The 72,089-nt window shown below is 46.0% G+C and overlaps 1 protein-coding gene across 1 annotated transcript; it reads left to right on the top strand.

Annotated features, from left to right (window-relative positions):
• Positions 1-17,897: 17,897 nt before the first annotated feature.
• On the top strand, positions 17,898-69,205 carry LOC141198718 (uncharacterized). The gene is made up of 7 exons (XM_073663136.1): positions 17,898-17,953; positions 20,660-20,794; positions 20,922-21,101; positions 21,185-21,308; positions 21,391-21,488; positions 27,061-27,151; positions 62,384-69,205. Exons 2-7 carry the CDS (start codon positions 20,693-20,695, stop codon positions 63,910-63,912), a joined length of 2,124 nt encoding a protein of 707 aa, XP_073519237.1. The 5' UTR covers positions 17,898-17,953; positions 20,660-20,692; the 3' UTR covers positions 63,913-69,205.
• The last annotated feature ends 2,884 nt before the right edge of the window (positions 69,206-72,089 follow it).

Genomic DNA, 72,089 nt, shown 5'->3' with positions numbered 1-72,089 from the left:
CGCCGCTCACAGCCCGACACCTGCCCCAGCCCCAGTACCGGCCGGGCACAGGTCCCGGTCCCGGCCCCACCTGCTCTGCCTCACCTCTGCTGCCGCTGACGCCGCTACCACCACCGCGATCCTGGAGGGCCCTGCAATCCCACTTCACCACCACCGTAGGTAACGTTCGGACCATAAGACGCACCCCCAATTTTCCTCCTAAATATTGGGGGAAAAAAGTGTGTCTTATGGTCCGAAAAATACTGTATATATTTTTGATAATTTAATATTTTAATATTACACTTGTAAGTGTTACTCATAAAAGCGATAACACGGCATTGTATGAAATATAGAGCTGCCTTCGTGTTAAGCTTTCCTTCTTTGTTTTTTAAAGTATAGTAAATTGGACAGAGCTGCTTTCAAGGACTGTTATTTCTAATTAAAATAGTTTCTTTCTTAGGTAATGTTAGCCACCCCTTTCTTCTGGGGGTGTAATAAAATACTTGTTGCTTGGGTTCTGAGGGCAGACAAGAATTGAACACTCAGACACTGGCTGTGTGTTATTTTATTCCTCCGATGCGTCATATTTATTTATTTAATTTGAACCAAAAATGGCAGATTTGGAGATAATTATCTCAATCCAAATTCTTGGAAGGGCTACCATGACAGTATCTAACCCCAGCTTATGATACAGAGAGCAGCATTAACAGAGTTGGCACTGCCGGCAGTCCTCAGTGACACTGTACTTGTCAGTATCACTGGCAGTCACCAACAAAATGGCTCCACACTGTGATCCTAAATTTCATCCTCTCTTATCCTGTTACAAACACCCAGAAAGGGAGGAGAGGAGCGACATCACACACATGTACAGTGTCCATTTTAGGACATGATCAGATAGCAGAACGATGTCAGTTTGAGGCTAAATACCCTCTCTGACAAGTGATTCTGACAAGTGATTTTAAGGGACTTTTACAACTGTAATAATAAAAATAGTCACTGTTCGCTGATGGGACTTGAACCCAAAATTCTATGTCCAGAAACCAGTGCGCTAACCACAGAGCTATTAACTCAATTGAAGAAACCTAAGAGTTATATTTAGATATATAAGTTTCAGTGCAAACCTGATTGAAACTCATTGGGACTTATGCGCAGACTGCAAGCAAGCCAAATTCAAATGATGTTTGATTTTGATGTGTGAGTCTGATGTGTGACTTTCTTCAAACATCAGAATCACAATGACTTTTAGTCACCCGGAGTATTTTCATGGTTGATCTCATAAGACAAAAAAGCTTCTGGTTACTATCACTTGACTGGATACCTCAATGGTAAGGCGTCAGCCTCTGAAACTACAGTGTCACAGTTCAAATCCCAATAGAAATATTATTATTATTTTTTTTTAAATTATGCCTGTTTAGCACACAAACTACAGGGGTGTTTTACTTTTAATATGGGACATTTTGATTGTCATCCTGACGTGTTAAGAGTTTCAGACACGCTGTCTATTTGCATGGTAAATTACATAGCCAAACTAAATTGGAAGGCACTAATTTACTACATATCGATTTCCAAGTGACTGTACATTTACATAATTTCTTAAAAGGGTCTAATGATAACATTTCTTTGTCAATTTTTCTTTCCATCCACCCAAGAACTGTCTGCAAACTCCCAATTTACTTTTGCAATGTAATTATTATTATATATCACTACCTAAATAATCAAATAATGAACCTATAGTTTAATGGTAAGGCATCTGTGTCACGTAGTTTTGGTTTGAAAGGATAATAATAATAGTAATAATAATAATAATTAATAATAAAAAGTTCAGTGTCCCTACAGGTTTTTCTTGGCTTATGAGATTAACCATGATAATACTCAGGGGGTCTAAAAGTAATTGTGATTCTCATTCTGATGTGTGAGAAAAGTCAGATATCAAAGCCAAGCATCAGTGAAGTTTGTGTGCTAGCCAGCATCATTTAAAAAAAAACAAAAGATTATTTTTTCTGCACCAGGAATGTAAACTCAGAACGCCCACTCTGTGACGCAAGAGAGTTACCATTCTGCAATAAGCTCAAATGATGCTGCTAGATGTTTTTTCTTGGTTTATGATATTTACTATGCAAATACTCATGGTGTCTGGAAGTCCTTCTGATTTTGATGTGTGATGAAAGTCAGGTATCAAACTCATTCATCAAACTCATACATCATTTGAATTTGGTTTGGACAATGTCTGTGTTTAAGTCCTGCTTGCACTGGAAATAACATAACCAAGTAAAATGCCCACTTTTTTTTAATAAGTGTATAGCTCACTGGTAAGTGTGCTGACTACAAAACATATGCTTTTGGTTTCAAGTCCCTGTAGGGACACTCAACTTTTTATTATGAATTATTATTACTAATAATGTATTATTGTTATTATTAGTGTTGAGCCACCCCCGTAGTGTTCGAGTTCGGTTCGGTTCGTCGAACACCCGTGTGTTCGCCGAACTGTTCGTCGAACTGTTCGTCGAACACCTTCGAACACCGTTAAAACCAATGGCAGGCAAACAAAAACACATAGAAACACATAGAAAACACCTTCAAAGGTGTCCAAAAGCTGACAAACTGCTCAGAAGACACAACTAACACATGGAAAAGTGACAAGTACATATAGTCATGCGAAAAGAAAAGAGGTGGAGGAGTAAAAGGAGGGGGAGACACAGATATAGGCATGTCATGCCCTTCTAAAATCCAAAAAGTGAGAAGCCGACACGTTCAGTCCGCTCCTGCCCGTGCCACCTCCGTGTCGCCGGGTTTGTGCCAGAGCCGCGGTGAACCCTGACGGCCAGCCCCCCTCTCCCAATACTGGTGCCTGTCCGCTGGTGGGTCGAGCGAGCCCCCCTGTGGTGGAGGCAGCTCTAAGCTTTTTAATTTAAATTGTCTCTCTAATTTGAATAAATACACTTTAAATCCATTTACAAGGATCTATTGGAGGGCAAGTCTCATGCCAGCAGCCGCGTAATTCCAGCTCCAGTAGCGTCCACTAAAGCTGCTGCAGTTAAAAAGCTTTTATAAGGATCGAGCTCGGCTGTCCACCGCAAGGCATCCTACTGCCAGTCCGAGCCCCTATGCCTTGGGGTGCCTCCTGATGCTCTTCACTCAGTATCCCGTGGTCCCGAAGCATTTCCTTTGAAAAAATGAAGTGTCCAAACTACAGGTGGTGTAGCTTGCTTAACAGCCGGGATAATCCGCTGACTAGCAGACACTGCTACTAGGCACAAAGTATTTCCTGGGCTAGATGCAGTTAAAAATTTGTAATTAGATACTCTCGTTGGATGCTGAGAAAGCATTCCATAGAGTCTCCTGGCACGCCATATATGATTCTCTTAAAAAGCTTGGGGTAGGGGTCCAGGGGACCCTTTTATAGCCAAAATCACGGCCCTGTATCGCAATACGTCACCTAGGCTGAAGATAAATGGAACTGTAGCACCCTGAGGGCTCGGTTGCTACAGAGGTATTGCACCTCACCCAGAGGTGTGATATCTCACTCTCAGGTAAGGATGTAGTGTGGATCAGGACCCGACACCTGCATGCATTACACCACATTGCCGTGGGGCAGGGCGACCAATATGCCCCTGAGATGGGCACGACAGTCCCTGTCCCTGGCTGGAGTGGGGGGAGTTAACACTGAGGAAGGGGAACCCTGTAGTGCAGGAGCAGGGAGGAAGCAGTTCCTGGGTGCATTGAGAAGGAAGTATAAAAGGTGGGCACCATCTTAGTTCAGTGCAGAGAAGTCTGAGCAGAAGTGGCAGGGAGCAGGGGCTCTGCATGAGCTCTGCTCCGGAGGCGGGCCTAGTAACAGAGGCCCAGGCCTGGAAGAGGGAGAAGGAAGGAAGAGGAGCGGAGAAGGCTCCAGGAACGAGGAACGAAGGGATCTCAGGGGTGCGGACGGGCGAGTCGCCACCGCACGCCCGAATCCACCTGCATGGAGGGGTCAGGCCAAAGGGGGAGACCGGTCCCCGAAACTAGTGGAGGCAAGAAACGACCCTCAGCTAGAAACAGGAGGCTGTGACATTTTATGTGGCGCAGCCCCTCGCTACACCCGCTAGGAAGGCACCACATAGGGTCAGGGAAACTGGCGCCAAGTTTACCAAGAGGAGGCCCGAGGCAGCCGGACAGAAGGGTTGGTAAGAAAGGCCAGACAAAGGACACACAAAGGGGGTCCTGTGAAGCACTCCAAAGTTATCTGGGAGTTGTCTGAGCCCCTCACCTGGTGAGCACAGTACGACGTGGGCAGCCGTTACCTGCAGACGTGGTCTGGATAATAAGAACTGTGAGTAAAGGCCCTGGACTGCATCACTGACTCCGTGTCATTACTGCTGCTGCCCTGCACCATCACCCCCATCCTCCGCATACACTGCCCTGAGGCTATACTCCTCCCGTGGGGAGTTATGCTACGCTCTGCTGCACCCACAACACCAGCCTCAGCGGTCTGCCCTGGAGCGGCGGTTCACTCTGACCGCAATCCACGGGTGGCGTAGTCGGACATTTAAACATCAAAACCACATAAATAGTTCCGCCACTGGTTTGACCGCCCTGAGCCACGGAACCGGGTTGCCGCCACGGAGACTACAACCACCAGCATCCACCAAAAAGGGTCCGGCTCTGGGTGTCCCAAGGCCCAGGGGGTGCATCAGAACATTTTCATCACCTTTCACAATCACCAATGGGACAAGGCAGGGATATTCTCTGTCCCCTCTCTTATACATCCTAGTGACGGAGCACCTGCTCTCATCAATTCGCTATAACCCCAATATTAGGTGGATTGAGGTGGGAGGCACCGAGTACAAGTGCTCTCTATTTGCTGATGATGTCCTAATATATATCACTCAATCACATATATCCATCCATGCTGTTATGGCTGAAATAGATCACTTTGTTACATGGTCAAATTTTAAAATCAATGCAGCGAAGTCTGAGGCCCTCGATGTCTCCCTCCCCAAATCCATACAGGATTCCATCCAGTCCAACTTTCCCTTTGCCTGGCCCTCACAGGGTATCAAATACTTAGGAATTCCTATTTATAGAGACCTCTCCCATCTATGTTATTTTAATTTTGGGCCCTTTATTGAACAACTCCATACAGACCACGGTTGGCAAGTTAGAACTGTAAGATTCACTACGTGAACCACTGGTGTTTTGTGGAAAAGCACATGTACACTGTGTTCCAAATTATTATGCAAAAAGTGTTTAGGAGTGATAAGGGAAGAATTTGTTTGTTTGTCAGTTAAACTCATTGATGGTGATGTGTGTCAGGGCTCTTTATATCACTGTAAGCAATTGCAGACACCTGTGCTAATTAGTTTGGCAGGTGTGTCCAATGAAAGGCAAGACTACTTAAGAAGGCTGTCTCACATTATTAAGCAGCCTACATTTTCTGCCAAAATGGGAAAGAAAAAGGATGTGTCGGCTGCTGAGAAGCAACAAATTGTGGAGTGTTTAGGTCAAGGCATGACTACAATCAACATTGTGCGATGATCAGGATGAAGTGTCTTGGCAATCAAGAAGTATGTAGCTGATTCACAGTACACACGTGTGCGTGCTGATAAGGGCAAATTGAGGACTCTTTCCTACAGGCAATTACGTCAGGTTGAAAGAGCAGCGGCAAAAAAGCCTTGTCATAGCAGCAGACAAGTTTTTGAAGCTGCTTGTGCCTCCAACGTCCCCCGAACAACAAGATGCAGGGTCCTTCAGAGGTTTGCAGCTGTGCATACGCCATCCTGTCGACCTCCTCTATCCACTTCACACAAGCAGAAACGGCTCCAGTGGGCCAAACATTACATGAAGACTGATTTCAAAACTGTTTTGTTCACGGATGAGTGCCGTGCAGCGCTCGATGGTCCAGATGGATGGAGTGGAGGATGGCTGGTTGATGGACACCCCACGCAAACACGGCTACAGCGCCAACAAGGAGGAGGTGGAGTAATGTTTTGGGCTGGAATCATGGGGAGAGAGATTGTCGGCCCCTTTAGGATCCCTGAAGGCGCTAAAGATGAACTCCATAATGTATGTGGATTTTCTCAAACAGCACTTCCTGCCATGGTTCAAGAAGAAGAACCGTGTATTTCACAGCAAGATCATTTTTCTGCATGATAATGCACCATCTCATGCTGCACATAAAACATCTGCATCTCTGGCTGATATGGGCATAAAAGGGGACAAACTTATGGTGTTACCCCCATGCTCCCCTGACCTCTACCCCATTCAGAACCTTTGGAGCATCATTAAAAGGAGTGTCTATGATGGCGGGAGGCAGTTCACATCTAAGCAACAGCTCTGGGAGGGTATTCTGTCCTCATGCAAAACAATTGAAGCAGAAACCATCCAAAACCTGACAAATTCAATGGACGAGAGAGTTCAGAAGCTCCTTTCGAACAAGGGGTCCTATGTGAAAATGTAACATCACCTAGAATAAAGTTTTGAGTTGAAAACTGTTTGATTTCAGTTTCTAACAACCTGCAAATGCTTATAATTTCAAAAATGACCATTTTTTTGGTCTTTATTAAAATTAAAAGGTTGATCGAAAAGTTTGGGGGATCTAAGAGTGTGGCAACCCAGTAGTCATGATTACTTCGAATTCTGACAATATGAGGGTCATGCTGCAGGTAGTGCAGCAAGAAGGCACTTATGTGTCTTGCGCATCTCGGAGCCCCAAAATTATTTTCCGGGCTAGATGCAGCTAAAAATTATTATTAATTTTAAATCTGGTGAAGCTTTAGTATAGATGGCCTAATAGGATCAGTGCTGCACACTGCTACAAAGCCCAAATTATTTTCCAGTCAAGATACAGATAAACATGATTAGTAATTTTAAATCTGGTGGAGCTTATTATAGATGGCCTAATAGAATCAGTGCTGCACACTGCTACAAAGCCCAAATTATTTTCCAGCCAAGATACAGATAAACATGATTAGTAATTTGAAAGCTTAAAACGGTTGGTAGGGTGATTTTAACCAATCATCAAGCTTTTACTCTCCCCAGGATGACACAGGGGTAGAAAAGTCGTTTCAGATCCATGATTTGTTCATCTTTATGAACGTGAGTCTGTCTACATTATCAGTGGAGAGCCGCGTGCGCTTATCTGTCAGCACACCACCAGCAGCGCTGAACACACGTTCAGACAGAACGCTGGCTGCGGGGCATGACAAGATCTCCAAGGCGTAAGTGGCTAGCTCCGGCCATTTATCCAGATTGGAAGCCCAAAAAGAGCAAGGGTCCAGTGACACAGTCGTGGCTTCAATGTTTACTTGGAGATACTCCTGTACCATCGTCTCTAGGCGTTGACTATGTGTCAGACTTCTTGTCTCCTGTGGCCTTGCAAAGGATGGGCTAAAAAAGTGGTGAAATGATTCCGCAAAATTGATGTTACCAGCAGATACTGTGGTTCTGTTACGGTTTGAGTGCTGAACACTTGACGGTCCCACGGTTGGCAAGTTGGAACTGTGAGATTCACTACGTGCACCACTGGTATTTTGTGGAAAAGCACATGTAAGATTCTGCAACAGTCTCTGCTGATACTCCTGCATGCGTGCATCCCTTTCTATGGCCGGAATAATTTCTGCAAATTTACTTTTGTACTGGGGATCTAACAGTGTGGCAACCCAGTAGTCAGGATTATTTTTAATTCTCACAATTCGAGGGTCATGTTGCAGGTAGTGCAGCAAGAAGGCACTCATGTGTGTTGCGTATCCATGAGCACCAAGTCCCTGTTGTGTTGGTGGCGAGGTAACAATCATGCTTCCTTCCTCTGTCCTCTCCCCCTAACCTCGCACAACAGAAATGTGATCAAGGTCTCCCTCATCTGATGAGTCTTCCATCAGTTCGTCCTCCACCTCTTCCTGGGCTCCTGCACCTTCCTCACTAGTTTGGCTGCTACCATGCGCCCTGGTAAAACCATCTCCCCCACCCTCACATGCCTGCCGCCTTGGTGCTGCCGACCGTCTGGACCTTGCAGATGTTAGCCCTTCCGCATACAACTCCTCCTCCTCTACTTCCTCCACCTCCTCTTGTGCCACCACCTGACTCCGAATTCTGTTTAACATGTGCTCCAGCATGTAAATCACCGGAATAGTCATGCTGATAATGGCATCGTCAGCACTAAACATCTTCGTCGCCATTTCAAAACTGTGCAGAAGGGTGCATAGGTCCCTGATCTGAGACCACTCCTCCAGCGTGATTTGCCCCACCTCTGGATCTCGTTGGCCCAGGCTATACGTCAGAACGTATTGCACCAGGGCTTGTCGGTGCTGCCACAGTCGCTGCAACATGTGCAGAGTTGAATTCCACCGGGTAGGCACATCGCATTTTAGCCGGTGAAGTGGCAGGCCCAACGACTTCTGTAGAGATGTAAGTCGCTGAGCTGCGGGATGCGAACGGCGAAAGTGAGCACACAGCGACCGTGCCCTCTGCAGAAGGCCATCTAGTCTGGGATAGTGGGCTAAAAATTGCTGGACAACCAGGTTCAACACGTGAGCCATACAAGGCACGTGTGTGACATTGCCCCGGCGAAGGGCCGCACCCAGGTTTGCAGCATTGTCGCACACGGCCTTCCCTGGTTTCAGGTCCAGTGGAGACAACCATTCATGAAATTGGTTCTCCAGAGCTGACCACAACTCCTCAGCTGTGTGACTCACATTTCCCAGACATTTCAATGTAAAAACCGCCTGATGACGTTGAGCCCTACTGCCAGCATAGTAAGGAGGTGTGCAGGATCCCTTCTGCGCAGTTAGAAAGCTTGTGGCATGACCAGACAGGCTTTGGGTGCAGGTGGAAGACCGAGAGGAGGTTGAGGAGGCAGAAGCAGTGGAGGAACTTTGACATAAAGAGGATTGACGCACAACTCGTGGGGACGGCAAGACTTGGACAGCAGCCCCTTGTCCTGCTGTCACCATAGTTACCCAGTGCCCAGTCAGCGACATGTAACGCCCCTGTCCATGCCTACTCGTCCAAGTGTCTGTGGTGAAATGCACCCTGTCACACACAGAGTTTCTCAAAGAAGCGGTGATGTTGTGTGCGACATGCTGGTGGAGCGCAGGCACACCTTTCTTTGAGAAGTAGTGCCGACTGGGCATCTGGTACTGGGGCACTGCGACGGACATAAGGTCTCGAAAATCCTCTGTGTCCACCAGGCGGAAAGGCAGCATTTCTGTAGCCAAGAACTTGCAGATGGTGAAATTCAACCTCTTAGCTTTCTCATGGCTAGGAGGAAATGGTCTTTTACTTGTCCATATCTGAGGGACCGAGGGCTGGCTATTGTGCTTAGACGGGGTTGATAAGGGTGTCCCCGGCAAACTGCCGGTCTGTGAGGAAGATGCAGGCGGACATGTTAGGTTGCCTTGATCCAAAGGTGGTGCTATCGATGTCGGACAGCGCTCAACACCAGCTGGTGTTACCACCTCCAAAGAAAATGATGACCTGCCAATCATGCTGGCTGTTGCGGGTAAAGAGTTGGCAGGTCTGCGCCCCAAAACAGGTGTGACTGCTGTCCCCCCAGTCACAGAGGATGAAGAGGCCGCGGATGCACAAGATATGGCAGACGGTGGTTGGCCCGGCCGGCTAGGCCGCATTGTAGCACACTGAGCTTCCCACTGCAACTTATGCTTCATGTCCATGTGCCGGTTCATGCATGAAGTACTCAAACTATGTATTTTTTGGCCTCTACTTAGCTTTTGCTGACAAATGTTACAGATAACACGAGTTGGGTCATCTTTATCGATCTGAAAAAATGCCCAGGCTATGCAAGGCTTAGCACCCATGCGACCTGAAGAGCCACCACGACTTGTGGTGAGAGGCAGAGTTGTGTTTGAGGATGCAGTTGTTGACGTGCTTCCAGTACTACGTCTCTGTCCAGGAAGGCGCAACCTGACCTCGTCGTCACTAGCATCTTCCTCCACCTCCTCTGCTGACCTCATCTCTTGGCTGACTGTGGGTTGACAGTAAGTGCGATCTCCAACCTCATCATCATCACCCTGTGCGTTATCACACCCGTCGTCCTCAGAGCCAACCTGTTCCTGCCCTGATAAAAAACAAAAGTTGTCGCTCCAATCAGGTATTTGAGTCTTATCATCGTCTTCCTCATTGTCTCCACCAACAGGAGTTACAGTTTGGGAATGAGGGTCTACATTATGGTCAGAACCTTCTGCGTCTGGTCCTGGATCCGACTCATAAAGATTCTGGGCATCAGTGCAGATCATTTCCTCGTCTGGATTCACAGAAGCGCTGGAGTCGACCTCTGATTCCCAGGCTATAGTATGAGTAAACAGCTCTGCAGACTCAACCATCTGTTCTACCTCATACTCAGACGGGCAGCTGGAGATTTGGGAGCTGTGAGGAAGCAAGTGCGATTGGGGTGACACCTTTGAGGACTGGAGTATTTGTGATGTTGAAGTTGATGTGGAGGAGAGCCCACTTAAAGGAGCACTTGATATCCGTTGAAGCACCTGCTGTTTTTGTGCCTCATCTGGAATTTGTAGCGATTGGCATGGCCGTAAGAAAGGGATCTTATCACATTGTCCGCTAAAAGAAGTAGACATTTTAGTTTGGCTGGAAGATGGTCTTTCTTCTGCAGATGTTACTGTTGCTTTAACACCTACCCCACGGACACACCTTTTTTTCCCCTTCCCAACACGCCTATTCCCCTTTCCACCAGCAGCAGGCCTTTTTCCACTCATTTTGGTGGTTAACTAATTAACAACTCTGGAGTTGTTTGCACAAAAAAACAATGGATGGGAACCGAGCAGAGCTGAGTGGCCAAACTGTGGTATTAGGCCAAAACTATTGGCTGGGTTAGATGCAGAAAAAAATTATATTCAATTTGCAACCTGATGGAGGTCAGTATAGATGGACTAATAGAGAAAGTCCCACACACTGCTAGAAGGCCAAATATTTTTTCAGAGCTAGATGCAGAAAAAAATATATTCAGTTTTCAACCTGATGGAGGTCTGTATAGATGGATTAATAGAACAAGTCCCACACACAGCTAGAAGCCCAATATTTTTTCAGAGGTAGATGCAGAAAAAAATATATTCAGTTTGCAACCTGATGGAGGTCAGTATAGATGGACTAATACAACAAGTCCCACACACAGCTAGAAGCCCAATATTTTTTCAGAGGTAGATGCAGAAAAAAATATATTCAGTTTGCAACCTGATGGAGGTCTGTATAGATGGATTAATAGAACAAGTCCCACACACAGCTAGAAGCCCAATATTTTTTCAGAAGTAGATGCAGAAAAAAATATATTCAGTTTGCAACCTGATGGAGGTCAGTATAGATGGACTAATACAACAAGTCCCACACACAGCTAGAAGCCCAATATTTTTTCAGAGGTAGATGCAGAAAAAAATGTATTCAGTTTGCAACCTGATGGAGGTCAGTATAGATGGACTAATACAACAAGTCCCACACACAGCTAGAAGCCCAATATTTTTTCAGAGGTAGATGCAGAAAAAAATATATTCAGTTTGCAACCTGATGGAGGTCAGTATAGATGGACTAATACAACAAGTCCCACACACAGCTAGAAGCCCAATATTTTTTCAGAGGTAGATGCAGAAAAAAATATATTCAGTTTGCAACCTGATGGAGGTCTGTATAGATGGACTAATACAACAAGTCCCACACACAGCTAGAAGCCCAATATTTTTTCAGAGGTAGATGCAGAAAAAAATATATTCAGTTTGCAACCTGATGGAGGTCAGTATAGATGGACTAATAGAACAAGTCCCACACACAGCTAGAAGCCCAATATTTTTTCAGAGGTAGATGCAGAAAAAAATATATTCAGTTTTCAACCTGATGGAGGTCTGTATAGATGGATTAATAGAACAAGTCCCACACACAGCTAGAAGCCCAATATTTTTTCAGAGGTAGATGAAGAAAAAAATATATGCAGTTTGCAACCTGATGGAGGTCAGTATAGATGGACTAATACAACAAGTCCCACACACAGCTAGAAGCCCAATATTTTTTCAGAGCTAGATGCAGAAAAAAATTATATTCAATTTGCAACCTGATGGAGGTCAGTATAGATGGACTAATAGAATGATGCTATGCCCAAAAGATTTTACTTCACTGGGTGCAGTAAAAAAATTGGTATTCTATACACAGGTGGTATATCTTGCAACACAGATAGGCTACTCCACTGACTAACACACTCTGCAATAGGCCAAAAAGGATTAGCTTTGCTAGATTCAGCCAAATGCTGTGAAAAAAACTTGCACAGCACTGGCACAGACCTGCCTGGCAAAAACTGATAGGAACTGATGTAACCTAGTCCTGAAAAGGACTCCAATTACAATTAGTCCTTACTCCCACAATCAAGCTGACGCGCCCCTGGGCCTGTGCTGAGTAGCGTTGCGCACGCGGGAGCCTACCCGGAGCCGGATCTGATAGGGGTAGTAGTCTCGTGGCGGTGACCCGGTCCGTGCCCAGGGAGTCAAACTGTGTGGCTGAGTATTAGCAGTAGATGTAGGACGACTACGCCACCTGTTGAATGCAGCTATGGAGCTGCCGCTGCAGGGCAGACCGCTGAGGCCGGTGGTAGGATAGTGCAGCGTAGATGGTATAACCCCCAACGGGAGGGGTATGGCCTCAGGGCAGCCGACGTGGATGATGGGGGTAGCAGGAACCACTCAGAGACGATGCGGTGTAGTTCAGGGTCTATACTGGTGACAAAGATAGACCCTCCCGGAGTACTGGCTAGCGGTCGGGGCCTGGTCAGTCCTTGAGCAGATGGGATCCCCCTTGGCCAGGCGGAGTTGTAGGCCTCCCCAACTAATCGTACTCTTCTGGCTACCTTGCTAGAGGCGGGTAAAAGTAGCCCACATCCCTGAGTGTACCGTGTGGTGCTCACCCGTATGGCCGGTGACTCGGGGCCTTCTAGTGGCTTCCGCTCCACGACGGCGGTGCTGGTCCCACGCGTGTGACCGTGCCTTCGGGTTTCTTGGCCAGAGGACCTGCAATCCCCTGCCGGGCGGTTTCTGCTGCTGGGTCTGGGTTAATCCCCACAGCCTCGGACTCCGGGTCCGGTAGTAACTCTTCAATCAGGGCGAGCTCTTCAGCTGCCAGCCCCTGATTCCTTTTAGCCTGCTCCCACAGAGCTCCTGATCTTTCTTTCCTATGCTGCTTCTCTTCTTCTCAACTCTTCTCTTCTCACTAACCCTGCCTCAGCCCCAGTTTTATATAGGGGAAGTTCTTCCCCTCCCAGGACTGGGCAGGAGGTGTGGCATGCATAGGATTCCTGACCAAGAGACCTCCCACCTGCTCTCAGACATAACATTGCTATTACTGTGGAGACCAGACCCCTGGGGTGCCACATATCTATTTAAGAGCACAGACCTGCCTGATAAAAGTCGTAGGAAATGCTGTAACCTAGTCCTTAAAAGGACTGCAATCACAACTATTCCCTACTCCCAAGCTATCTGTAGATTTGTGCGAAAATTGGCTTGAAATTAACAAGGTATAGCGCACACAGCAATAGCGGTGCCGTCTAACACGCAGCTGCAGCAGTGAGAAAATGGTGGCGACGGGGAAAATGGCTTGGTCTTATAGGGCAAGGACATGTGACATACACTGCCAATGACACATGCCCTTGCTTGTGTGAAAAAAAGCACTTCGCTCCGTGTGTGCGCTGCTGATAGGCTGACAGATTGCACCTCCCCACTGTAAATGCGGGAAAGAGAAAAAAAAAATGGAGATCTTCATTGTTCCTGCAGAGATCCATCCCCTGCCCCTCCCCCCACCCCGCTGTACACTCAAACTGCGTATTAACATTAATTTTCATCATTACTGAGAAAAAATCCAGTTATGATTTTGGTGCACGAACAGTTATCGAACATAACCTCGAACAGCCGAATTTTTCTCAAATTGTTCGTGTTCGCCGAACGGCTCGAACACCGCCCAAAACAGCTCGAATTTGAGATTGGCGAACAGTTCGAGTAGAACAACGTTCATCTCTAGTTATTATTACTATTACTATTATCCTTTCAAACCAAAACTATGTGACACATATGCCTTACCATTAAACTGTAGGTTCATTATTTGATTATTTAGGTAGTGATATATAATTATAATAATTACATAGCAAAAGTAAATTGGGAGTTTGCAGCCAGTTCTCGGGTGGATGGAAAGAAAAATTGACAATAAAGAAATGTTATCATTAGACCCCTTTAAGAAATTATGTAAATGTACAGTCACTTGGAAACAGATATGTAGTAAATTAGTGCCTCCCAATTTAGTTTGGATTGTAATTTACCATGCAAATATACAGCATGTCTGAAACTCTTAGCACGTCAGGATGACAATCAAAATGTCAGATATTAAAAGTAAAACACCCCTGTAGTTTGTGTGCTAAACAGGAATAATTTAAAAATAATAATATTCCTAATGGGATTTGAACAACGACACTTTAGTTTCAGAGGCTGATGCCTTACCATTGAGCTATACAGGAAAGTGACAGGAACTGGCAGCTTTTCTTGTCTTATGAGATTCACCATGAAAATACTCAGGGTCACTAAAAGTCATTGTGATTCTCATTCTGAAGTCTGAAGAAAGTCACACATCAGACTCACACATCAAAATCAAACATCATTTGAATTTGGCTTGCTTGCAGTCTGTGCATAAGTCCCAATGAGTTTCACTATTATTACAGTTGTAAAAGTCACTTGTCAAAATCACTTTTCAGAATCACTTGTCAGGATCACTTGTCAGACAGAGTATTTAGCCTAAAACTGACATCATTCTGATGTTTGATTTTGATGTCTGATCATATCCTAAAATGGACACTGTACTACAGAGACCCCTGTACAGAAATATTAGGGCTCCAGCGACATCACATCTATTATACAGAGAATAGCGCTATCTCCATAGCTCTGTACACAAGGACATAGAGATCAGACAAGGTCCTCATATTCAGGCAGCTTCTATTTTACTCCAACCCTCTTTATAAGAACAAGATCAGAGTCTCATTATACCGAGCAGAGAAGCTCCAGGGACAAAGACCCCGTCTGGTCCTAACACGCCGGGGGTCCGGAGTATCCAGCCACGGGGCCCGGATTCTCTCATTTGTGGCCCCAGCGTTTCTTGTAGAATAAATCCCTTTCTCATCCAGTCCTGTAGTAATGACTTTGTTATCAGGTTTTGTAGGAGGGTTCGTCTGACTCCATCTTGTTATCAATATCTGTGCGAGAAGAGACGTCCGAGCACAGTTTTACCGAATGTCCAGTGTCAGTTCTTCTACAGTCTGATAAAGAGCCGCGGTGTCTCCGTCCGAACCTGGGAGTATACAGCTGTATACAGCGTACATACCCGGCTCCGTACACCTTGTACACACATGGCTCTATTTGCTGCAAAGGCAAATAAAATAAAGGGATGCATTAAAAGAGGCATAGATGCTCATGAGGAGAACATAGTTTTACCTCTATACAAGTCATTAGTGCGACCACACTTAGAATACTGTGTACAGTTCTGGTCTCCGGTGTATAAGAAAGACATAGCTGAACTAGAGAGGGTGCAGAGAAGAGCGACCAAGCTTATTAGAGGACTGGGGGGTCTGCAATACCAAGACAGGTTATTACACTTGGGGTTATTTACTGTGGAAAAAAGAAGGCTTAGGGGTGATCTTATTACTATGTACAAGTATATGAGGGGACAGTACAAACACCTTTCTACTGATCTTTTTACTCTGAGGCCAGAGACAGGGACAAGGGGGCATCTTCTACGTCTGGAGGAAAGAAGGTTTAATCATAATCACAGACGGGGATTCTTTACTGTAAGAGCAGTGAGACTATGGAGCTCTCTGCCGCATGATGTTGTAATGAGTGATTCACTGTTAAAATTTAAGAAGGGCATGGATGCCTTTCTTGAAAAGTATAATATTACAGGTTATATATACTAGATTCCTTGATAGGGCGTTGATCCAGGGAACTAGTCTGATTGTCGTATGGAGTCGGGAAGGAATTTTTTCCCCCAATGTGGAGCTTAGTGTTGCCCCCATGGTTTTTTTTTGCCTTCCTCTGGATCAACATGTTAGGCTATGGGGTGAACTAGATGGACTTAGTCTTCCTTCAACCTTAAAAAACTATGTGTACACCTCATACACACACGGCTCCGCTCCGTACACCTCATACACACGCGGCTCTGCACACCTCGTACACACATGGCTCTGTACACACACGGCTCCGCTCCATACACCTCGTACACACGCGGCTCCGCTCCGTACGCCTCGTACACGCGCGGCTCCGCTCCGTACGCCTCGTACACGCGCGGCTCCGCTCCGTACGCCTCGTACACGTGCGGCTCCGCTCCGTACGCCTCGTACACGCGCGGCTCCGCTCCGTAAGCCTCGCACACACGAGGCTCCGCTCCGTACACCTCGCACACACGCGGCTCCGCTCCGTACACCTCGTACACACGCGGCTCCGCTCCGTACACCTCGTACACACGCGGCTCCGCTCCGTACACCTCGTATACACGCGGCTCCGCTCCGTACACCTCGTACACACGCGGCTCCGCTCCGTACACCTCGTACATGAGCGGCTCCGCTCCGTACACCTCGTACACGCGCGGCTCTGCTCCGTACACCTCATACACACGCGGCTCTGCACACCTACGGCTCCGCACACCTCGTACACACATGGCTCTGTACACACACGGCTTCGCTCCATACACCTCGTACACACGCGGCTCCGCTCCGTACGCCTTGTACACGCACGGCTCCACTCCGTATGCCTCGTACACGCGCGACTCCGCTCCGTACGCCTCGTACACGCGCGGCTCCGCTCCGTACGCCTCGTACACGCGCGGCTCCGCTCCGTACGCCTCGTACACGCGCGGCTCCGCTCCGTACGCCTCGAACACACGAGGCTCCGCTCCGTACACCTCGTACACGCGCGGCTCCGCTCCGTACGCCTCGTACACGCGCGGCTCCGCTCCGTACGCCTCGAACACACGAGGCTCCGCTCCGTACACCTCGTACACGCGCGGCTCCGCTCCGTACACCTCGTACACGCGCGGCTCCGCTCCGTACACCTCGTACACGCCCGGCTCCGCTCCGTACACCTCGTACATGCGCGGCTCGGCTCCGTACACCTCGTACACGCGCGGCTCCACTCCGTACACCTCGTACACGCGCGGCTTCGCTCTGTACACCTCGTACACGCGCGGCTCCGCTCCGTACACCTCGTACACGCGCGGCTCCGCTCCGTACACCTCGTACACGCGTGGCTCCGCTCCATACACCTCGTACACGCGCGGCTCCGCTCCGTACACCTCGTACACACGCGGCTCCGCTCCGTACGCCTCGTACACACGCGGCTCCGCTCCGTACACCTTGTACACACGTGGCTCTGCTCCGTACACCTCGTACACACGCGGCTGTGCTCCGTACACCTCGTACACACGCGGCTGTGCTCCGTACACCTCGTACACACGCGGCTCCGCTCCGTACACCTCGTACACACGCGGCTCTGCTCCGTACACCTCGCACACACGCGGCTCTGCTCCGTACACCTCGTACACACGCGGCTCCGCTCCGTACACCTCGTACACACGCGGCTCCGCTCCGTACACCTCGTACACACGCGGCTCCGCTCCGTACACCTCGTACACACGCGGCTCCGCTCCGTACACCTCGTACACACGCGGCTCTGCTCCGTACACCTCGTACACACGCGGCTCCGCTCCGTACACCTCGTACACACGCGGCTCTGCTCCGTACACCTCGTACACACGCGGCTCTGCTACATCCACACTGTAAACCCCTCCTGACCCCACACATAAACTTCAGCTCATCCAGCACCATGACAACCAGCACAGCAGAGTCCTGCATCCACTGAGGCCCCTGATCATGTGACCCCTGACTCCTCTCCTCCTGTGACCTCATCACAGCTCCTGTGCGCACAGAGCAGCCATATATGTGGTGGCGGCTCTGCAGGTGGAGGTATGTGGAGATCCCCCATTACTGGGCGCAGGGGGCATTAACCCCTTCAGCACGGAGACTCTTTTGGGGTCTCTGTGTGGTGTGAACAGTGAGGTAACAGCTGTGGGCAGAATGCGGCTTAGCTGGTTCCCGTCCACATTAGATCCATTCAGACGACTGCAGGATGAAGGACCGAAGCCCAGCGCCATTATTCCTCTCCTAGCTCCAGCACAGTAATGTAGATACTGGTGATTTCTCTCCATTACTGGATCGAGTATCGGGGGAGTTGTAGTCCGCCCCCCGTATGTCTTGTATCTGTTATACGGCCAGTATACATTTGGGCATTGTCTGCCATACACTGTAGTGCTGTAGCCATGTTTTCTACTGGCATTACTGCGATTGTCCGGCCGCATCTTGTTATCGGTAGTGATGAGGGAACGTGCTCCGATAAGGGGTTAACCGAGCACGCTGGAGCATAACTGAGTATCATCGGAGCTCTCGTATATCATGTTCGAGTCCCTGTGCCTGCATGATTTGCGGCTGTTAAACAGCTTCAACACTTGAGGATTCCCTAACAAACAGGCAATCCCTGCATGTGTTGAGGCTGTCTAACAGCCGCATATCATGCAGGCACAGGGACTCGAACATGATATGCGAGTACTCTGATGATACTCAGTTATACTCGAGCGTGCTCGGTTAACCCCTTATCCAAAGACCATTCGCTGATCACTAGTTCTTGGGTCTTACAGAAGACCCTGCGATGCGATGCTCGGCCCACTGTCCTCAGAAAGTACGGTAGTTCAAGGAGAGTTGTTATAGGACTGAGTGCTTAGATTAATGTCCACTCCCTGCCCCTAAATATTATAAAGTTGCTGTCCATGTGGCACTAAAGGGTGTATTTCACCTTTTTTAAACCTATTAAATAAATAATGAATTTAAAAAAATGATGTGGAGTCCCCCCCTATTTTTGATAACTGGCTAAGGTAAAGCAGACAGCTGGGGGCTGATATTATCCTGCTGGGAAGGTCCATGGATATTGGCCCCTTCCAGCCAAAAAATACCAGTCCGCAGCAGCCTCAGAATTTGCAAATCACATTAGATGCGACAAATTTTGGCACTTTGCCTGCCTCTTCCCAATTGCCCTGGTATGTTGGCAACCGGGGTAATATTTTTTGGCTTTACGTCAGTTGTGTATTCTCAGCTGTTATCAATCCCAAGAGTTAATATTGGAGAAACGTCTATCAGACACCCCCATTACTAACCCAGTAAACTAAAAGAAAAAAACCACACAAATATATTTTTTAGAAAACAACTCCCCGACAGACAACAGAGGAATAAAGTTCAGAGAAGAAGCTTCATAGAAAGACGTTGAAGTTACAGGCGTCATTTAACCCTTTGAGAGAAAGTGATTCCAGGGAGTAAATCCAGAACACGTCTCTGTAGAAGTTTACAGCGTTGTGATTGTGAATCCGATGCGGTCGTCTCTTCTAACACCGACCATCGGAGATCAGAACTTTTATCACCATCTCCGAGAAATGTCTGGCCACGGTGGTCTCCCCAAATGTCTGCTCTTCTTCATTCTTTTTCTTGCAGCAGCCGCAGTGGATTTCATCCTAGATTCATAGAGCCGAATAGAGGACGATGTTCCTTCAGTCTGTTTGTAACTGATCATTGTCCACTTTACCACAAGGGCACTTTACCGAGTAAATCACATCAGAACTGTAGCTGGTAAAAAAAACACCAATTTCCACGGTTGTCCCTTCTAATTGGTGGGAAAACTATCACCTCTAATAATCCTCACACAGTTCTGGAATGACAAACACGGAAAAGTGCCCCTTTATGGAAAGAAAGTCTGTTTAGACACTTTAGCTTAATAGTATCAGCTCTAATCAAATGGTTATATAGCGATTTACCCTGAAGATTCACAAATTGTGGGGTGGTTTTAAAAAATGTTATATTTAGGGTGTTTTTGTGAAGGAATCCTGTATTGCTCTCATAGTACAGTGCCCCTTTCTTGGCCCCCATACACAGTATACTGTTCCCCTAGTACCGCCATCCCCCCACACTCTGTATAATGTTCCCCCAGTACCTCCATCCCCAATTGTATTTTTTTGGGGTATTTTTCATGTAATATATGGAAACCTACATGAAAATGCTAAAAAAATTCTATCATATCCAGAGAGAAAAAATACATTGTATATGGAGAATTTGGCATCAAATATCTCTTGTGTTGGTGTTCTTACAAACAAGCTTTTATAAATGTCTCAAATTTCTGTGTGTGAATCAGACCTGAGATCTAACGTGATAGAAGATTACAGTCCGGAATCATATAGACGGCCGGTGGTGATCTAGTGGGTGACAGGACTCTGGCCAAATATGTTTCTAGAGCTGTAGTTGAAGATCAAAATGTCATCCTCATCATGAAGTAGTTATTTGTCATGTGACGTGTAATGAATATCTCCTGCAGTATTGCTAATGCCGATTCCAGTGTCCGTAAATGAGACGAGAATTAGCGTTATGGAAGATGAGTCTATGAGAAACGTGTTCAGCTGCCGACTCCAAGGAAGAAACTGCTTGTTGTCTGTGGCCTAAAATATATAGGTTTTATTACTAGATGTAAAGAAGAAAACAAAATAGTAAATCTCATATATTTCCCTTATTATCTCCAGTGATTGTATTATTACACAGGATTTTTATGAATTTACATCGGCTCATCTTCTCATTCAGGTCTCTACAATATCGGATCCTCTAAATAAGAAAATGTTTCTGCTTCATCCATTAAGCATGGATATGGACAGGGACAAGATGGCGGAGAGGATATTACACCTCACCCTGGAGATCCTCTTTCGTCTTACTGGAGAGGTGAGAGATTCTGATGACGTCACATTACATCATTCTTATCTATGGGAATAAGAGATGGACAGAACTGGAGAGGTGAGGACTCTGGAAATGTCTGTAGTGGTATTTATTAATGTCTCTCCATAACCAGGATTACACAGTAGTGAAGAAGACCTCTAATGAGCACTGTCAGGATCCTGTGTCTGAGGGATGGGGAAGACCCCTGAGCCCAATCACGGGGCCTCCACCTCACCCCCTGATGCATGAGGACATCAATGACCAGAAGATCCTAGAACTCACCTACAAGATGATTGAGCTGCTGACTGGAGAGGTGACACTGCTGGGAATGCTGGGACTTTATACAGTAACGCTGTGAAGGGATCGGGGGGGTAACGGTATCATTGTATGTGTCAGGCTTCTATAAGATGTCAGGATGTCGCTGTCTATTTCTCCATGGAGGAGTGGGAGTATTTAGAAGGACACCAATATCTGTACAGGGACATCAAGATGGAGGTTCCCCAGCCCCTCACATCAACAGGTAATAAGACAGAACTAAATACACATGGCCTATTATCTGTATGTAAAGAATGAATTCAGTCCCTGTATGTGTTTTCCTTCAGATCTATCTAGTGAGAGGACAACACCAGAGAGATGTCCTCATCCTCTTCTTCCACAGGACTGTAAACCTGAAGATCCCGATGTTCCTCAGGATCATCAGGTAGATGGAGAGAATGTATCATGAGATCTCCCCTATGATGTGTAGACGGCTGTGAAGGTCTTGTGCTCAGTCTTGTTTTATCCACCAGTATTATATGTTTTATACTTGTGTAATGAGAATGGTGGAGATGGCAGGATTAGAGCTGATCATAGATGTGAATTCTCCATCTGTCTGTGACTGTTACGGATCCGGGTGTGAAACCTCTGTGCTGTGATACAAGGAGGGACCAGAGCGGCGTAACTAAGTGCCTACCCTGACTGACCCTGGCCACACGGCGGCTTAGTCGACTCCGTGAACCAAGGAGGGACCGGGAAGGTGAACCAGGTGCCACTCTGGGACCGACCTTGTGCGAGAGCAGGCGACTCCCACGGGACTGATGGCCGAAGCCGACAGGCACAGCAGATGAGCACGGCTGGTAGACAGGCAGGTGATGCGGGTAGACAAGCAGGTGGGCAAGGCTGATAGGCAGGCGGGCACTGGAACCTGAGGGCTGAGGAGAGTGTTAGCACACAAACAATAACCTTGCACAGGCACCTCAATTTTGGAGGTGCCTAATATAGGAGCAGTCCTCCGGCCATTGGCCGGGGACTCTTTTTAGGACTGATCGCGCGGCCCCTTTAAGAGGGAAGGAGCTCACGCGCGTGCGCCCAAAGAACAGTGCATGGAGAACTGCGTGTGGTGCACACACCCCATGCAGATGCAGCAGGGGAGCCGGAAGACGCCTGACCGGGACCGCGGTGGTGAGGGGATCGGCGTCTCTGCCTGGCAGGAGGCAGAGACGCCGACGCTACAGTACCCCCTCCTCTACGCCACATCTTCTTTAGGCTCGCAAGAATTTTTTCTAGAAGACAAGGAGCATGAATGTTCTCCCTGGGCTCCCAAGACCTCTCCTCAGGACCAAACCCCTTCCAATCCACAAGAAAGTCTTTCCTCTTACCCTCTTGATGGCCAAAATATTCTCTACCTCAAAGACGTCCTCAGTGGAGACTGGAGCTGGAGTGGTACCTGGATCGTCAGAGAAAGGATTAAGGACAATAGGCTTGTGGAGAGACACATGAAAGGAATTGGGAATCCTTAAGGAGGCAGGGAGTTTCAGCTTGTACGCCACTGGATTTATTTGGTTCAGGATCTAGAAAGAACCGATGAAACCCAGGCCCAACTTGTATGATGGTATCTTGAGATGGACATATTTGGAGGAAAGCCAGACCTTGTCTCCCGGATGAAATAGAGGTGGATCCAGACGTCTCTTATCAGCATGCTTCTTCATCCGTTCGGAGGACTGAAGAAGCGCGGATCAAGTGTCTCAAATTCACTGACGAGAGATTCCGCGGCAGGATTGTCCACTGAAGAAGAGATGGGAAACGGAATTCGGGGGTGTCAACCGTAAACCACAAAAAACGGAGACTTAGCAGCGGACTCGCTCACATGATTGTTATAAGAAAACTCGGCCCAAGGCAGAAGTTCTACCCAATCGCTATGATGAGCGTTGACAAAGTGCCGAAGAAAACTGGTAAGGATCTGATTAATACGTTCCATTGGACTGAGGATGATAGGCTGAAGAAAAGTCCAAAGAGACATCCAGCAGCTTGCACGTGGCTCTCCAGAAGCGAGAAGTGAACTGAACTCCTCTGTCTGAGACCATGTGGAGGGGTAAGCCTTGGAGACGAAAGATGTGACGGATGAAGTCCTTAGCCAGCACCGATGCGGACGGAAGACCAGGCAAAGGAATGAAGTGAGCCATCTTGGAGAACCGGTCAGCGACCACCCATATGACGGTAGAAACGACAGATACCGGAAGATCAGTCATGAAGTCCATAGCAATGTGTTGCCAAGGAGCAGAAGGCACGGGTAGAGGAAGAAGACGACCAGCTGGGAGGTGCCTGGGTATCTTGTTACAGGCACAGGAGGAACAGGCCACGACAAAATCCGCAACATCCTTGTGCAGGGTGGGCCACCAATAATGTCTGGCAATGAGCAGAAGCGTCTTCCTCTGGCCGGCATGACCAGCCAGTTTGGCCGAATGACCCCAGAGTAAGACCCTCTTCCGATCCTGAGCCGCTACAAAGGTCTTACCAGGAGCTAGATGAGACAGGTCAAACGGAGCAACAGTCATTATACTGGAGGGGTCAATAATGTGTAGAGGCTCCTCCTCTCGATCGGTAGACAGAAAAGAGCAGAATAGAGCTTCAGCTTTAATATTCTTGTCTGCCGGGCGGAAATGGAGAGTGAAGCTGAAACGAGCAAAGACCATCTGGCCCGGCCCGGATTTAATCTTTGGGCGGTCTGCAAGTAAGCGAGGTTTTTATGGTGAATGTAGATGACCACCGAGTGCAAGTAGCGCCACTCCTCCAGCGCTAATTTGATGGCCATCAGTTCTCGATTTCCTATGGAGTAATTGAGCTCGGACGAAGAAAAGAGTTTGGAGAAGAAGCCACAGGTCACCATTCGCCCGGACGAGGATTTCTGGGTGAGCACTGCTCCGGCCCCGGAGGAAGTGGCGTCAACCTCCAGGAAGAACTGTTTATTGCAATCTGGACGATGTAGCACAGGAGCGGAGGAGAAGGCTTGATTAAGAGAAACAAAGGCACTTTCCGCCTCGGAAGTCCATTCCCTGGGATTTGCTCCTTTACGGGTGAGAGCAGAGATGGGAGCAGTCCGGGAGGAGAAATAAGGAATGAAGAGGCGGTAATAGTTAGCGAATCCCAGAAACCACTGAATATCCTTAAACCCCTCAGGTCGGGGCCCCTTTAAGACAGCAGACACCTTCTCGGGATCCATCCGCAGTCCGGTCTCAGAGATGATATTCCCCAAAAATGGTAGGGAGGTCTGGTCAAAGAGGCATTTCTCGTACTTAGCATACAGACGATTCTTCCGGAGCCTCAGCAGTACCTGACGAACATCCTTCCGGTGAGAGGGAGGTCAGGGGAGAACACCAAGATATCGTTCAGGCACACCACCATGCGGGAATACAGGAGATCTCGGAAGATGTCATTCACTAACTTTTGGAAGACGGCTGGAGCATTAGAGACCGAAGGGCATCACGCGGTACTCGTAGTGACCATCCCAAGTGTTGAATGCCGTCTTCCACTCGTCTACCTGGCGAATCTGGACCAGATTGTACGCCCCACGAAGATCGAGCTAAGTGAAGATCTTTGCACCTTTTAGACGGTCAAACAGCTCCGAGATGAGAGGCATGGGGTACTTATTTTTGATGGTAATCTTGTTTAGGCCCCTATAGTCCATACATGGACGAAGAGAGCCATCTTTCTTTTTGACGAAGAAGAATCCTGCTCCAGCCGGAGAGGTGGATTTCTGGATAAATCCCCTAGCAATATTCTCTTCTATGTATTCAGACATAGCACGGGTCTCGGCCAGCGACAAGGGGTAGATTCGCCCGCGGGGAGGTGAAGCACCAGGTATTAGGTCGATGGGGCAATCATACGGCCTATGAGGTGGTAGTGTCTCTGCCTCCTTTTTATCAAAGATGTCTGCTTATGACCAGTAGGGTGCCGGCAGACCAGGTAGGTTAGCTTGAGTAGACGGAGGTCAAACAGGACGAATCGGAACCAGACAGGACTTATGACATTCCTGACCCCAATGGAGCACCTCACCCGAGCTCCAATTCAGGACGGCCTCATGTCTCTGTAACCAAGGCAGGCCAAGCAAGAGGGGATAAGAGAGACCGGACAGCATGTAAAAGGAGACCCTCTCCGAATGTAGCATTCCCACCTGAAGAGTTACAGGCTCAGTGACAAACAAGATGGTCTCAGAGAAAAGCTTTCCATCCACAGAGGAAACCGCTAAAGGATCAGCCAGACGTATGGTAGAAATCTGATATCGCTCCACAACGGCCTGTTGAATAAGGTTCCCAGCGGCTCCGGAATCCAGATAGGCAGTCTCGAAGAAGCGGGTCTCATCACTGGTAACTGAAACGGACAGAGTCAAAGGTGGAGAGGAAGAACTTTGGCCTAGGACGACCTCTCCAAGCGGTCCTAGACACTGGAGTTTCCCGGTCTCACCGGACAGGTGCAGATTGGATGCTCTATACTGCCACAGTAGAAGCAACTCCCCTCGGCACGGCTGATCTCCTGCTCAGACTTGACCATGTTAACTTGGTCTATTTGCATAGACTCTGGAGAAGACACCGGAGGGGATGCTGGTTGTGAGACTGGCCTTTGGAAGGTCAGTGCGAGGCGCAGGGGCCTCCTCTCACGGGTCTTGTTCTTTAGAACGCTCCTGAAAACGGATGTCGATCCGTGTAGCTAATGACACCAGGTCGTCCAGAGAGGGAGGTATGTCACGACCGGCTAGATCATCCTTGATCCGTCCGGAAAGGCCCTCCCAAAAGGTGGACACCAGAGCCTCATTGTTCCAGGCAAGTTCAGATGCGAGGGTGCGGAAACGCGCGGCATACTGTCCCACAGAGAGACTCCCTTGGCGGAGTCGGAGAAGAGAAGAGGCAGTCGAAGATTTTCGTCCAGGCTCATCGAACACCTTCCAGAAAGCCGCGAGGAAGGCCTGGAGGTCGGACACCAGAGGATCCCCTCTCTCCTACAGAGGGTTAAGCCACGCCAACGCCTCTCCGGTGAGATGAGACATGATGAATGCCACCCTGGCCCGGTCGGAGGTGAACTGGTGTGCCAGGAGTTCAAAGTGCAGCGTGCACTGATTAATGAAGCCATAGGGCAGGGTGACCACCGAAACGTGGAGGAGCAGAAAGCTGGGGTCCTAAGCCGGATGCCACAGCGGCACTAGGTTGAGGTGTCGTCGGAGCGGGTGCCGCTTGGTTAGAGGCGGACACAGTCTGGGTGAACAGCGCATCCAAGTGGGAGTTGACTGTCCGCAGATAGGACAAGATAGTATCCTGTTGGGATCTCTGGTGAGACACCTCTTGGTACAGGTCTGAGAACGAAGGAGCCTGGGAGACACCGGATTCCATGGCCTGTGCAAACTGTTACAGATCTGAGTGGTGGAACCTCTGTGCTGTGACACAAAGAGGGACCAGAGGGGCGTAACTAAGTGCCTACCTGGACCAACCCTGGCCAGACGGCGGCTTAGTCAACTCCGTGAACCAAGGAGGGACCGGGAAGGTGAACCAGGTGCAACTCTGGGACCGACCTTGTGTGTGAGCAGGCGACTCCCATGGGACTGATGGCCGAAGCCGACAGGCACAGCAGATGAGCACGGCTTGTAGAAAGGCAGGTGATGCAGGTAGACAAACAGACGGGCACAGCAGATACACAGGCAGGCGAGCACAGCTGATAGACAGGCTGGCGGGCACTGGAACCTGAGGGCTGAGGAGAGTGTTAGCACGCAAACAACAACCTTGCATCGGCAACTTCATTTTCGAGGAGGTGCCTAATATAGGAGCAGTCATCCGGGCCATTGGCTGGGGACTCTTTAGGACAGCAAGAACAGTGTCCGGGGAACTGCGCGTGCTGCGCACACCCCGGGCAGATGCAGCAGGGGAGCCGGAAGACGCCGGGACAGCGGCTGTGAGGGGATCGGTGTCTCTGCCCGGCAGGAGGCAAAGACGCCGACGCTACAGTGACTTTTACAATATTTGTTTCAGGGTGAAGATCTGACCCATATTAATACCACAGAGACATATGTGAGGGGAGATGAGAAGTGTAAAGAGGAGATTCCTACATATGACTACCCAGGTGAGTAGTAACCACTAAATACAGAGAAGTCACAGATTTTTCTCAGATAATAGTGTAGAAAACCGCAACACTGGTGGAATAGGTGCGCAAGTAGGGTCCAAAGCCATTCAAAAAGCAAATGAAACTTGACAGGCATAATTTTAAAGTATTTAATTGCAGTCCAACACAGGTACAATTGTTTTGGTCCTCAAGACCTTCATCAGTGTGTCCTGCAGCATAAAGAAATAAAAGTAAAAACTACATATATCAGACAAAAGCATAAAAAGTACTAGAAACAAACTGTCATAAGGTATTTCTGAAATTCATAATTATCTGAAAATCAAAAACATTGCAATAGAGTGCACATAATGGCTGTATAATAAGTGTGACCTACCAGACTGCTAGGAATATAGTTAAAGGTGAAAGCAGGAAGTACACAGTGTCTCAGTGGATAGACAGGATCTAGGGAGACAAACAGCCATAAGAACACCAGCCTCATAATGATTATCCAATAGGTACCAGCAGATATACAGTGGGTACGGAAAGTATTCAGACCCCTTTAAATTTTTCACTCTTTGTTTCATTGCAGCCATTTGGTAAATTCTAAAAAGTTCATTTTTTCTCATTAAAGTCCACTCTGCACCCCATCTTGACTGAAAAAAAACAGAAATGTAAAATTTTTTGCAAATTTATTAAAAAAGAAAAACTGAAATATCACACGGGCATAAGTATTCAGACCCTTTGCTCAGTATTGAGTAGATGCCCCCTTTTGAGCTAGTACAGCCATGAGTCTTCTTGGGAATGATGCAACAAGTTTTTCACAGCTGGATTTGGGGATCCTCTGCCATTCTTCCTTGCAGATCCTCTCCAGTTCCGTCAGGTTGGAGGGTGAACGTTGGTGGACAGCCATTTTCAGGTTTCTCCATAGATGCTCAATTGGGTTTAGGTCAGGGCTCTGGCTGGGCCAGTCAAGAATGGTCACAGAGTTGTTCTGAAGCCACTCCTTTGTTATTTTAGCTGTGTGCTTAGGGTCATTGTCTTGTTGGAAGGTGAACCTTTGGCCAAACCTGAGGTGCAGAGCACTCTGGAAGAGGTTTTCATCCAGGATATGTCTGTACTTGGCCGCATTCATGTTTCCTTCAATTGCAACCAGTCGTCCTGTGCCTGCAGCTGAAAAACACCCCCACAGCAAGATGCTGCCACCACCATATTGCACTGTTGGGATTGTATTGGGCAGGTGATGAGCAGTGCCTGGTTTTCTCCACACATACCGCTTAGAATTATCACCAAAAAATTCTATCTTTGTCTCATCAGACCAGAGAATCTTATTTCTCATAGTCATAGGTTTTGAGCAAACTCTATGCGGGCTTTCATATGTCTTGCACTGAGGAGAGGCTTCCGTCGGGCCACTCTGCCATAATGGCCCGACTGGTGGAGGGCTGCAGTGATAGTTGACTTTGTGGCACTTTCTCCCATCTCCCCACTGCATCTCTGGAGCTCAGCCACAGTGATCTTGGGGTTCTTCTTTACCTCTCTCACCAAGGCTCTTCTCCCACGATTGCTCAGTTTGGCTGGACGGCCAGGTCTAGGGAGACTTCTGGTGGTCCCAAACATCTTCCATTTAAGGTTCCTAAGAGCACAGTGGCCTCCATAATCCTTGAGTAATGCAGAAATTCTTTTATAACCTTGGCCAGATCTGTGCCTTGCCACAATTCTGTCTCTGAGCTCCTTGGGCAGTTCCTTTGAGCTCATGATTCTCATTTGGTCTGACATGCACTGTGAGCTTTGAGGTCTTATATAGACAGGTGTGCGCCTTTCCAAATCAAGCCCTATCAGTTTAATTAAATACAGCTGGACTCCAATGAAGGAGTAGAACCATCTCAAGCAGGATCACAAGGAAATGGACAGCATGTGACTTAAATATGAGTGTCTGAGCAAAGGGTCTCAATACTTATGACCGTGTATTTCAGATTTTCTTTTTTAATTTGCAAAAAATTCTACATTTGTTTTTTTTCAGTCAAGATGGGGTGCAGAGTGTACTTTAATGAGAAAAAAATGAACTTTTTAGAATTTACCAAATGGCTGCAATGAAACAAAAAGTGAAAAATTTAAAGGGGTCTGAATACTTTCCGTACCCACTGTATGTAGAAACATACCCAGTAGTGAGAGCAGGAAGTATGACAGGTGTGGAATGTGGTATTCCCCGCTGGTTCCTAAGGTCGCCATGTCAAGGGAGGAGAAAGCCTAGTATATGTGGTCAGAGGGCAGGACCTAATGTCCCAGGAGACCAGTCAGGGTGAACCGCTAGTGTAACGTTCCTGGAAGTGGACTGAAGCGATAGGAGGCGGTGTCTGGATAGCAGTGACGTCACCGGAAATGACGACATGTCGAGCGCCGCTAACGATTGCCTGAAGGCTTAGGAGGAGGCGTGGCTGGAGAAACTGAGGGCGAACGTGCGTTCCACGGTGCAGGATGTGCATGTCAGAGGCTGTGTCATGCGTTGCAACAGCAACGGTGTTCTGAGTGGGTGGAGTGCGTTCCAGAACAGGGGAGTTTGCATTTCACTATGTGATGAGGGATGGAGGTCGTGCAGGACAAAAAAATAATAAGCCTGGAAATGTGACAGGAGGTGAACATGTGTAAGTGGATCAGCCTGTGGGTAGTGGAGGATGATGATCAGTGATTAAAATAAGGAGAAGCCGTTCTGCAACATAAAGAATGCAAAATAAATACCATGATAATGAAAGAAAATCCCTTAAATGACATGCAAATACTGTATCTCAAAACACATATAAGTACACTCCAACAGTGAAAAACTCAAGGCTGAGAACAATGTGGTACAACTTATGCAGTTCTCTCTAAAATTATCACAGGAATGATAATAAAACATAATCCCTATTGAGCCCCCTGGGGGTAAGGGTTTGATGTTCATGGATCCAAAAGGCCTCCCTTACTTCAGTAGGCGTACACGTTCACCTCCTCGTGTAGGGGAAGCACCTGTTCAATGACCTGGAACTTGAGTTGAGATATGTTATGGCCTAATGTAACGAAATGTTGTAGCAAGAGTAGTAGTAGATTCTTACATCTAATTGTGGACTTATGCTTGTGGTTGTGTCGTCTCACCAATGTATGCCAGACCACAAGGGCATTTAATGAGGTATACTATGAAGTTGGTGTAACAGGTAAAATACCCTGTGACCGGGTATTGTTTACCGGTATGGGGATGGTAAATGGTGTTCCCATGTAGGACGTTGTTGCATTGGTGGCACTGCAAGCAGTGGAAGGTTCCCCTTAGGAATTTGTAAAAAACGTTGTTTGACCCCTGTATGTTTGGGGCCCTCGTCGACATGAATCCTTGAGATTGGGTGCCCGATTGAAACACGGAAAAAATGATTATTGGAACTCTGGGATGTGGAGATAAGCAGATTGTAGGATGTGCCAATGTTTCCGGATGGTTTTGTGCAAAATGTATGCAAACGGATGGTAATTGTAACATAGTAACATAGTTTTTAAGGTTGAAGGAAGACTAAGTCCATCTAGTTCAACCCATAGCCTAACATGTTGATCCAGAGGAAGGCAAAAAAAAACCATGTGGCAAACACTACGCTCCACATTGGGGAAAAAAATTCCTTCCCGACTCCATACGACAATCAGACTAGTTCCCTGGATCAACGCCCTATCAAGGAATCTAGTATTTATAACCTGTAATATTATACTTTTCAAGAAAGGCATCCATGCCCTTCTTAAATGTTATTAGTGAATCACTCATTGCAACATCATGCGGCAGAGAGCTCCATAGTCTCACTGCTCTTACAGTAAAGAATCCCCGTCTGTGATTATGATTAAACCTTCTTTCCTCCAGTCGTAGAAGATGCCCCCTTGTCCCCGTCTCAGGCCTCAGAGTAAAAAGATCAGTAGAAAGGTCTTTGTACTGTCCCCTCATATACTTGTATATAGTAATAAGATCACCCCTAAGCCTTCTTTTTTCCACAGTAAATAACCCCAAGTGTAATAACCTGTCTTGGTATTGCAGACCCCCCAGTCCCCTAATAACCTTGGTCGCTCTTCTCTGCTCTAGTTCAGCTATGTCTTTCTTATACACCGGAGACCAGAACTGTACACAGTATTCTAAGTGTGGTCGCACTAATGACTTGTATAGAGGTAAAATTATCTTCTCCTCATGAGCATCTATGCTTCTTTTAATGCATCCCATTATTTTATTTGCCTTTGCAGCAGCTGCCTGACACTGGCCACTAAACGTGAGCTTGTCGTCCACCAATACACCCAGGTCTTTTTCAGTTACAGTTTTGCCCAGTGTTTTACAATTAAGCATATAATTATACATTTTATTTCCTCTGCCCAAGTGCATTACCTTACATTTATCCCTATTAAAGCTCATTTGCCATTTATCAGCCCAAGCTTCTAGTTTACATAGATCCTCCTGTAATATAAAATTGTCCTCCTCTGTATTGATTACCCTGCAGAGTTTAGTGTCATCTGCAAATATTGAAATATTACTCTGTATGCCCCCTACAAGGTCATTAATAAATATGTTAAAAAGAAGGGGGCCCAATACTGACCCCTGTGGTACCCCGCTGTTAACTGAGACCCAGTCTCAGTGTGTTCCATTAATAACCACCCTTTGTTTCCTATCACTGAGCCAATTCTTAACCCACATACATATATTTTCCCCTATCCCCATTGTTCTCATTTTATGTATCAACCTTTTGTGTGGAACCATATCAAAAGCTTTTGAAAAGTCCATATACACAACATCCACTGCATTTCCTTGGTCCAGTCCGGAACTTGCCTCCTCATAAAAACTGATCAGATTAGTTTGACAGGAACGGTCCCTCGTAAACCCATGTTGATATTGGGTCGTGAGGTTATTCTTCTTGAGATACTCTATTATAGCATCTCTTAGGAAACCCTCCAGGATTTTACCCACAGTAGAGGTTAAGCTTACCGGCCTATAATTTACAAGTTCAGTTTTTGTCCCTTTTTTGAATATTGGCACCACATTTGCTATACGCCAGTCCTGTGGTACAGACCCTGTTATTATGGAATCTTTAAAGATTAAAAATAATGGTCTATCTATGACGTTACTTAATTCCTGCAGTACTCGCGGGTGTATCCCATCCGGGCCCGGGGATTTGTCAACTTTAGTGATTTTTAGACACCGCCGTACTTCCTGCTGGGTTAAGCAAGTGACATTTAATGGAGAATTTTTGTTGTCACTAATCATGTTTTCTGTCATGCGATTTTCTTGTGTAAATACGGTTGAAAAAAAATCATTTAGCATATTGGCTTTTTCCTCATCCTCATCCACCATTTCACCCAGACTATTTTTAATGGGGCCAACACTATCATTTTTTAGTTTTTTACTATTTATGTAGTTAAAGAATATTTTGGGGTTATTTTACTTTCTCTGGCAATGATTCTCTCTGCCTCAATCTTTGCTGCCTTGATTTGTTTTTTACAGAATTTATTTAATTTTCTATATTTATTTAATGCCCCATCACTACCTACTTGCTTTAGTTCTCTAAATGCTTTCTTTTTGTCACTTATTGCGCCCCTTACAGCTCTATTTAGCCATAGTGGTTTCCTCCTATTTCTAGCATGTTTATTCCCAGAGGGTATATATTGTGCACAGGTCCTACTCAGGATGTTAATAAATGTCTCCCATTTGCTTTGTGTAGCTTTATGTCTCAGGATATCGTCCCAGTTTATTGCACTAAGATCATCTCTTAAACGTTGGAAATTTGCCTTCCTGAAGTTTAGTGTCCTTGTAACCCCTCTACTACACATCTTATTAAAGGTTACATGAAAACGTATTATTTTGTGATCACTATTACCCAAGTGACACCCAACTCGTATATTTGATATGCGGTCTGGCCTATTGGTTAATATTAGGTCTAGCAGTGCCCTCCTTCTTGTTGGGTCCTGAACCAGTTGTGAAAGGTAATTGTCTCTCATAGTTGTCAAAAACCTATTACCTTTGCTTGAACTACAGGTTTCTGTCCCCCAATGTATTTCAGGGTAGTTGAAGTCTCCCATAATAATGACTTCTCCTTGAGTCGCTGCTTCATCTATTTGCTTTACGAGGATATTCTCCGCTACTTCCATTATTTTTGGAGACTTATAACAAACCCCTATCAGTAATTTATAATTTTTTCCCCCTCCCCTTATCTTCACCCACAGGGACTCTACATTTTCATTAGATTCACATATATCCTCCCACAAGATGGGATTTAAGGATGATTTTACATATAAACACCCCCCCCCCCCCCCCTCGATTGTTTGTACGGTCATTTCTGAACAGACTATAGCCCTGTAAATTGACTGCCCAGTCATGGCTCTCGTCCAGCCACGTCTCAGATATCCCCACCATGTCATAATTATTTTCCAACAAAATTAATTCTAATTCCTCCATTTTGTTGTTGAGGCTTCTGGCATTAGTGTACATGCATTTTATGTATCTCTCTATACCTCTATTCCTTCTGTGGACAAACAGAATCCGGTTCATGGATTGAAGAAGGGTGTGGGCTGAAGGTGTGTTATGTTGGTGTAGAATTTCAGGGGGGATAGCCCCTTTCCTCAAATTTGTGGCACATTTCTGGTAGCCTCTGTGAGTGTAATTGATCATTGCTCACTATCCTATTTACCCGCTGGAGCTGGGATTTTGAATTGACCGTTTCATTTGTAAAGAGTGATTACTCGAAAAGTGTAAGTGACCGTTTCGATCGGTAGGTTTTGTGTATGTCAGTGATTAGTAATCCTTGTTAGTCCTTGAGGAACATGGTATCCAGGAAACTGATTTGATGAGATCTGTGAGTCATGGTAAAGCCCAGGTCTGTCAAGGAGGAGTTCAAAAGGTCATAGAACTCATTTAGAGATTCCTGTGGACACCCCCCCACCCCCCCATATGCAAAAAATGTCATCGATGTAATGTTTCCATGCGATGGAGTGAGTATGGAAGAATAGATTGGAGTAAACTATTTGGGCTTCGAAGGTGGCCATATAACAGTTTGCATAAGGGGGGGCCATGTCAGAGCCCATTGCTGTCCCTTTAGTCTGTAGGAAGTAAGTATCTTGGAACAAGAAATAATTTTTGTTAAGAACTAAGGTCAGGAGTTCAATGCAAAGTTCAATGATCTGTCTGTGACTCAAGCAACAGACTGTGTACAGCACGTATACCTTCAGAGTGTGGAATGCACGTATAGAGTCTGTTGATATAAAAAGAAACCAAGATGCATTTAGTGGGGGACACATTTTAGGTCAGTGATAAAAATGAGAAAAGCTCCTGTATCTAGTAAAAAGGAGGGACTTTTTTTTTAATTAAAGGTGTCAATATTTTGTCTATGAAAATTGCTAAAGGTGAAAGAAGCAAATCTGTTGAGGTTACTATAGGACGACCACGAGGATGGTCAAGGCTTTTGTGAATTTTGAGGAGTACATAAAAGGCAAGTGTGATGGAATGTTGCTTAGTGAGAAAATCATGTGCCTTACTATCAATCACTCCTCTGGAGAGAAAATGTTCCATCACAGATGTTATTGCAGTCCTGACTTGATGTGTTGAGTCATGGGGTAGTCCTTGGTATGTGGAGTTATCGTTAAGTTGTCTATTGACTTCCAGGAGATAATCCTCTTTATACATCACTACTATGGCGCCCCCTTTGTCTGCCGGTTTGATGATAAGATTGCTCTCTTCCTGAAGGCTTCTGAGGACCTGACTGTTAAGGGGAGAAATATTGGACTGGTAATGAAGCAGCCCTTTATCTACCTTGGAACTTTAGTCCTGAAAGGCACTATCCACAAAACCAATGAAGGTCTCGAGCGCGTATAAGCCATGTGGAGGACTGTATGAACTTTTGGGGCGTAGGCAGAGACTGGCAGCCGTGATGAAGGTATTAATATCAGAGAGGGTAGAGGGAATAGAAAAGGTATTGCCTACTGTGTCCTAAGGCGTAGTGAGAGATAAAAACATTGTAACTCCATATCAAGATTTAATATGTTGTACTTGTTAGTGACAAAAAATAACCCCATTTGTAGTACAGGAAGTTGTGCAATACTCAAAGTCCTAGAGGAGATATTTACCACCAACTGTGCTGTGCCTGGGAGCAGATAACTCGGATGAAGTCCATGTTTCCGCTTGTGTTGGCCACCTCTTCTGGTCTTCTGCATCGGTAATATCTTTTTCTTTGACCTAAATAATGAGCAGAAGTGATAAAAAGGTCCCTCCTGTCCGTGTCCGAACTGGAGGTAGAAGAATCTGTAGTGGATTTGGCAAATCTGGGAGCATAATTTCTTGAGGTGTATCTGTTTTGCCATCTATAGACCCATTCTTGCTCATAATCTTCGGTATCTCTCGCAAACTTATTCCTTTTCTTGCTCTCCTTATCTCTTTGACACTGGTCGATGCTCGTCTTGATTTTGTTTTGTAGAGTGCTGAGTTTTGTTGTAGAGATAGTAGCAGCAAGTTGAGTCTCAATATTTTTTACCTGTTCCTTGATAGATAGAATAGCCTTCTGTAAGTAGTCAACTGTTAGGGTCATAAGATTGAAAGAGCATTTATTAAGTATATGTTCAAATTTCAAACAGTACTCAGACTAATCGCTATACAGGGTTGGACGAATCAATCCCATTGGGATCCTTTATACTCTCAAGTATTCCGTCAATGTGGCACAATGCAACTCGATGCTGGGGAGGTGGCTAAATTCTCGCTTCAAGTTCCATCCTCGCATCTCCAACGGGGGGACTTTTAAGAAATTACATGATAGGTTAGATTGTGCAATGATATTGGAGAACGTAGAAGAGGACATGACACTTCAGCATGCTTACGTCCTGGAGTAGATAATAGTGTAGAAAACCGCAGCACTGGTGGAATAGGGTCCAAAACCTTTGAAAAGGCAAATGAAACTTGGCACTCAAACAGGCATAATTTTAAAGTATTTAACTAGTCCAACACAGGTACAAACGTTTTGGTCCTTAAGACCTTCATCAGTGTGTACTGCAGCTTAAACACATAAAAATAAAAACTACATATATCAGACAAAAGCATAAAAAGTACTAGAAACAAACTGTCATAAGGTATTTCTGAAATTCATAATCATCTGAAAATCCAAAACATTACAATAGAGTGCACATAATAGCTGTTGTGAGGCAGTGACTGGGATCGTATACGAGGGACGGTATATATCCCCCAGAATATGTGCAGAGACCTATTAAACCATTGGAGTGCATTGCCGTCACAGACACAGCTGTGGCTGCAATGCAGGAATGAAGTTGAGCATTGACCTGGTCAGGCTATCTGGCTAAGGCAGATTAAGTAAAATCCGGCAGGGCCTTCATTTCTTAGAGGAGGCTACAGGAAGGCAGTAGGGCGGCCTCCTCACTCCAACCCGGGTTTTCCAGTGGCTCTTGCCACAGGTCCTTTAAAAACCCTACATTAAGGATTAGTGTTGTTCAGTGTTGGAACCTGCTAGGAGCATAGCAGGAAAGCTTGGTGGACCTGTGAGTAGCTGAACCCATGCCTGGGAAGGCTCTGCACCCGTCAGGCTCTGAGCCCGTTGTTATGGACTTGTGTTAACCCGGCTGCGAACTGGAGGACTTTTCTGTTTACCCGTGAGTCTGCTGAATAAAAGCTGCTTATGTTGGACTTTCTTGGGTCACTGCCTCAGTTACTGCACTGTGTGAACACCGCCGCCTTACACTGTATAATAAGTATCTCAACTCAAGTTCCAGGTCATTGAACTGGTGCTTCCCCCTACACGCGGAGGTGACCTTGTATGCCTACTGAAGATAAGGGAGGCCTTTTGGATCCATGAACTTCAAACTCTTACCCCCAGGGGGCTCAATATGGATTATGATTTATTGTCATTCCTGTGATGGGAGAACTGCATAGGATGTACCACATTGTTCTTGTTAACCTTGAGTTTTTCACTGTTGGAGTGTACATATATGTGTTTTGAGATACAGTATTTGCATGTCATTTAAGGGAGATTAATTTTCTTTCATTATCATGGTATTTATTTTGTATTCTTTATGTTGCAGAACGGCTTCTCCTTATTTTAATCACTGATCATCATCCTCCACGGCCCACAGGCTGATCCACTTACACATGTTCACCTCCTGTCATATTTCCAGGCTTATTATTCTTTTGTCCTATAGTCCTGCACGGCGTCCATCCCTCATCACACAGTGAAACGCAAACTCCCCTGTTCTGGAACGCACTCCACCCACTCAGAACACAGTCTTCCTGCTGTTGGAATGCATTACGCAGCCAAATCCGATGATACATTATATACGATTGTACACTACTGTCTGAGCACCTGGCAGGTTAAGAAAGGAAGATGCGCCATTTAGTTATTGGAATGCAGATTTTGTTGGAGTAGTTTGCAGACACAATGTATTGGGGCACTGTTCATGGTCACCTGGCAGCTCAAAAGATGGTGACCACAAACAAACTTGGTGCTATATACCCCATTTTCCAGATCCCAGGGATTGCCTTGCTCATCACCCTTTAACCTCTTCACGACATTGGACTTATCCATACATCCAGGTCGGTAAGATCTTACCGACCTTGGATGTATAGATATGCCCATGCGATTTTGCGTGCACAGGAGCTGTGCCGCACGATTGCTGCCGGGTGTCATAGTAACATAGTTTTTAAGGTTGAAGGAAGACTAAGTCCATCTAGTTCAACCCATAGCCTAACATGCTGATCCAGAGGAAGGCAAAAAAAAAAACATGTGGCAAACACTAAGCTCCACATTGGGGAAAAAAATTCCTCCCCGACTCCATACGACAATCAGACTAGTTCCCTGAATCAACGCCCTATCAAGGAATCTAGTATATATAACCTGTAATATTATACTTTTCAAGAAAGGAATCCATGCCCTTCTTAAATTTTAACAGTGAATCACTCATTACAGCATCATGCGGCAGAGAGTTCCATAGTCTCACTGCTCTTACAGTAAAGAATCCCCGTCTGTGATTATGATTAAACCTTCTTTCCTCCAGACGTAGAAGATGCCCCCTTGTCCCCGTCTCAGGCCTCAGAGTAAAAAGATCAGTAGAAAGGTCTTTGTACTGTCCCCTCATATACTTGTACATAGTAATAAGATCACCCCCTAAGCCTTCTTTTTACCACAGTAAATAACCCCAAGTGTAATAACCTGTCTTGGTATTGCAGACCCCCCAGTCCTCTAATAAGCTTTGTCGCTCTTCTCTTCACCCTCTCTGGTTCAGCTATGTCTTTCTTATACACCGGAGACCAGAACTGTACACAGTATTCTAAGTGTGGTCGCACTAATGACTTGTATAGAGGTAAAATTATCTTCTCCTCATGAGCATCTATGCCTCTTTTAATGCATCCCATTATTTTATTTGCCTTTGCAGCAGCAGCCTGACACTGGTCACCAAACGTGAGCTTGTCGTCCACCAATACACCCAGGTCTTTTTCAGTGACAGTTTTGCCCAGTGTTTTACAATTAAGCATATAATTATACATTTTATTTCCTCTGCCCAAGTGCATTACCTTACATTTATCCCCATTAAAGTTCATTTGCCATTTATCATCTCAAGCTTCTAGTTTACATAGATCCTCCTGTAATTTAAAATTGTCCTCCTCTGTATTGATTACCCTGCATAGTTTAGTGTCATCTGCAAATATTGAAATACTACTCTGTATGCCCCCTACAAGGTCATTAATAAATATGTTAAAAAGAAGGGGGCCCAATACTGACCCCTGTGGTACCCCACTGTTAACTGAGACCCAGTCTGTGTGTTCCATTAATAACCACCCTTTGTTTCCTATCACTGAGCCAATTCTTAACCCACATACATATATTTTCCCCTATCCCCATTGTTCTCATTTTATGTATCAACCTTTTGTGTGGAACCGTATCAAAAGCTTTTGAAAAGTCCATATACACAACATCCACTACATTTCCTTGGTCCAGTCCAGAACTTGCCTCCTCATAAAAGCTGATCAGATTAGTTTGACAGGAACGGTCCCTCGTAAACCCATGTTGATATTGGGTCATGAGGTTATTCTTCTTCAGATACTCTAGTATAGCATCTCTTAGGAAACCCTCCAGGATTTTACTCACAGTAGAGGTTAAGCTTACTGGCCTATAATTTCCAAGTTTGGTTTTTGTCCCCTTTTTGAATATTGGCACCACATTTCCTTCCTATACGCCAGTCCTATGGTACAAACCCTGTTATTATGGAATCTTTAAGGATTAAAAACAATGGTCGATCTATGACGTTACTTAATTCCTGCAGTACTCGCGGGTGTATCCCATCCGGGCCCGGGGATTTGTCAACTTTAGTGATTTTTAGACACCGCCATCAGGGGCGCACATAGGAATCATGGGGCCCCATAGCAGAAGTTCTAATTGGGCCCCCCCCCCCCCCAAAAAAAAGTAAATAATTGTCGGGGTCACAGAAGAGCAGATCTCACAACTTTGCAGCCTTTACATAGTAATTTTCCTCCTGCTGAAGTCCTAGATTCCTTTTTCATTGCCCCATAAAGTGTGATGCCAACAATGCCAACAAAAGTGTCCCCAAACACAGTATGATACCCCCATGGTGAATTCCTCCACATTCACAGTATAATGACCCTATTGTACCCCACCTCAACTCCCAAGGCAAATTATGGTGACCCCAACACAGTATGATCCCCCAACTGTGACCCTCACACAGCCCTCCATGCAGTATAATGGGCCTACATACAATATAATGGCCCCACACCTCTCCACACTCCAGAGAGTATAATGCACTCGCCATGGTCCTCCATACATTATAAGGCACTCGCCATGGTCCTTCACACAGTATAATGCACTCGCCATGATCCTCCATACAGTATAATGCACTCACCATGGTCCTCCACATAGTATAAGACACTCACCATGGTCCTCCACACAGTATAATGCACTCGCCATGGTCCTCCACACAGTATAAGACACTCGCCATGGTCCTCCACACAGTATAATGCACTCGCCATGGTCCTCCACGCGGTATAATGTGTAATGCACACGCCCGGACTGACTGGCGTGTGCGTGTTTATGTAGTGATTCCACTGTGCCATGAACCGGAGAGTGCCTGGAGGGGCATAACTAAGTATCTGCCCGATCCGACCAAGGTCGCACAACGGCATACGACGCCAGTACACCAGGGAGGAACCGAGCAGAGGAACCAGGGTCTACTCCAGGTCAGACTCCGGACACGGCTGTTGACCCACACCGGGGAATACAGGAACAGGCAGACTAGGGCGCAGGCTGGGTAGGGTCCAGTACAGACTGGGAGACAAATTTGAAACCGCAGACGCGGTGGACAGAGCTGAGCAAAGCGAAAACCGCAGACGCGGTGGACAGAGCTGAGCAAAGCGAAAACCGCAGACGCGGTGGACAGAGCTGAGCAAAGCGAAAACCGCAGACGCGGTGGACAGAGCTGAGCAAAGCGAAAACCGCAGACGCGGTGGACAGAGCTGAGCAAAGCGAAAACCGCAGACGCGGTGGACAGAGCTGAGCAAAGCGAAAACCGCAGACGCGGTGGACAGAGCTGAGCAAAGCGAAAACCGCAGACGCGGTGGACAGAGCTGAGCAAAGCGAAAACCGCAGACGCGGTGGGGACAGGGCTCTGTACACACGGAACAGACTAGAAGGGAAAGGCAGAACCAGATACCCACAGGGTACTTGCAGAGAAGTAGCGAGTGGACCACAAACTCACAAACGGAAGTACAGTGACAACGAGCAGGAGTTAGGTACGAGTTCAGACTGCAGAAAAAAGGGAAAGTACGAACATAGAGAAAAACAAAACAGGCTAGGAGAGTATTCAGACAAGAACAGACACAGCAGCAAGATACAGGAGCGGGTCTAGGTATGCGGTCCCTAGAAGGCGGAACGAACAGGCAGGAGCGAGTTCACACAGGCCTGGAAATACAGCCTCCAGGATAGGCAGAAGACAACAAGCTAGAAGATAATACAGACAGGACACAGTTCAGACACGGGAACTGATACCGAAGGCAGGAAACATAAACGGGACCTGGCATATCAGTGACCAAAGGCCAACTGATAGAGCACAATGCTCAGGCAGGGATTCATTGGAGCAGCTGGGTTAAATACCAGATGGCAGACAGCAATAGGCTGAGGACACACAAGGGGTGTGCCTGCAGCAGGTACAAAAAGCAGGAAGTGATCGGGCGCCGCCCTTAAGCAGCAGACACAGAGGCAAACAGCATGGAGGGAAGCCAGGCTAGCAAACTGGACTGGAGATCAAGTGCGCTCTCTTGCACAGTGGGAGATGGACCACTATGCAAGGATGCCGCCAGGTATGTTACAGTACCCCCCCCCCTTACGCCCCCTCTTCTTCAGTCCTGCCAGAATGTTCCGCAGGGAATTCGAGGGCCAATCCTTTACTTCAAGGAGATCACTTCGACTGTCCACCGGAAAAACTGGTCTCCTCTGGGTAGCTAGGATGCTACCTCCTATCCAGCCATCCTCAGCAACAGACGAAACGGGTGGAGTACCAGGAATAGCACACAAGGAAGTCTCTCTCCACTTATTATCAGGTAGCACCCCAGAGGGTTCAGGAGACAACTGGAAGCCCTCCGACGGGTTGGAGGGGTGCAGAGACTCGGGGGTAACCTCTGCTTCGGGGTACATCTTGTCAAGCTCACAGGATGAAATGGGCTAGGTATCAGGTACAAGGTGTAGAAAAGTCACTGTCTCTTTGTTATCAGGTGGTACCCCAGAGGATTCAGGAAACAACTGGGGGTCCTCCGCCGGGTCGGAAGAGTGCAGAGACTCGGGGGTAACCTCTGCTTCGGAGTACACTAGGTCGGACTCACTGGAAGAAGCGGGCGAGGTATCAGATACCGAGTATAGGAGAGTCTCTGTCCATTCGCTATCAGGTAGCACCCCGAAGGGTTCAGGAAACAACTGGAGGTCCTCCGCCTGGTCGGATGGGTGTAGAGACTCGGGGGAAACCTCTGCTTCGGAGTACACTAGGTCGGACTCACTGGACGAAGCAGGCGAGGTATCAGGTGCAGAGTATAGGAAAGTCTCTGTCCATTCGCTACCAGGTAGCACCCCAAAGGGTTCAGGAGACAACTGGAGGTCCTCCGCCTCGTCGGAGGGGTGTAGAGACTCGGGGGTAACCTCTGCTTCGGAGTACACTAGGTCGGACTCACTGAATGAAGCGGGCGAGGTATCAGGTGCAGAGTATAGGAAAGTCTCTGTCCATTCGCTACCAGATAGCACCCCGAAGGGTTCAGGAGACAACTGGAGGTCCTATGCCTGGTCAGAGGGGTGTAGAGACTCGGGGGTAACCTCTGCTTCGGAGTACCCTTGGACAGGCTCACCGATTAAAGTGGGTGAAGTATCAGATACCAGGTGCAGGAAGTCCTCCTGTGTGGATTCTGGGTGGGCAGCAGTCTCTTCGGGCAGGAGAACTGGTGCGCTACCCACGCACATTACCCATCAGGGCTGCTCCGGGATACTGGGAAATGAAGCTTCAACAGGGACTTCAAGGTTGGGGTCAGGAGGTCTTTGGGAGGACAGACCCTGGTGTGACGGCTTGCCTCTACGCCTATCACGTCTGGACTGCCTCTTAAGGTTGGGAAAAGTATTCCGGAGAGCGTAGTCATCCTGTGTGGATTCTGATTGGGCAGTAGTCTCTTCGGGCAGGAGTACTAGTGCTCTACCCACACACATTACCCATCGGGGCTGCTCCGGGATATTGGGAAGTGAAGCTTCAGCAGGAGCCTCCGGGTTAGGATCATCGAAGACCATTAGAAAGGCCACAAGGAAGGCCATTATGTCGAGGACGATAGGATCCTGTGTTTCCCATAGGGGGTTGATCCATTCCAAGGCATCACCCGCTAGGTTAGACATAATGAATCCCACCTTAACCCAATCGGTGGGAAAACAAAGAGGGTAGAACTTGAAGTGTAGCATGCATTGCTCCACAAATGCACGACTCTGTCTTGGATCCCCATAGTACCGTGGCGGATCCGCAGGAACGAGAGCTGATAGATCCATCTGGACGGGTGCGTAGTTCGTCTGGAACTCAGCTAGAGAAAAAAAAAATTATTTATTTTTAATGCATGTATTCGCTGGAAAACGTCTCAGAGATCGAAGGCCGTGGGGCTCAACGGGAACCATGGCCTGAGCATGCTGTAATGCACACGCCCGGACTGACTGGCGTGTGCGTGTTTATGTAGTGATTCCACTGTGCCATGAACCGGAGAGTGCCTGGAGGGGCGTAACTAAGTATCTGCCCGATCCGACCAAGGTCGCACGACGGCATACGACGCCAGTGCACCAGGGAGGAACCGAGCAGAGGAACCAGGGTCTACTCCAGGTCAGACTCCGAACACAGCTGTTGACCCACATCGGGGAATACAGGAACAGGCAGACTAGGGCGCAGGCTGGGTAGGGTCCAGTACAGACTGGGAGACAAATTTGAAACCGCAGACGCGGTGGACAGAGCTGAGCAGAGCGAAAACCGCAGACGCGGTGGACAGAGCTGAGCAAAGCAAAAACCGCAGACGCGGTGGACAGAGCTGAGCAAAGCAAAAACCGCAGACGCGGTGGACAGAGCTGAGCAAAGCGAAAACCGCAGACGCGGTGGACAGAGCTGAGCAAAGCGAAAACCGCAGACGCGGTGGACAGAGCTGAGCAAATCGAAAACCGCAGACGCGGTGGACAGAGCTGAGCAAAGCGAAAACCGCAGACGCGGTGGACAGAGCTGAGCAAAGCGAAAACCGCAGACGCGGTGGACAGAGCTGAGCAAAGCGAAAACCGCAGACGCGGTGGACAGAGCTGAGCAAAGAGAAAGCCGCAGACGCGGTGGACAGAGCTGAGCAAAGCGAAAGCCGCAGACGCGGTGGACAGAGCTGAGCAAAGCGAGAGCCGCAGACGCGGTGGACAGAGCTGAGCAAAGCGAGAGCCGCAGACGCGGTGGACAGAGCTGAGCAAAGCGAGAGCCGCAGACGCGGTGGACAGAGCTGAGCAAAGCGAGAGCCGCAGACGCGGTGGACAGAGCTGAGCAAAGCGAAAACCGCAGACGCGGTGGGGACAGGGCTCTGTACACACGGAACAGACTAGAAGGGAAAGGCAGAACCAGATACCCACAGGGTACTTGCAGAGAAGTAGCGAGTGGACCACAAACTCACAAACGGAAGTACAGTGACAACGAGCAGGAGTTAGGTACGAGTTCAGACTCTGCAGAAAAAAGGGAAAGTACGAACATAGAGAAAAACAAAACAGGCTAGGAGAGTATTCAGACAAGAACAGACACAGCAGCAAGATACAGGAGCGGGTCTAGGTATGCGGTCCCTAGAAGGCGGAACGAACAGGCAGGAGCGAGTTCACACAGGCCTGGAAATACAGCCTCCAGGATAGGCAGAAGACAACAAGCTAGAAGATAATACAGACAGGACACAGTTCAGACACGGGAACTGATACCAAAGGCAGGAAACATAAACGGGACCTGGCATATCAGTGAGCAAAGGCCAACTGATAGAACACAATGCTCAGGCAGGGATTCATTGGAGCAGCTGGGTTAAATACCAGATGGCAGACAGCAATAGGCTGAGGACGCACAAGGGGTGTGCCTGCAGCAGGTACAAAAAGCAGGAAGTGATCGGGTGCCGCCCTTAAGCAGCAGACACAGAGGCAAACAGACAGCATGGAGGGAAGCCAGGCTAGCAAACTGGACTGGAGATCAAGTGCGCGCTCTTGCACAGTGGGAGATGGACCACTATGCAAGGACGCCGCCAGGTATGTTACATAATGCACTCGCCATGGTCCTCCACGCGGTATAATGCACTCGCCATGGTCCTCCACGCGGTATAATGCACTCGCCATGGTCCTCCACGCGGTATAATGCACTCGCCATGGTCCTCCATGCGGTATAATGCACTCGCCATGGTCCTCCACGCGGTATAATGCACTCGCCATGGTCCTCCACGCGGTATAATGCACTCGCCATGGTCCTCCACACGGTATAATGCTCTCTCCATGGTCCTGTATGCAGTATAATGCGACAGTATAATGAACTCCCCATGGTCCTCCACGCAGTATAATGCACCCCATGGTCCTGTACGCAGTATAATGCAGCCCCCCATAGGGTAAAATGCAGCTTCCCCCCACTATAGGGTAAAATGCCGCCCCCAGTCCTCCAGTTTTATCAGTATTCACTGATTTATAAATAAATACATACTTACCGCTCCTCGTTCCCCACTGCTTCAGTCTCTGCAGAGCGTCTGTGTCATCACCTCAGTAGCTGCCAGCTCCACTGTCTGACAGAGCGTGGAGCGTCATCACGCCGCTGCGTCAGACGCAGAGGAGGAATGATGGGAGAGAGAGTGTCACATGACGTTCCCTCCTCCATCATTGCTATCAACCAGGGCCGACTCCAGATTTTCGTGGGCCCCGGGCGAAAGAGTCTCAGTGGGCCTTTTAATACATACACCATTCATGATGCACAGATACCGTAGAGAAATATAGGTATAGTACACAGGGCCCAGGCTGTCCCCTCATCCTTCATATACTGTATGCAAACATGCACACGCACACACACATTGCGCAGACATGCGCACACACACAGTACGCAGATATGCGCGCACACACAGTACGCAGATATGCACACACTCACAGTACGCAGAAACGCGCGCACACACACACAGTACGCAGACATGCACACACACAGTACGCAGACATGCACACACACAGTACGCAGACATGCACACATACAGTACCCAGACATGCGCACACACACAGTACGCAGACATGCGCACGCGCGCACACGGTACGCAGACATGCGCACACACAGTACGCAAACATGCGCACACACACAGTACGCAGACATGCGCACACACACAGTACGCAGACATGCGCACACAGTACGCAGACATGCGTGCTCGCACACGGTACGCAGACATGCGTGCTCGCACACGGTACTCAGACATGCGCGCTCGCACACGGTACGCAGACATGCGCACACACGGTACGCAGACATGCGCGCACACAGTACGCAGACATGCGCGCGCACACGGTACGCAGACATGCACACACACAGTACGCAGACATGCGCGCGCACACAGTACGCAGACATGCGCACACAGTACGCAGACATGCAAATGCGCGCACACAGTACGCAGACATGCGCACACGGTACGCAGACATGCGCGCGCGCACACAGTACGCAGACATGCACGCACACAGTACGCAGACATGCGCACGCGCGCACACAGTACGCAGACATGCGCACGCGCGCACACAGTACGCAGACATGCGCACGCGCGCACACAGTACGCAGACATGCGCACGCGCGCACACAGTACGCAGACATGCGCACGTGCGCACACAGTACGCAGACATGCGCACGCGCGCACACAGTACGCAGACATGCGAACGCGCGCACACAGTACGCAGACATGCGCACGCGCGCACGGTACGCAGACATGCGCGCACGGTACGCAGACATGCGCGCGCACACGGTACGCAGACATGCCCGCGCACACGGTACGTAGACATGCGCGCGCACACGGTACGCAGACTTGCGCACAAGGTACGCAGGCATGCGCGCGCGCACACGGTACGCAGACATGCGCGCGCACACGGTACGCTGCGCGCACACACGGTACGCAGACATGCGCGCACACGTTACGCAGACATGTGCGCGCGCGCACTCACATTACGCAGACATGCGCGCGCACACGTTACGCAGACATGCGCGTGCACACGGTAAGCAGACATGCACATACACAAACAGATACTCAGATAACTACACATACAGACATACGTACATATTTGAACACATTCTTAAAAACACATAAAACAGACATAAATATATATATATATATATATATATATATACACACAGTCATACACACTGACATACACACAAGACACATTAGAAATATACTTAATATGGGGATTGGTGAATCTAGCAACAAGCCTGTGTCCAGTCCAGCTGTGCAGGGCCGCCGGCTTGTCTGATGGCCATCACAGGCCCTGGACCATCCGAGCGGTCCACTCGCCGTTGGGGCCCACACCGCTTCCCCAACATCTCCGCAGGGAGGACCTCCGGCGGTGTTTGATTGCTGGCACGTCATCAGGGCCCCCCTCCTGCTCCACCGGCGCTGCTTAATTGATGGCACTTCATCAGGGCCCCCCTTGGGGCCTCTCTTCATCAGGGCCCCCATCGGGGCCTCCCTTCGTCAGGAACCCCCTCGGGGCCTGCCTTCATCAGGGGCGACGGCAGGGGCGACACAAGCACAATTAAAAGCACAGTGTCGCCCCTGCTGTGTCATTACTACAATACACAGCCACACAGCGCACTGCCATGCCTGAAGACAGTGCCGGTGGGAGGCGGCGGCGGCAATCAAGCAGCTGAGCGGTGAGTGAAGGAGGGGGGGACTGCTATGGGGCCCCCCCAGCTCACGGGCCCCATAGCAGTCGCTTGGCCTGCCGCCATTGGCGGATGCCACTGGCCGCCGTACTTCCTGCTGGGTTAAGCAAGTGACTTTTAATGGAGAATTTTTGGCATCACTAATCATGTTTTCTGTCATGCAATTTTCTTGTGTAAATACGGTTGAAAAAAAATCATTTGGCATATTCGCTTTTTCCTCATCCACATCCACCATTTCACCCAGACTATTTTTAAGGGGGCAAACACTATCATTTTTTAGTTTTTTACTATTTATCTAGTTAAAGAATATTTTGGGATTATTTTTACTTTCTCTGGCAATGAGTCTCTCTGTCTCAATCTTTGCTGCCTTGATTTAGTTTTTACAGAATTTATTTAATTTTCTGTATTTATTTAATGCCTCATCACTACCTACTTGCTTTAGTACTCTAAATGCTTTCTTTTTGTCACTTATTGCGCCCCTTACAGCTCTATTTAGCCATAGTGGTTTCCTCCTATTTCTAGCATGTTTATTCCCATAGGATATATATTTTGCACAGGTCCTATTCAGGATGCTAATAAATGTCTTCCATTTGCTTTGTGTAGTTTTATGTCTCAGGATAATCTGACAGCAACACCTCAACTGTTCTTGGAATCAGCATAGGGTATTAGTAATTTATTAACTAATTGCCATAAGCAAATAATCCCTCAACTCAAGATTCTCTATTAATATATATATATATATATATATATTTACCAATAACAATAAAAGAAAATTTGTGCAATTTTAAAATTACAATGAATGTGTGGTCTTTATATGGTCTTGATGTAAAGCATTCTAATTTATTATCGGAGATAAAGACAAAAAGCCGGCACCTGTGTATTTCAATTACCTTGCGCTGCTGATACTGCCTGTGAGCGGCGCTATTGGTGGCCGCTCGCAGGCAGCACGTGACCCCCGGCTGCAGCCGGCGCTGACATCCGCTGATGTCACGACAAGTTGCGGCTGCAGCCAGGGGTCCCTCTTCCGCGTTCCACCAGTGGCTGCTGGGTCACACCCGGCTTCCACCACGCGCTCTCATTCACTGGGAAAGCGTGCGGTGGATGCTGGGTGTGACGCAGGGGAATAACTCCGCCCACAACCCAGCAGCCACCGCGGGGACCCCAGCGCTGAGTCACGCCTCTCTTGTCGTGACGTCAGCGTGGGGTCATGTGCTGACTGTGAGTGGCCACCTGCTCACAGGCAGTATCAGCAGCGCGAGGTAATTAAAAGGAAGGTTGTATTTATCATTAAAACACACTGGCATTTTTTTAAAAGTACCGAACAACCCCTTTAAGCAGCAATGTTACAAAAGCAGCCAGGACACCTCATCCCACGCAAGTCGGGTGCATATCTCAATGGAAACAGTGAGCAATCGTCTGTGTCAGTAAGAGGATAGATAGCACTCACCGACTGTAAAAATACCAGTCTTTATTTCATCACTTTAAAACCTAAGAGCTGGGGAGTAAGTGGAACATATTGTGGATGACGGCCGTTTAGCGCTTCCTTGCGCTTCTACTTGTCTCAAGATGAATGCTATCTATCTTCTTACTGACACGTTTTAATTAGTGATGAGCGAGCATGCTCATTACTCGAGATGCGCGAGCATGCTCGTTACTCGAGATGAGCGAGCATGCTCGTTACTCGAGATTTACAAGCATGCTCGAGCGAGCACCTAGTATCTTCAGCATGCTCAGAGTAATGTTAAAATCACTCCCGTGTGCATGATTTGCCACTGTTTGACAGCTTTAATACATGTGAAGAATGCTTAAGAAGCAGCCATTTCTCACATGTATTAAAGCTGTCAAGCAGTTGCAAATCATGCACACAGGAGTGATTTTAACATAACACCGAGCACGCTGAAGATACTCGGTGCTAGCTGAAAGGGTTAACAGAACAAACTCGCTCATCACTAGTTCTAATTTATTAATTTGTCACCAGTGAGAGAAACTATATTATCTTTTCCATGGTATCACCTATATTCATTGATAATGAACACGTCCACTAGAGGGCGTCTCCTACTAGTTTGACGTCTCACTGCCAATAGTTCCCATATAATGAGGGACTAACCACATTACTGGTAGCAGAGAGGTTCTGGAAAAGTGAAAATGGCTCCTCGTCCCCCAAAAGAAATTCAGCAAATTCTACTCTTCCTAATGCAAATGCTCCCCTCCCTTCTGAGCACCACAGTGTGCCCAAACCGCAGTTAGCGTCCATATGTTTGGCATTTCTGTAGCGATGAGAGTCAGCCTAATTAACTGCTGCATGTCTTCAGAAGCATGAGCTGGGCACTATGTACAGGAACTACTATGTACTGGGTACTACAACGGCAGTTTGCAATTTTCACTCAGCAACATCCACTGCTGCTTGTTTCTGAAAAACACCCATGGAGTCAAAGTCTTCACTACACCTGTAGATAAATTCCCAAAGGGATATATTTTCCAAAATGGGATCACTTGAGGGGGGATTCTGTCCTTCTAGCACTTAGGGGCTTTGTATATGGAGTCCTTTGCTCTAGGAGGCAAATAGCGCTCCGTCCTTCCCGAGTCTCGCCGGGTGGCTAAGCAGTACTGTACAGCCACATATGGGGTATTTCTACATTGAGCAGAAATTGTGTGATTAATTTTGGTGCCATTTTTATCCATTTCCCAGTGTGAAAATGTAAAATCTAGGACTAAAACAAAATTTTAGTGGGAAAAATATTATTTTTTCTTCACTGCCCAATAGTATAAAATTCTGTGCCCCCCCCTGTGGTGTCAATATGATCACTGCACCCCTAGATTGATTCATTGAGAGGTTTAGTTTGTAAAATGGGGTCTCTTATGGGGGAGGTTCTATTGTTCTGGCACCTCAGGGGCTCTGTGATATGGCACCCTCAAACTAGTCCAGCAAAATCTGAACTACAATATGGCACTTTTTCCCTTCTGAGCTTTGCACTGCGCCTCAAAAGTAGTTTTCTTCCACATATGGGGTATCGGCGTACTCAGGAGAAATTACACAACAAATTTTGGGGTCCATTTTTTCCTGCTATCCTTGTGAAAATGAAAAAAATTGGGGCTAAAACAACATTTTTGTGGGAAAAATATTTTTTTTTCATTTTCACAGATTAGCGTTGTAAAATTTTGTGAAGCACCTGTGGTTTCAATGTGCTCACCACACATCCAGATAAGTTCCCTGAGGGGTCAGGTTTCCAAAAAGAGGTCACTTGTGGAAGTTTTTCACTGTTTAGGCAAATCATGGGCTCTCCAAATGCGACATGACACTCGCAGACCTGAAAGATCTTGAAATTACCGTTGCAGAAGGTCCTTCAGCTGCTCAGCTCCTGCAGCCTCCGGTTTCTGTGATTGGGGAGGATGCGGTGTCAGCTTCCTCCTCCATCACAGGAAGCTGCCTCCGGACTATAAGACGCACACACTTTTTAACGAGTTTTTTTTGTTAAAAAAATGCATTTTATAGTCCAAATAATAAGGTAGATAAATTCCTTAAGGGATCTAGTTTCCAAAATTGGTTCACTTGTGGAGGTTTTCCTCTGTTCAGGCACATCAGGAGTTCTACAAACATGACATGACACCTGCAGACCATTCCATCAAAGAAACATCATTCCTTCCTTTCTGAGCCGTGTCGTACGCCCAAAGAGTAGTTGTCCCCCACATATGGGGTATCTGCATACTCAGGGGAAATTGCACAACAAATTGTGTGGTGCAATTTTTCTTGTTACCCTTTTGAAGAAGCAAAATGTGGGGCAAAAAAACATTTTTGTGGGAAAAATTAGATTTTCTATATTTTCACGGCTCAACATTATAAACTTCTGTGAAGAATATGGTGCTCACCATACTTCTAGATAGGTTCCTTGAGGGGTCTAGGTTCCAAAATGGTGTCACTTGTGGGGTGTTTCCACTGTTTAGGCACATCAGGGGCTCTCCAATCGCGACATGGCGTCCGCTAATTATTCCAGCAAATTTTACATTTAAAAAGTCAAATGGCGATCCTTTTCTTCTGAGCCCTGCCATGCGCCCAAACAGTTGTTTTCCCCTACATGGGATATCAGCATGCTTAAGAGAAAATGCACAACAAATTTTGGGGTCCATTTTCTCCTGTTGTGAAACTAAAAATTTCCTTCCACATTCCATTAATTCCTGTGAAACACCTGGAGGGTTACTAAACTTCTTGAATGTCGTTTTGAGCACCTTGAGGGATGCAGTTTTTAGAATGGTGTCACTTTTGGGTATTTTCTGTCATATGCATATTGACAAATTACCGAGAGGGTAAAAAAAACCCTGGTTGAGGGGTGTATAAAAAAATGTCTTATTACTGCTTTTACTAAAATGTGGTAAAGAAGTAAATTAAAACTACACTAGTTTGTCTGTGCCCTTACTGTGATATTAAGTCTCTAGAAACTGTATAGTATTACGATACATCTGATATCATGAGCTCATTATATTCATTATAGTTTTCCTCTGTCTGCAGTTTATAGATTAATTGATCAGATTATTTACTAGGACATACACAGGTTCCCTAGTGCTACCAAAAATATATACATAGCCACCCCAACAAGTTTCGCCATGTCTGGCTTCCTCAGGGGGCTGGGGCTATTAGTGGCTGGACAGAGCCTGCGCCGCCAAGAGCTTATTCCGACGTCTCTTCCATCACCAGCGTTGCCTGCAGAATGAATAAACGGTAATTACTTGCCGGTAATTTGATTTTCCTGAAAGCCATGACAGCACCATACGAGAGTGTAGGATCCGCTCCTATTACCGGACAGGAAGCCCTGAGCACAAAATAAAAAGGCAACTCCCACTTCCTCCTTCAATGTGGTTTCCAGGAGTCAAGTAAGAGTCACCCAATTCATCATCATTTTTATTTATACATTCACTCAAGCACATTCTTCATTGTGAGAAGAGAAGACTAAGAACCATCAACCAAAAGCCAGAGGGAGGGAAAATTAGGGTACTGTCATGGGTTTCAGGAAAATCAAATTAACGGTAAGTAATTATCGTTTTTCCCTTCCCCCATAACAGCACCATACGAGAGACGAAAGCAACGGAGCCCTTCAATAGGGAGGGAGCACCCATGTAGGATCTTACACCTGAAGAAATATCCCTGAAATATCCTAGTTCAACAGATTGTGAATTTTTTAGATATCATTCAGTCTTCCTTCTTGAAGCACTATCAACATAATCTCTATCGATTTGGAGCTTAAACCCAAAGCACCAACAAGAGTAAAAAGGATTTTTACAACACTCTTTCCTCTTTATCTCCCAGAGAAAGGTCTATATTTAGAGACCTCACTTATATACATGGTTGAATATTTTTCACAGATTTGATTAGATATTCTGTTTTCATTAAATCAACTAACCAACAACTGAAATATATAAGAACTGGTACTAGTACTCAGCGTGTAATAGAAGCAGAAGTTAATCGATTCAGGGAACCTGGTAACCTTAACCAGGCTTTGACTAGGGTTTCTACTTTAATATTGTTGCCATTTTCAATTGAAGGCCCCACTTAAGGCCAAGATCTGGGCCCTAAACCTTTTCTAGGGTCAATGATCACATAATTATTCAAAACTACCCAACTCTATGCTACCAAGAGTAGATAGAGCATGCCAGATTGCCAAAATGGGGATCTCAAAACCAGCAGAAATATTTAGTACTTTATATCCCTTAAGGTGTAACGTTAAGTTCCCCCAAGAAATGTATTTAAGCCGAACGGACACTTTTATAGTTTGAGATTTCCATCCTGGGGAGTTTCTGGCTACCACAATCTAGCCAAGTACCAAGAGCTAATACAACTAGAAAGGGTAAGATACAGATCTGAGCTATTCCAAAAGAAAAGTCACAATCCACCGTTCATTCAGGAATAGTGTTGAGCGATACCTTCTGATATCGGGAAATATCGGATCGGATTGGATCGGACCGATACCCAAAAAATATCGGATATCGGATATCGCCGATTCCAATACCGGAAACCAATGCATGTCAATGGGACACAAATATCGGAATGCCATCCCAGCGTGAGAGAATTCTCCTGATTGTTTAAAAGCCGGCGGGCGGTAAAAAGCCGCCGACTTTTAAACAATCACACAGCCCCATACTGCTTCCCCGCAGCCTCCCATCCCGATCCTCTGCTCCCCACGCCTAAGTTAGGACCGGGCGGGGAGCGAAGCACCAAGGAGCGGGGAGCGAAGGACCCGGGCGGGGAAGCCAGCAGTGAAAAGACTTTCCCGTTCTGTGCTGCGCTCCCCGCTCCCTGATGTATGTGGTATGATGTATGATTGGTGTGTGCGCGGTGTCTGCGGGTGTTTGTGGGTGTCTGCGTGCAGGCAGACATAGGCCGATGTGACACTACTACTCCCATCGGCCTATGTCTGTCCCCCGTCCACTCGTGCCAGCAGGATCAGCTTGATGGGAGCAGTAGTTCCCATCTGCCTGATCCTGCTATTTAAATTGCCCTACTGTGTCCTTTAAACTACCCCATATGTTATTTTGGCCCCCATGGGTTTATATTTTTGGCCCTATACATGTTTTATTTTTTTAGGCCCCCATAGTTTTTGTTTTTGGTCCCCAATAAATTTTAAATACATTTCATTGGTGGCCAGTGGTTACCTAAAATAAATTAGTTTATACATTACCTGTCCCCGCCGATCGCCACATAAAATAAAGTAAAAAATAAAAAAATACACCTATACTCACCTAGACACCTAATTCCCCGAAGCCATCAATCTCCTGTTATAAAATATAAAATAATAAACCATAATTTTATCCTTACCCCTCCGTAGTAGTCCAAATCGAGTGTCCCACGATGATCTCCAGTTTAGAGCAGCCACATAAAATGTGACCGCTCTAAACCGCTACCGCCGCTACAATGACGGGGCCGTAAAGCAGCCCCGTCATTGCATAAGCGGGTTCGCCGGAGTTCAGGCAGCGCTGCTCCGGTGAGCTCCTTTACGGCCCCGCTGACCGTGAGAAATTCCCACGGTACAGCAGGGCCGTAAAGGAGGTCACCGGAGCTGCGCTGACTGAATGCACTCCGGTGACCTTAGTCAGGGGCTCACGCTGCCGGGAGCGGACGTGTTCCCTGCAGTGTGAGCTTACAGCAGCAATGACAGCTGTCACATCTCCAGATGTGACAGCTGTGCATGGGAGATCAGCGCAGGAAAGTGGACAGGTAACTTTTATATTTTTTAGTAAACTAAGAATTAAATAAAATTGTGTGTTTTATTTCAAATAAATTATTTTTTTCTGGGTGTGGTGTCTGTTTTTTCTTTTTAACACTTTGTAGGTTAGTAATGGGGGTGTCTTATAGACGCCCATCATTACTAACCTGGGCTTCATGGCAGCTGGCGCTGACATGAACCCCACCACTATTACCCCCTGCCACCGCACCAGGGCAGCGTGGAAGAGCGAGGCTAAGAGCCAGATTTGGCGCACAAATAGGATGTGCCAAATCTGGGGCGGCTGAGGGCTGATATTATAGCCTGCGAGGGGGCCTATAGCCATGGCCCCTTTCTAGGCTATTAATATCAGGTCGCAGCTGTCGGCCTAGCCTTTGCTGGCTCCAATTTATAGGGGGACCCTATTTTTTTTTTTTTTTTTTTTTGGGGGGGGGGGGGGGGGTCCCACGTGTAGAATGGGCTGTAAAGGCTAAGCTAACTGCTGCGGACTGATATTAATAGCAAGGGAAGGGGCCATGATCCTTGGCTACTTCCCAGACTATTAAATCAGCCCTCAGCTTTCCCTCTTTTCCTTAAAAATACGCATGAGCCCACCCTTTTTTTTTTTTTTTTTATACATTGAATAGGGGTTGGAGTAGGAAATGACATCAAATTGGCCTTTTTTTTCTTCACTAATTTTATTTGTCTTCAAAAACGCACATAGAATCCGCATGCGTTTTTCTGGCAAGGAGATGCGGAAATGGTCAGGAAAATTTCTGCTTCATTTCTGCATCGTGGGCACATAGCCTAATATTGGCGTGACCCCATGAATTTCGGGCTTAGGGCCAGTGGATAATACAAATCTGGCCCTAACCCCTTTATTACCCAGTGAGCCACCGAACCAGGGCCCTGGATGAGCTTGATACAGCGCCAGAAGATGGCACTTCTATGAACGCAACATTTTCTGGGGTGGCTGCGGACTGCAGTTCGCAGCAGGGGGGTCCCACAAAGCTTGGGCCACCCTGCACTGTGGATTCCAGCCCCCAGCTGCTTAGTTGTACCTGGCTGGACACAAAAATAGGGCGAAGCCCCACTTATTTTTTTTTTAATTATTTCATGAAATTCATGAAATAATTAAAAAAAAAGGGCTTCCCTATATTGTTGTGTCCGGCCAGGTACAAATAGGCATCTGGGTGTTGGGGGCAGCCCGTTCCTGGATGCTGTACCTGGCTGGCATACAAAAATATGGCGAAGCCCATGTCAAAATTTTTGGGATAAATTAGGTAAAAAATAAATAATAATTTAGGGACTGCATCTTTATTAACCCCTCAAGTGTCATTTAGTGTTAAAATAAAGGATTGGCGTGGGATCCCCCATAATTTTAGTCTCTAGCGGAGGTTAAGCAGACGGCTGGGGCAGATGTTTGAAGCCTGGGAAGGGGGTAATACCCACGGAGCTTCCCAGGCTACTAATATCAGCCCCCAGCTGAATACCTAGCCTTTACTAGCTATTAAAATGGGGGACCCAAAAAAAAATGATGTGGGGTCCCCTTATTTTAATAGCTAGCAAAGGCTAGGCAGACAGCTGGGGGCTGATATTAATAGCCCAGGAAAGGTGCCATGAATATTGGCCCCCTCCCAAGCTAGAAACAGCAGCCCTCAGCCGCCCCAGATTTGGCACATCCTATTTGTGCGCCAAATCTGGCGCTTAGCCTCGCTCTTCCACGCTGCCCTGTAGCGGTGGCAGGGGGTAATAGTGGTGGGGTTCATGTCAGTGCCAGCTGCCATGAAGCCCAGGTTAGTAATGATGGGCGTCTATAAGACACCCCTATTACTAACCTACAAAGTGTTAAAAAGAAAAAACAGACACTACACCCAGAAAAAAATAATTTATTTGAAATAAAACACACAATTTTATTTAATTCTTAGTTTACTAAAAAAAAAAAATAGTTACCTGCGCTGATCTCCCATGCACAGCTGTCACATCTGGAGATGTGACAGCTGTCATTGCTGCTGTAAGCTCACACTGCCGGGAACACGTCCGCTCCCGGCAGCGTGAGCCCCTGACTGAGGTCACCGGAGTGCATTCAGTCAGCGCAGCTCCGGTGAGCTCCTTTACGGCCCTGCTGTACCGTGGGAATTTCTCACGGTCAGCGGGGCCGTAAAGGAGCTCACTGAAGCAGTGCTGCCTGAACTCCGGCGAACCCGCTTATGCAATGACGGGGCTGCTTTACGGCCCCGTCATTGTAGCGGCGGTAGCGGTTTAGAGCGGTCACATTTTATGTGGCTGCTCTAAACTGGAGATCATCGTGGGACACTCGATTTGGACTACTACGGAGGGGTAAGGATAAAATTGTGGTTTATTATTTTATATTTTATAGCAGGAGATTGATGGCTTCGGGGAATTAGGTGTCTAGGTGAGTATAGGTGTATTTTTTTATTTTCACTTTATTTTATGTGGCGATCGGCGGGGACAGGTAATGTATAAACTAATTTATTTTAGGTAACCACTGGCCACCAATGAAATGTATTTAAAATTTATTGGGGACCAGAAACAAACAAAAAAAAAATATGGGAGCCTAAAAAAATAAAACATGTATAGGGCCAAAAATATAAACCTATGGGGGCCAAAATAACATATGGGGGCAGTTTAAAGGACACAGTAGGGTAATTTAAATAGCAGGATCAGGCTGATGGGAACTACTGCTCCCATCGAGCTGATCCTGCTTGCACGAGTGGACGGGGGACAGACATAGGCCGATGGGAGTAATAGTGTCACATCGGCCTATGTCTGCCTGCACGCAGACATCGCGCAGACACCGCGCACACACCAATCATACATCATACCACATACATCAGGGAGCGGGGAGCGCAGCACAGAACGGGAAAGCCGGCGGTATAGTCTTTTCACTGCCGGCTTCCCCGCCCGGGTCCTCCGCTCCCCGCTCCTTGGTGCTGCGCTCCCCGCCCGGTCCTAACTTACGATCAGGATGGGGGGAGCGGAGGATCGGGGTGGGAGGCTGTGGGGAAGCAGTATGGGGCTGTGTGATTGTTTAAAAGCTGGCGGCTTTTTACCGCCCACCAGCTTTTAAACAATCAGGAGAATTCTCCCACGCTGGGATGGCATTCTGATGACAGGCTGGATCGCAGCTGAGCGCTGCCATCCAGCTTGTCATCCTTCAGAGACACTGTATAGTGCAGGCATTATGGGAACTTCCGATTCCGGTATCCGATATCCTAAAAGTATCGGAACTCCGATACTGCGAATATCGGTCGATATTTCAGTATCGGAATGCTCAACACTATTCAGGAATGATCGTATTTACACTATTCCCCTATAATAGCATTAATTCTGCAACTTTATAATCCAACCATGGAGATTGTTAGATGAAAATAGTTCAAATGAAAAATAGATTCGTTTTCAAGCAAAGAAACTAAGTAAACTGAGTGATAACCATCTCCTCTGATACACTTTTTTTTCCAAAGCAACTCATTCAGAAAGAGATCTAGATCTCTTATGGTATTTGTCAAATCTCAGATGGTCTTAAGCTAAGGTATTAGCATCCCGTCCCGTTAAACATGTACCTTAAGTACGTATCATCCTGTGCTTGAGTAATAATCAGAACAGTCTTACCTCAGTGTGAAGGCATTCGTCTTAACTAGCAAAGATGCTTCTCCTTCACCACAGGAGTCTCACGGATACGGGGACATTTTAACTCATCCACTGATTCCTCCTTTTATAGGTTTATTGCAGCGCTGCCATCTTATCACTCCAAGAGCGCACCGACTGGATATTTAACCAACTCGCCACTTAGTTGAGTCTACCAGTTTATGACTTTAATCGCAAGAATACATAGTGTAATATGGTTCCATTGACTTAATTTCCAATTTGTCCATCTGCACTTCTAACTGGGAGGATACACTGGTCTTGAAATAATTTTACCAGATCCTGCATAATCATGTCTGTCGGGCAACTCCATTAGGAAGATGGACTGGGATATTTACTGGTTCGTCAGTCCCATACCAGCGAGTCCAACTCGTACCTCCCTTAGTAGGGCAGGCCGTTAGTGCTGCCCGACTCAGTACAATCAAGTTTATCTTTCCATTCCGAATCAGGAGGGTAGATTGAGGCAATTTTTGGATTATCAACCATAGTTGCCAGTGAGTCGAGCTCGCACTTCCCTTAGGAAGGCCGACCGGTATGGTGCTGCCTTACTTGGCACAATCAAGTTCATCTTACCATTCTATACCAGGAGGGTAGATTGAGGCAATTGGTAGTTAGTCAGCTCCCAATACTGGCGAGTCCAGCTCGCACTTCCCTTAGGAAGGCTGACCGGTATAGTGCTGCCTTACTTGGCACAATCAAGTTTATCTTACCATTCCATACCAGGAGGGTAGATTGGGGCAATTGATGGTCTATCAACCAACTCATACCTCCCTTAGGAGGTCAGACCGGTATAGTGCTGCCCTCTTGGCACAATCAAGTTTCTTATCACTGTAAGCCAGAAGGGTAGATTGGGGCAAATGTTGGATTTTCAGCCCCCCACCGGTGAGTACAACTCGCAGCTCCTCCTACCATTTCCTATCAGGGGGATATGGGATATAGAGAGTTTAATCACTTAAGGTCGAAAAGGTCATTCGAAGACTCCAGGTAGGAGTTTTAAGTGGACTTATAGTGGTTTCTTTTAAGCTTTGCACAGACATGTTCCTCTTGCACCTTCAACCAGGAGGGGGTGGGGGGAACTGAGCTGCAGATGTTTATCAGCCAGTTCATCTAAAGAGATGGAGGCCTCTCATATGATGAGAGGTTGAAAAAGTTGAGCTTGTTTAGCTTAGAAAAATGACTCCTCAGAGGGGGATCTCATTTACATCTATAAATATATGTGTGGTCAGTACAAAGGACTAGCACATAACTTATTCCCTCCAAAGACCATACTAAGGACCAGGGGCACTCATTTCGGGTGGAAGAAAGGCAATTCCAGCACCTAAAATATGAAAGGGTCCTTTACTGTCAGTGCAGTCAGACTGTGGAATGCCAACCACAAGAGGTAGTAAGGGCAGACACTAACAGCTTTTAAAAAAGAAAAGGCTGGATGATTTCCTCGATACACATAATATTGTGGGTTACAGTTAAATTAGATAAAATATTACACCTATAGTAGTACATTTGATCCAGGGTTCTAGGACTGATCACCTTTTCTTGGGGTCAAGAGGGAATTTTTTTTTTTTCCCCTTGATGCAAATTGCTGAATGTGACCTGGGTTTTGCCTTCTTCTGGATCAACAGTTTTTAGGTATAGGGATTTTAGTAAAACCATTGTTACAAATACAAAAAAATAAAACTAATTAAAAATTATAAACTGATTCATTATAATTGTAATAGTGAAGTTATAATTATAAAGGTAATAATACATTTGTGAGGCCTAGTCCCAGTAAGTTAGTAAGTTAGTGTCAGAGTGCAATTGGGGGAGAAAGGTTGAACTTGATGGACCTAGGTCTTTATTCAATCTGTTACGTTACTAATGATCCCAGATTGTGAAGATAAACTGAACTTAAATTGGTATTATTCTTTTAGCGCCCCCATTCACACCTTTACCAAGAAGACCACTGGGACATAGATGATAAATGCAGACTAGTTCAATATGCTATCCAAGTATGAAGGATTGACTGGACCTGTTACTCAGCAGCTATCCTTTGGACTGTATTTAATAGAATCACCCCAGACCGAGGGCATCGTCCAGAGACCTTATTTACCAATATCAGTAATATTGCTAGTAAAGGGCAGTGAAGTTTTGAGACCTTAGTGAAACAGATCTACAAGCCCCAAGTTGTCTTGCTAACCGGGCAACCCCCCGTGAGGCAGACAGCTGAGGAAAATCCTAGACCTAACGTGGCAGGTTCTTCCGCAACTATTAAGCGGTCTAAAAAAACCTTCAGAAAGGCCAACGTGAGTCATAAACCTACACCTGAATTGGCATGAGGCCTAGCTGTGAGGCTCTATGCAAACCATGAGGTCTAGCCATGAGGCTCAATATGCAAGCCATGAGGCCTAGCTGTGAGGTTCAATACGCAAGCCGTGAGGCTCAATACACAAGCCATGAGGCTTAATACGCAAGCCATGAGGCCTAACTGTGAGGCACAATACGCAAGCCATGAGGACTACCGTGAGGCTCATTTCGCAAGCCATGAGGCCTAGCCGTGAGGTTCAATACGCAAGCCATGAGTCATAGCCGTGAGACTCAATACGCAAGCCATGAGGCTCAATACACAAGCCATGAGGCCTAGCCATGATGCTCAATACACAAGTCATGAGGCCTAACCGTGAGGCTCAATACGCAAGCCATGAGGCCTAACCGTGAGGCTCAATGCACAAACCATGAGTCCTAGCGTGAGGCTCAATACACAAGCCATGAGGCCTAGCCTTGAGGCTTTATACACAAGCCATGAGGCCTAACCATGAGGCTCAATACACAAGCCATGAGGCTTAGGCCAAAAAAACGTAGGTAGGTACGGAATCATTAAATTTAGATTCTTCCAGACTGATGTTATCATTTCAGCGCCCAACTGGGCCCCTGCTCATTGCCACTCACTAGAGGTAGCTATAGAACTCAGCATGGTGTTCCATGATTCACTGGTGTTCCATGATTTACGGCTGCTCCAGCCGTGAGCTCCAGGCTTCTACATCCTTGAGGACAGGAAACCACATTGAAGGAGGAAGTGGGGGTTGCCTTTTTATTTTGTGCTCAGGGCTTCCTGTCCGGTAATAGGGGCAGATCCTACTCTCTCTCGTATGGTGCTGTCATGGGGGAAGGGAAAAAGGTGGCTCCTGGTGACAGAAGCAGATGTCACAGTAGGAGATCCCAGAGGAGATAGGACACACCATTTGCAGAAGCTCTTATATGACACAATGGCAGAAAACCAGATCAGTAGAAATCACCTTAAAGTGGCTCCATTTTGGAAATTATAACCCTCAGTGAATTAATCTATAGGAGTAGTGACTATTTTGACTCCAAAGCCACTTTCCTGAAATTAGCACGCTGTGGATGTTGTAGAGTGAAAATTGCACATTTGTTGTTTTATAACCCAACACATAGTGTCCAGATTGTGCTCCAGGAGACACACACCATCAATTAAGTGGGTTCTTCTCACTATAGTAATGCCAAATACATGGATGATAAATGTGGTTTGGGCACACTGCAAAGCTCAGAACAAGGGGGAGATTTGACTTTGGGAGAGCAGATATTGCTGGATTGGTTTATGGAAGCCATGTTGCTTTTCAAGAGCCTTTGAGCCACTAATAATGTGGAAACCTCTGTTTTTCAGATGATGGACCTGAGTGAGGACTTGTTTTTTTGTGAGATGAGAAGTTTTTTTTGGTATTATTTTCGCTTACATAACATTGTTTGGTGGCTTTTTATTCCATATATGGGAAGCAGAATGAACAAACAATTGAACACCACGCTCTTCTGGTTCATCCTATGAGGTTATCTATTAGACTGTGAACTGTCATTGTCTTGGTGAATAATTCAATTTTTTTGCATAACTTCCCATTTTTACAGACAGTTTAAGTAGAAATGTTCAAAAATATATAATTACACGGATTTTTTATTAAAAAATAATAATTGGTTTTATTATTGGCAGATGATTGTACCAGGAGATCAGAGGGACAGCTGACATCTTCAATTTTCAAATCAGATAATTTTGAGATCTCAGAGGATACAATTGAAGTGAATAGCATTACTCCAGATATACCATCATCCCTTCACATCAAAGATCTGTCTTCTGATCCTTTGAAACAGGTTCTGTCTTCTGATTCATTACCGACTACTCAGAAAAATCAGAGTCACAAAATAAGCATTAAAAAACAAATTGCTCCTAAAGCAAAGAAGCCATTTTCACGTTCAGAATATAGAAATAGTTTTCCCCTCAAAAAGTCTTTTCTTAAGCATGAAAAAATTCACAAAGCGAAGAATAGATTTTCTTGTTCCAAGTGTGGGAGATGTTTTAATCAGAAATCAGATTTTGTTAGGCACCAGATAACTCACACAGGAGAGAAGCCATTTTCCTGTTCAGAATGTGGGAAATGTTTTACAAAGAATTCAGATCTTATTGGACATCAGAGAACTCACACAGGGGAGAAGCCATTTTCATGTTCAGAATGTGGAAACTGCTTTACAGTGAAATCAAATCTTATTGCACATCAGAGAACTCACACAGGGGAGAAGCCATTTTCATGTTCAGAATGTGGGAAATGTTTTATAAAGAAATCAAATCTTATCAGCCATCAGAGAACTCACACAGGGGAGAAGCCATTTTCATGTTCAGAATGTGGGAACTGCTTTACAGAGAAATCAAATCTTATTGCACATCAGAGAATTCACACAGGGGAGAAGCCATTTTCATGTTCAGAATGTGGGAAATGTTTTGCAAATCAATCAAATCTTATCAGCCATCAGAGAACTCACTCAGGGCAGAAGCTATTTTCATGTTCCGAATGTGGGAACTGCTTTACAGAGAAATCAAAGCTTATTACACATCAGAGAACTCACACAGGGTTGAAGCCATTTTCATGTTCAGAATGTGAGAAATGTTTTGTACAGAAATCAAATCTTATCAAACATCAGAGAATTCACACAGGGGAGAAGCCATTTTCATGTTCAGAATGTGGGAAATGTTTTGTACAGGAATCAAATCTTATTAGACATCAGAGAATTCACACAGGGGAGAAGCCTTTTTCATGTTCAGAATGTGGGAACTGTTTTACATTGCAATCAACGCTTATCGACCATCAGAGAACTCACACAGGGGAGAAGCCATTTTCATGTTCAGAATGTGGTAAATATTTTGCAAAGAAATCAAATCTTAGCAAACATCAGAGAATTCACACAGGGGAGAAGCCATTTTCATGTTCAGAATGTGGAAAATGTTTTGTACGGAAATCAAGTCTTATCAAACATCAGAGAACTCACACAGGGGAGAAGCTTTTTTCATGTTCAGAATGTGGGAAATGTTTTACAGAGCAATCAACGCTTATCGAACATCAGAGAACTCACACAGGGGAGAAGCCATTTTCATGTTCAAAATGTGGGAAATGTTTTAACCAGAAAGCGCATCTTGATAGCCACCGGAGAACCCACACAGAGGAGAATGCCGCAGCTACACCCAACTAGTCTCTGTACAGACTAGAAAGGCCCTAGCTGCACAACTAAAAATACTACGGACCTAATTCTCTAATTGAGGAGTTTCTCGTACCTCCTGAGGAACCAGAGGGGAGGCCACAACATACTGTCAACCAGGGGAAAGGAAAGTATGAAGTAAAATACGAAAACCCTGAGTGAGAAACTAAAACACATTCATATAGGGCAAAGAAGGCAAGCTAATGAGAGCCACAAATAAAAGGAACAAGTATAATCTCCCAGAAACCTAACATTGTTAGAATGAAAATGTACTAGGAGGGAAAGCAAACTGACCGGGAGGATAGTTTCACCTTTGTGGTGAAACTTATACAATTCATCCTCACCAACTGTAAATGTAAACCTGTCCATTTATAATGACCACGGACAAGATAAAGATTCCCAACTCACATCAGGACCACAAGATCCCAGGTACTTTCAGCTGCATCACAACTAATGTAGTGTACTTAATTATATGTACCAAAGGTCCAACTGGGGGTCTGTATGTAGGGGAGATGGGGCAAAAACTTAGAACAAGGATGAATTCTCATCGCCACACAATAAAAGAAAAAAAGAATAGATCTACCTGTAGCCAAACATTTTTGTATCCCTGATCACAGCATCATGGACATGAAATTACTTGTATTAAAAGGTAACTTCAAATCTCAGAGAGACAGAGTTATGACAACCTTTTACACACTCGGAGCAGGAATGAATGTGTCACTTGGATTTATGTCTTTTTACTAGTGATGAGCGAATACATTCGGCACTATTCTTTACTCTCACGAATAGTACACAATTCAGGCTCTTCGACGAGTCATTAGCTATTCACCTCGGTATATTCGAGTGACCCGCCCAGCATGTTTGGCGCTTTATTTGCAGCCAATGAACATGCTGGGCTTGCTTGCCAATCACAGTAATGCCGTTGCCATCTTTGTTGTGGCATTACTGTGATTGGCTGGCCTTACAGCATCATAGGGGGATATTTAAGCCCTGCCGGCGCTATCTTGCGCATTTTACATGCGGACTCAACGTAGTGTGAGCGTAGGGAGAGTGAAAGCAGCGTATAGGGAGTGTCTTTTAAGAGCTATTTAGAGTGAAGATTAGTTCTCTGTTAGGTTGAGATAGCGCAGAGTGAGATTTAATACGAGGGAGAGGAAAAGGGCGGCAGGGTGTTAGCATTGCAAGTACATGCTGCAGATCTCTGCTAGGTTGCATTGTGTATAGTCAGAAGCATATAAACCGAAGAACATGGCGGTATAGATAAACCATAGTTCATATGTGGGCACTCCCAATAAAGTACAACCTACAAAAAGAGTGGAGTGACAGAGCCCCAAAAAGAGTCAGGTCACCATCATAATGTTTTATTGTGTATCCAAAATCTAAAAAGAAGGTCCCACGGACACTCCTAAATAGAGCACAACCAATAAAAATAGTATGTCATGGGTGAAAACTACAAAAAGGACAGAGAGACAACCATGTGAGTCTACAAATATGGGTACATGAAAAGAAGTGACAATATTATCAATCCAAGTATCAATTATTCCAGTTACCAAGTAAATGGACAACGTAACTTACAATTAATTACATTAAATGTCCTATGTTAATCCATTCCTGGACACTTCAACATGAATAAACAACCAAAATATCCAGATCAATATATACTAAACGTCTGGACAATGAAGAGATACCAGCTGCTTATAAAAGATATAGATTTTATTTCATCAAATTGATAAAACCAATTAACAAGACAGGGCAACAACCTCTATAAAGGAGCGACACATACATGAGCTGGGAGGGAAAATTAACCCCCAAAAAAGGCCAAAAAATTGAACATCACTAGTAAACAAGAAATTAATTAATATAATGCCATATTCATACAATGTATTTGTTAGTAAGTGGCATGAATCATACACATGATGGTAACATAACTTAATTTAAATCAATACTGAAGAGACTATCCTAATGAAAAAATACAGCCTAAAATGCCAAAGTTTAAGGTGCCAGTGCTTCAGTGACTCTGATGGTCATACAGATAATAGATAGGTATGTCATGATGTAAAACAGGCCAATGAATACAGGTAAACTGCAGACTGTGATATTTCAGTTTTTCTTTTTTAATAAATTTGCAAAAATTTCTACATTTCTGTTTTCTTTCAGTCAAGATGGGGAGCAGAGTGGACTTTAATGAGAAAAAAATGAACTTTTTAGAATTTACCAAATGACTGCAATGAAACAAAGAGTGAAAAATTTAAAGGGGTCTGAATACTTTCCGTACCCAGTGTATATATTAGTATAAAATAACCCCTATACATTTAAAACCCATATCTAACATAGTGATACAATAATTCACATAGACGACTATATTGTCACTGTAGTCTTCTATCCCACACGTATAGGGTCATCCGCGAGGATAGACGTTCAACTGCCTTGCTCGTACAGTTGAGCTGGTCCCCCAGCCACTGGAAACGCACATCCCGCCACGACCCATCAACCCAGGCAAAAGCTTTCCTAAGGATGAATAAAAACAATTAAAAACACCAATACATCTACAATAAAACCATAAGATATTAAAAGAAACCCCCATCTACCCATTAGCCTCTATTATAGGAAGGTACTGAACCCAAAGCTTTCATTAAGTCCTGCCGGTGCTAGGGTACCCCGTCGATAGATCCACTTACTCTCCAATTGTGCTAAAATCCTCCCCAGGTCCCCTCCTCTTGCTCCCATGGTGACTTGATCAATATCTATGATGCAGAATTCTCTTGGGCTGCATTGATGGTGATGTAAAAAATGGCGTGGTAAAGTTTTGAGTGCTAGGGTCTTCCACCGTTTTGGCTTTGATAATGTCCCTAACTTGCTCTCTTACTCAAATTTTTAATTCTTTAGTAGTAAGTCGACATATATCTTTTTACAAGGACATTGGGCATAATAAATTACGCCCTTCGAGGTACAATTTAAATGTGCCCTTATTTCAAATGTTTTGGAGCCACCAAAACTATCAAACTTCTTTGCCTTCTTCAAATAACCACACGCCTTACAAAGCCCGCACGGAAAAAAAACATTAATCTCTTTCCTGTTATCCTGTTTATCTCTACATCTCTCCGGATCATAGTGACTGTGAACCAACAGATCTTTTAAGTTTGGACTTTGCTTCTCCACCATTGAGGGTGCTGGGGGGAGGATTTGACGGAGGATCGGATCTGTTAATAGAACTTACTAGTGCTTCTGTAAAATTGATCTCACTTCAGGCCACTGATTGTTATATACCAAAATAAATCGTACCTCCTCTGATTTGTTGATGTTTTTTTTTATTGCCATAAATTAATTGATCTCTTGGGGTTCGTGCTGCTATCCTGTAACCCCGTCTGATTGACCTACAGCTATATCCCCTCTTCAAACCGATTATCCAGTTCTATCGCTTGTTCCTCAAATGTTTTCTCATTAGAGAATATCCTTTTGGCCCTAAGGAACTGACCTATTGGAATTCCTCTTATAGTGGAGGGTGGGTGTGCCAATTCTACGTGTAACAACGAGTTTGTCGCAGTTGATTTCCTAAATATGTCAGTAGTTATAATACCATTCTCAGATACCCCGATTTTTAAATCCAAGAAGTCCAGACTTCTTCCGAATTTATATGTTAGCCGAATATTCAAATTGTTATCATTCAGCTTGGTCATAAGCCTCTCCAAATCTCTGGCTGTAGCCTCCCACACAAACCATATATCATCAATGTATCTGATCCTTCCCTGGACGATGTCCATCTCAACAGGTGGTATCCGCCTGGAATATATCCCGCTCCCACGAACCCAAAAAAGGTTGGCGTAGGAGGGGGCACAGGAGGCCCCCATATTGGAGCCCTGTTGTTGTAAGTAGATGTTCTTTTTGAAAATAAACACATGTCGAAGGACAAATTCCAGGAGGACCACGAGCAGCTCGGCAGGGACAGCTTGAGACCACTTGACGTCAGATACCACGAAACCACCCTAATACCATCTTCATGTTTGATGGACGTATAAAGTGTCTCTACATCTGCAGTGACCATGACTATATGGTCACCGAGGCAGAGGTGATCCAATCTTTGCAGGGCGGCCATGGTATCTTGTAGGAGGGCAGGCCAGAGACCAAGAGCTTCAAGTAGTGATCAATTACACTAGATATAATTTCACACAAACTGCTGTTACCGGCAACAATTGGCCTACCTGGTGGATCAATCGGATTTTTGTGATGTTTTGGAATTAAGTCAAAGGTGGCCAAACGGGGCTATAGTTTGCGCACCGTATCCAACAGTTCTTTTGGGATCACACCCTGTTTGAATGCCTCTTCGAGGATAGACACCAATTCATCCTGGAAAGAGGATAGGGGGTTATAAGAAAGTTTTTTTATAGCAATGGGGGTATTCAGAAGTTTATATGCCTGCTTTTTGTAAAGGCTGACTGGCCAGACAACGAGGTTTCCCCATTTATCCGCAGGTTTAAAAATAACATCTTTCAATTTTAGTAAATATTTTAGCTCCATTTTTTCCATTTTACTTGGGTTAGATTTCCAAGGCGTGCATTGGGAAAGATTTTCAATGTCCAAAGTGACCAACTTAGTGAATACCTCAATGGCAGGACATAGGCTGAGGGCTGGAAATTTCTTAGATTTGTTACATAGATTATGGGGAAAGTCACTAACCTCTGAATTACTTTCTGCCTCCAGAGATTCCAGGGTTTCCAATGCTTCCCTTTCTTCTCTGGTAGGAAATAGGTCATGTAACGCTGTTTTGTAATGTAATTTTTTGTAAATGAGTTTCCTTGCAAATAGATGTGTAACTTTCACCTTCGTGAACGGGTCTAGGTGATAAACAGGAGAATAGGTAGGGCCCTTCTCTAAGAGTGTTAGTTGAGTTGTGGATAAGGTATGGGTAGATAAATTAATTACCTTACATCTGTCACCACCTACCTTTTATATGCAGCTGGTATCTCTTCTTTGTCCAGACGTTTAATATATATTGATCTGGATATTTTGGTTGTTTAACGTAACTTACAAGAACGGTATACAATCATGCATATGTGTTATCCTGGCACAACGTTGTGGACAACGCCCCCCGAAGAGCCTCATGCGAAACGCGCGTCGGTGCCCCAGCGAGACACCAGTCCATACAGCACTATGGGTATGTTATGACTCATCTTTATGTCAATGTCAATTTCTCTTCCCAGGCAATGTCAGTATATTTCTGGACATCATAAAAGGTTACACATGTCTTATGGGCACCTTTACTGTTATGATGCCAAGATAACACATATGCATGATTGTATACTGTGCTTGTAAGTTACGTTGTCCAATTACTTGGTAACTCGATTTATTGATACTTGGATTGATAATATTGTCACTTCTTTTCATGTTCCCATATATGTGGACTCACATGGTTGTCTCTGTCCTTTGTGTAGTTTTCACCTATGACCTACTATTTTATTGGTTGTGCTCTATTTAGAAGTGTCTGTGGGACCTCCTTTTTATATTTTTAATCCACAATAAAACTGATTTTATTATCTGGAATCATTATGATGTTGACCTGACTCTTTTTTGGGCTCTGTCACGCCACTCTGTTTGTAGGTTGTGTATAATGTAGGAACAGATTATGGGAGTTGGGAGAGAGGCCGGGTTTCATATCCAGTACCATAATATACAAAACAGCTCTTTTTTAGAGCAAAATAATATTCCTTAGTACCTGCATATACTAAACAATTTTTTCAGCTAAATAATATTCCTGGCCTATTGCTAAAATAGCGTATATTTATCTAGCAGTTGTGCGACTGGCGCAAAGCCTGCTGAGCTATGCAAACTAAACTATTTACCAGTAATTTTCCTGAGTCTGCTGTTCGCGTGTGTCATAAAGGCGATAGAACAAAAATTACTCTACTATTGGTAAAGTAAATGGCGTATATTTATCCAACAGTTGTGTGACTGGCGCAAAGCCTGCTGAGATACGCAAACGTCGCTATTTACCAGTAATTTTCCTGAGTCTGCTGTTGCTGTCTAATAAAGCTAAAAAAAATTACCCACACATTACTACCTACAGGGAATTTATACATAACACATCTGTGAGAGTACTTGTAAAAAATAAAGCCAAGGAATTTTTTTTCATAAAGCATTCAATATCGGAAAGGGTGACGTTAAGGAATGGGGATGTCGATGTGGTGGTGCCCAAAGATCAGAAGTAGTGATGAGCGAGCGTGCTCGACACTGCTCGGTACTCGCCTGAGGATCTCACTGCTCGACATGCTTGGCAAGTATTTCTGGGATGCTTGGGCGGGAGCTCGGGTCCCTGCCCTGCATGTTTGGTGCTCTTAAGAGAGCCAGTGAACATGCAGGGATTGTCTGCCACTCACTGTAATGCCGTAGCCATCTTGGTTGTGGCATTACAGTGATTGCCAGGCCCCATATCGTCATCGGGTCTATATAAGACCTGGTGCCCCTATGCTCATCACAGTCTAACCCGGAAACAGGCAGAGTAGGGAGAGGTGCTGCTGTGTGAAGGACAGAATTGGCAGTGTAATAGTTAGGTATAGGTATTCCACACCAAGATAGATATCCATCTGAACTAACAGTCCTTCTGAGGACTAATCCAGCTGCATATATTCAGTGGTGATAGCAGGAGCTAGGCAGGCAGGTTTTTGTGGACACTGTATACTGCACAATAGGGTCCATTGCACGTTCTGTCTGCTCCTGCTGTTACAGATATCTGTAGACATGGCCCCAGATAATTATTTTTTTTTTTATCTTAATCCTGATTAGTAGCTTAAAAAGCAATACAGTACACCATTTTGCTGCTCCATATGCTTGTTAGCAGAATACAGGCATTTTTTTTTATTTTACTCACATTGCTGTATTGTAAAGCAGAGACAATTTTCCATCATCACACCTGATCCCATATTACTGCCGTAATAATAGACATTTTGTGGAGCATACCAATACTCAATTTAAAGTCAGCCAGCAGTGTGTTGTTGAACCTATTCACACTTGGTGGTTGAACAATACTATACTAAAAGGTCCCAGTCTAAAACCGTGGTCGTCACACCTGATCCCATATTACTGCCATAATAATACAGACATTTTGTGAAGCATACCAAATATACTCGATTTAAAGTCAGCCTGTGTGTTGTTGAACTTATTCACACTTGGTCGCTGAACAATACTATACTAAAAGGCCACAGCCTAAAACCGTGGTCGTCACTAGTGTTGAGCGAATTTGTTCGGCGGATGTTCGAAAGTTTCAAATTCGGCACGAATATGGCACATTCGGATTCGTGATCACAAAGGCGAGCAAACTTTCTTAAAATCTGAAAAGTTTAAGAATTTGCACGGGACTGCGAATACAGGGCAACTACGGCGTTTTGAAATGTTTTGTTCGCATAGTGCAAGTGTATGATGGGCCGTGATATGTGCCAGGTGAGTGTGGGGGCTGTGGAGAGCTTAGAACAGGTCACTTTTTTTTTCTTTTTTCCGGTGGGCGGTAACTTTAACTGAAGAAAGCACAGCCAGCCAATCATAGTGCAGGAAGCATCTACACTGTCCAGACATAAGGGCTTCTGCGATTGGCTGCTGAAATCACATGTCCTCTCAATATAAAAAGTGGCCATGTTCCCTCAGCGCCATTATATCCATGTCACTGCTGGAGACAGACGCAGCTCAGTGTTCTCCTGTGTAATGAGAGATATTAGCTAGATAGATGGGCGCTTGTGTGGCAGTCAGATAGTGTAGATAATTCCTGGCCTGTGTACCTCTGCAACCGCTGGTGCAGCACATTTTGGTGTTCTTGTGCAAGTACTGAGATTCTGACAGAAACAGAGGGCCAATGCCATACAATAGTGCTGTGCACCGGTGGTATAGAGCTCCATGTCTCAGTATACCTTGAATCTTTTTTTGCTCTTGCTAATGTGATCAAGTAAGCGCAGTGCACCTTTTCATTTAGTGGGGTTGACATTGTGCTCTGCTATTTTTCTGTTGCTATTGTGATATTGAAAGCTATGCGCACTAAAGTTTTTTTAGTGTCAGATACTATTTTAGTGGAGTTGAACTTCAGGTGGTTTCAGAGTAAAAAAATACATTTTTACTCATGCTACGCCCAGTCCAAAAAATATTTTTTCCTGTGCCAAAAGTCATACAGTGCTATAAGCCAGCTACTACGT

The sequence above is a fragment of the Phyllobates terribilis genome, unplaced genomic scaffold (assembly GCF_046119375.1).
Source record: "Phyllobates terribilis strain yellow unplaced genomic scaffold, ASM4611937v1 Scaffold_99__1_contigs__length_5935540, whole genome shotgun sequence".
Lineage (NCBI taxonomy): Eukaryota > Metazoa > Chordata > Amphibia > Anura > Dendrobatidae > Phyllobates > Phyllobates terribilis.
This window is presented reverse-complemented; position numbering and strand designations above follow the sequence as displayed.

Coding starts and splice junctions, on each gene's coding strand:
- LOC141198718 (XM_073663136.1), top strand. CDS start 20,693: ATGTTTCTGCTTCATCCATTAAGCATGGATATGGACAGGGACAAGATG. Junction 21,102..21,184: donor TTGAGCTGCTGACTGGAGAG/GTGACACTGCTG, acceptor TGTATGTGTCAG/GCTTCTATAAGATGTCAGGA. Junction 27,152..62,383: donor TCCTACATATGACTACCCAG/GTGAGTAGTAAC, acceptor TATTATTGGCAG/ATGATTGTACCAGGAGATCA.